This window comes from Typopeltis vanoorti, chromosome 2 (genome assembly GCF_054136105.1).
Source record: "Typopeltis vanoorti isolate ZY-2024b chromosome 2, IOZ_Tvanoo_1.0, whole genome shotgun sequence".
Lineage (NCBI taxonomy): Eukaryota > Metazoa > Arthropoda > Arachnida > Uropygi > Thelyphonidae > Typopeltis > Typopeltis vanoorti.
Window position 1 is genome coordinate 92315876 of NC_143550.1, and position 72089 is coordinate 92387964.

The window sequence follows — 72089 nt, forward strand, 5'->3', positions numbered from 1 at the left end:
TTGATCAGGCCACAAATGGACTACTGTGCTCAAATGTGGTCACCAGGAGTTGGAGGGAATAAAGATACTTTGGCAAAATTGTGCAGTTGATAAAATGATTTCAGGAGTATGGGATGCTAACTATGAAGACAGACTGAAGTTATATAATCTGCAGAGTTTGGCATATAGAAGGCAAAGTGGTGATATGATTGAAATGTTTAATCTGTTGATAGATATGAGAAATCTTCAGATTTTTCAATGCAAACAAAAGGAAGAGGCAAGAACTTGGATTCATCCTTTGGAATTGTGCAAAGGAGTGGTGAATAAGAGAGTGAAGAGTATTTTTATGTGGTGAGCAAGTGGAATGCATGCCTAAATGTGTCATTAATACTAAGAATGTGAATGAGTTTAAGGTTCAACAGGAATGATATGTGCATGCAATGGGGGGGGGCTTTCAATGATAAATCTGTACACTTTTGTATATAATGTATAAACTTTTCTCTTCCCCCCCCCCCCCTCAATGAGTCTTTGAGGGGAATTAATGTAATAATGCCTTTGTCCATTCCTAAATTCACTGAATTTATTGTTTTTATTCAGAAAAGTAAATGTTCATATAAGCAATATACCTTTGGTTAATTATTTTAAAGCCAATATTTGTGCAAATACCTATAATTAAATCAAATTTATAATTATACTGTATCATGATAAACTCAGCAGCTTGTGTGTGAAATTAAGAGCGCTTCCATAGAATTAAAAACGTGTTTAATTAATAAGTCTAAGTGAGCATAAAAATAACAATTTATTTATTTTATTTTAATATATATATATATACACACACACACACACACACTTTTTTATTTATTTATTTTATATATATATATATATATATATATATATATATATATATATATACTTCCAGAGTGACAGGAAATATGAGATGTTTGCTTGGTAGTCTGTCTGGGCTTTAAGGAACCTGAAAGCTTTAAATATCTTCATTTCATCATTACTACATCTATTGAAATCTCATGCTGAACTACACAATCTTTCAATTTTCTTTATTAATAAAATTCATTATGTAGTTATGGCAGTTATCCACATATCAATACTTCCTGTTTTAAGTTTAATCGTCCATAGTGACTCAAAAAAATAATATTTACAATTATATAAAAGCATATGTTATATAAATATGATGAATATATAACATAATTTAGCACATCCATTTTATGTGGCAATTTTATTGATACTGTGTAAATAAGATAAACTTCATATGGAAGGAAGTTATAGGTCATCTTATGTATGTGTCTGATTTCTCAAGGATCTCTGTATACTAAAATTATTACAACTTTTTTATAAGTTAATCCATAATATAAAAGCATACAACAATACTTATTTTGAGCAATTCATCAGTGTTTATGTAGGATGTTGTTTAATATGATGCTGAATCCTACAACAGTTCATTTGAAAGGAGGGGGAAAAAACTGCAATTCAGGATGAAAAGTTATGTCTTTTTATTTATTTTGCTTTCATTTTAGCTACTTTCCTTCAGTTCATGCTGTTTCTACTTATTCTGAAGGAAGTCATTTAACAGCTATATTTTTTTCTAGTGGAACACTGCATGATTGAAATGGTTTGCCTTTGAAGGTGTGAATGAATTCAACAAAAGGTGTGACAACTGGTGAGAGTGATATGTGGCCTCCCTGGATGGGTCCCTGGCTTCTAAGACGTCTCTGGTGATAATAAGTTAAGACATACATTAGAGAAGAACCAAGACATTTCCAATACTACACGAATTATTTTGTCAATCGATAAAAATCTGAAAAATTATTCTTCATTCAGCAGAGATTCTGTTACCTAGTAAAAATTCCATTTTTTTTTTAAGTACAATAACACTGATCAAATCGGAAATCAAGCCCATTTGTTTGCAGAATTTCTGCAAGCAACTTCAAGCTCGGTCTCAAAATTTCGAAACTAACCAACAGGTATACTCAACACCACAAAAATTTAACTCACCTTTCAAAGAGTACGAGAAAATAAAATATACCCTTGCTTAACTGAATGGTATATGGAAACCCTAAAGGCTTTGCCCCACTCGATGAGATATATATTTTACTCAAAAGGTCACTTGTGTGAACGCAAAACATTAGAGAAGTATCTATCCTAATCATTGTCACATCTTATGATGAAGAAATTTAGTAGCTGAAAAAAAAAAAATTAGCAGTCAAAATTTAACTACGAAATCATTTAAGACACTAATGCTACCCAAGTTGAGGTCAACAAACACGTTCACACCGCATTTAAAGAGGCAGATAATAACATAACGACGAAAAATATAAATTCAGCACGTGAATATAAAAGGCAAATATATAATAAGACTCATGTTTGGAATATCACAGGGTTTAATAACCAGTCACTCGATGATCACTTTTATCACAGATGCCCATATTTTATGAAGCGGCGGATACAAGACACTTTCCAACCGTACACATACCCACAAGTACGTAACTAAACCTTCGCGCAACTCATAACATACTGGATGAGGTTTTCTCACCCGCTGCGAAACGAGAAAGTTTAGTTTATCATTCAAATTTTCTGCATTTGATATTTAGCAGCATATTGGATTTAATTGGATTTAATATCTTTACACAAAAGATAAGCTATGAATGATAAAGTATTTTTATTAGTCTTGTTATGCTACATCCGGTAGCACAGAAGTAATGTAACGGCAAACTGAATATTATTGCTTGTATGCAAAACACTAATCATGAATAAATGAATCCAACTACGCTTTGCATCGATGTAGTGGTGGCTGCATAAGTACAAGGATAAACAATCAATTTTTCTCGTAGTTTTCACATGTCAAAAAACAAAAAGGGCGAGAAAATGTTTTCATTTGTCCCAAGGAGTTTAATTATCACCCAAATATATATACTAGCAAATCACCCGTAGCTTAAAAAACGGACCAACACAACCCAAGTGTGTACACCAGGGTGACCACCCAGCAAGAAAATATTGTACCAACTCATGCAGCAAAAAGGTACTAAATCTGAAAAAAAAAAAGTACTAGATTTTTATGTAATATTTTATGTAAATAATGTAACTTTAAATTTTTAGTTATTTAATATGCTATTTACATATATATATATACAAGGGTTACAACTCTCAAGAAAAACGCTGGAAGTATTTTTTCATTCTTTTTAACAGATTTTGCTAAATTAATCAACTCTTCAGAAATAGTCTGAAATAGTCTTCAGTCTGTAGCTGATGAATGTTTCAATTTGTGTTTTGTCAAAAGGAGTTCATTCATCAGGTTAGTTTGTAGTTGATTTCTTATTTTATTTTTATTTATTGTCACTGCTGAAAACATTCTGTTAGTTGCTGATGATGAATGATGGAGGCATAGTACAGTTTTAACTAATGTTGTTAAATTAGGAACATTTTTTCTCCTACCGCATTTTTCATTTCAAAAACTTTATTCCAAAAAACCATGAATTCTTGAACTTTTTCCAATGCTTCTACAGTCTTCAATAGTTGCCATTCTCTATCGAGGTCTTCATAACTATTTTCTTCAATAACATTAGGAAAATGTACAGCAAGTGTCATTATACTGTAAAAACAGTCTGATTTGCACATTTCAGGATTCAACATCGCTAAACCTTTTAATACAGGATCTTTGAAATTTATTCGTTTGAAAACTTGGCTACAGAATTCAACATAGAAGGACAAACATTTCGCCTTGAAGTGAAATGTTTGTCTTATGTCTCTTTCTGGAACTTCATTCTTATCTAAATTCATTAGAAGGGCATCCACTCTCCCCTCCCTCAAATATTATTATTATTATTATTATTATGTGACACCTCCAGGGAGTCCAAAGACTCATCGAGGGAGAGTGTGCCAACAGCATCGAATGAATGATCTCCTTCCAACTACTAACAGCGCTCAAACTTGCTTAACTTTTAGCGTGAGCCATTAGTAGCAGAGACGCTACCAAGCTTTCTTTCTAAACTTTGTACTGGACGTTCAATGTGTGATCGTGCTCCATCCTGCATAAAAATTATGGAGTCTATATACTGTCTTTGCTGAAATGCAGGAATTACAAAATTTTCCAGCATTCGTTGATAAATCCCTCCAGTAATGGAGCAGGTAACAAGACCTGTAGGGGTAATACGCTCAAAAAAGTATGGTCCTATTATGAAATCGGCTGTGAAGCCACACCAGATGATTACTTTTGGAGAATGCAGTGGTACTTGCTGGATCTCTTGGGGATGTTCAGATGCCCAAATTCTGCAGTTGTGAGTGTTGACTGACCCATTCAGATAAAAATGAGCCTCATCACCCCACAATATTTTCCAAGGCCAGTCATTGTCGACCTCCATTCGGGCAAGAAAAGTTAGCGCGAAGCTCATGCGCTTATCATATTTATTTATTTATTTAGCATATGGCATAATAAAGACACCTGACATCAGAATATATATATATATATATACATATTTGTGCAGAGAATAAAAATGAAACAAGTAATGCACATATACAAATATCAGGTAAAAAATAAAAGTCTAAAATTTTAAGTCTAGTTCAGATAGCCAATCAGGAACTGAAATATCTGCTTCAAAAAAGTCTCTCAGGTCACGAGCGTAGGCTCTTATGCTGCAGTTCTCCACAATGTGCCAGATGGTTTGATTTATGACCTCACAGTCAGATTGGGGTGTACGTGATCTTCCCCACTTGTATAAGCTGTCTGCACAGATACCATGTCCTGTGCGTATCCTATTTAGGCTTTTCCATAGGTGAAGTGGAAGCTCAATCCTGTGTAGATTTTGGTTAGGAAGGATATACTTGCTTAAGTCTGGTGGCGATTTTTTTTCCAAGTTTCTAGCCATTTTAAATTAACATTGAAATTGTTATTGAGTTCTTCAGCCAGTATTGGTGGAGACCGTCGGGATTTAAGGCAAATCATGTTTATATATGGGATATCATCATGTATCGGAAACAGGTGATTGCTGTTTATTTTTTTGGTATTCATTTACTAGAGCATTTTGTCTGCGTAAGTTCGGTGGTGCAATATTGCTCAAAGTTGGAAGCCAGTAGAGGGTGGATTTGATAGTACCTGTTATTTTCCTCATCGCTGCTTTTATTTGTGTGTCGATTTTCTTGATATGAGGACTGTTTAGCCATACTAGTGAACAATATTCTGCCACAGAGTAGACTAAGGCCAACGTGGAGTATTGCAGTGTAATAGCAGAAGAACCACACGTAGAACCACACAGTTTTTGTATGATGTTATTATGGGTTCTGATCTTTAGAGAGATTCTCCAGATGTCTTTTGAAAGATAGTGTTCTGTCCAGGATAACACCCAGATATTTAGGGAAATCTTGGTGCTGCAACATTGTGTTGTTAAAGATGACCTGAAGTTTCCTATTTGCCAATTTGGTGTTTAGGTGAAAAAGAGCTAACCTAAGTCTTATTGAGGTTTGGTGTTAGTCTCCATTTATGGAAGTATTCCCCAATGGTTCTAAGGTCATTTGTGAGAATATCTTCTGTTACTTCAATGATCTTGTGTTGGATGGCGAGGGCTATGTCATCAGCATAAGCAAATTTTTTGACCTAGTTGTTGGTAGATCAGATGTATATAAGTTGAATAAAATTGGTGCTAATACTGAACCCTGTGGGAGCCCATTGTTCAGCTTTCTCAGTTTACTCATTTTGTTTCCCAGTACCACATGGAAGAACCTGTCAGAAAGCATGTTACCAATAAGTCTTATGATGGATTGGCATGGTATGAACTTTATCAGCTTGTATAGCATCCTCCTCTCTCCATACCGTGTCGTATGCAGCGGTAAGGTCAACAAACACAACAAAGGCTTTCAAACATCTCTGGAAGCCTGCTTAGATATGGGTAGTAAGGCTTAATACTTGATGCATACAACTATGTTGAGTCCTAAAGCCTGCTTGCTCAACAGGGACAACTTCAGATATTTTTGGCCCAATTCTGTTAAGGAGGAGTCTCTCAAGGAGCTTATAACAGCAACGGAGGAGCGCAATTGGGCGATAGCTCACTACCTGATTTTGTGGCTTGTTGGGTTTTAATATGGCTATTATTTTGGTTCTTTTAAAGGCTGTTGGGAGGAAAATGTGAGAAAAGAATCTTGATAGCCATTGAGGAGCATTTTTTCCATAGTCAAGAATTCACTGGTGAACACCATCAATGCCTGGTGCTTTGCCAGTTTTCACCACCTTCAAGGCCTCAGTTATTTCGTCTGTAATAAATTCTCTTGAAAATTGGGAAATGCCATTCTTTGTCATAAGTTTTTGAGTGTCCGTTTTACTTCTAGTGTGTGTTGATGATCACGAGGGGCTCTAGACAGCGAGGTTATTCGACAGCCAATTTGATCTGGAGTCACCAAAGGATCTTTACGAGTGATTGGTTTACTTCCACCTAACTTCTTTAATAGGCTCCATACTTTTCTACTTGATTTTTTAAAGTCTAAGTCCTCTGTAGTTTTTATCCATTTTTTTTCTGCTCTCATTATCAAGCGTCTGGAGTAATTCATCAGCTATGTCACAGTCACCAGATTCTAAGTAGACTTGGTATAGCTCTTCACAGTCTTTATTCCAGCCAGGTATGTATTCCTTTTGGAAACCCCTTGGAATATACTTCTTCGCTGTTGATATGGCTGCTCTAATAAATCTGTTTTAATTTTCACTCACAGGAGGTATCCATGTTACTACTTTATTCAGTTTTTCTGAAAAATTCTACCAGTTCGCTTTTCTAAAATTCCATCTTGGTCGTGGAATAGACCGTATTATTGGTATTTATATTCCTACTTCTACCAATACTGGGCGATGTTGGCTTTGTGGAAAATCTTCAAGGACTTGTCTTGTTGTGTTTAACGGTTGATTTTGCAAATTTTGGGTAATAAAGCAGAGGTCTGTGTTGTTTCCCTCTTCCATGCTGCAGCCTTAAAGGTTCCTTTGTCCTTTGCATAAAATATTAAGCTAAGATTGTTTGCTCAGCCAAGTTTGTTAAGGCTTCACCATTTTCATCATTATGATTGTAATTCCACATAGTGTGGTGGCTGTTAAAATCTCCTATGTATATAGTAGGATGTGGAAATATGGGAATTACTTCAGGTGATCAGCGGAGGCTTATAGATGTTAATCACTTGAGATCTTCGATTTTGGCTATGACAGTCTGTATATTCTGATTATTATTTGCTGATATTAAGTGGGCATTCTCTATATTATTGCATACATAAGTTGCACAGCCATGAGTTTGATGATGTTTAGCTCCTAGTATATCGACCCTGCAATTTTTCCTCTAGATTTCAATTGTTGTTCATTAGATATGTGCGTCTCTTGAATGACAGCTATGTCTATATCATTTTCTCGAAGGATTTTTGAGTGATATTGACTTTTAGCAAAGCTTATTCCTTCAATGTTGAGTTGGCAAATCCGGAAATTAGCACCTAGTTTTATTTTCTTGTATTCTCTTCTCTTCTTGTGGTCCTAAAAAGGACCGTTTGGTGATTGCATAGCTTGTAATATAATGTGTCTATAGCCAGGAAATCGTTAAGATAGGTATGGCTGCCAGCAATCGCTCTAGCTCGTTTAGCATTACCCAGAGTGCACCACGTGGAGGCAAGCTAGGGATACACCCCACGCTTATCATAATCTGCGGTAGTTAGTGCTTGCACATGACTGAACTTATACGGATAGAAGTGAAGCATTTTCCGTAAGATTTTCCAGACTGTACTATAAGCCTATCAAGTTTGAGAGCTATGGCACGAGCGCTTGGACCAGTACTGGTCCCTGTGTCGTCGAACACCGTAGTAGCAATGTCTGTTACTGTCTCTTCTTGCACTGCTTTCCGTCCCCTGCCAGGTCTAACTAGTGATCCAGTTTCTTCAAACTTCTTAATCATAGCTCTCAGTGCTACAGCTGACATAGGACCTCTACGCACGTTATGAAGACTTCTAAATTCCCGAAGGGCCACTAAGGCATTGCACCGTTTAAGGTAAAACAACTTAACAAGTAAAGCATGCTGAGGTAAGGTAGGATGCATATTGAGCACAATTCGTCAGTCATTCGAATAACTGCCTGAATGTTCCCAATCCCTTTTTAAGTGGAATTGGTGCGGTTCTGTCACGTATGCACAATAAAATTTGCATAATCCTTTTTACCTGCGTTTACTGCAAATATTTGACTGCTTTCGGCTCCGCCAGCACCAAAATTCCTCTATCGGCGACTTTTGGTACTATATCTATTTTTCGCGGAATTTATCTCCCCATGCCTTCGAAAGTCTCAATGTAAAATGTGGTCTCATTCCGTGTATTAGTTTTAGCTACAGATACCTCCAAAGAAGGAAATTTATGGCCACCCTGTATATAGGTATAATTGGTGCTGCATTGTCTTTCTAAACTCTCTGCAAAGCTTCTGCTTTTTCCTCATAACATACGAACCTGGTTTGTTGCTCTGTTTACTGCCTGCTTATCTGTGGGATCCATTGTTCTGTAATATTGTCTTCTTAATCTGTTTTTCTCACGGATAAGACGTTTTTTGTCCTCCTGCAGTTTATTTGGTGGCGCACACTTGGTTATATTTGCTACCTGTGATATTGCTGTTAGTATTTGCTTTCTAAAGGTTTTCACTGCCTTTTCTATGGATATTATATGTGGAACCTGGCCAATGTTATCCTGGAAAGCTGAGAGTAGTTGTTTCCAGTTTATAAAGGTGGTGGTTTTTCCGTTAGATCTTGTATGGCGCTTAGTTGCAATATGATGGGATTGTGATCAGAACTTAAGTCGTTAACTGCTTGTATTTGATAGCTGTGGGCAATGTTTTTTTAGTATTGCTATATCAAGTACATCCGGACGGCCGGTTTCTCCGTAGTATGTGGGTTCTGTGGGTCCTATTACTGTCACGTTTCTTCTAGTGGTATATAAATTTAGTAGTCTGCCATTGATATTTGAGTCTCTTCTGTTCCATGTGGAATGTTTGGAATTAAAGTCGCCAGCTACGATTACTGCTCTACCTGCGTTTAGTATTTCATCCAGATCTGAATCTAGGATTTTTTTATTTGGGGGTTGTACGCTGCGAATATCCTGATACTGCTTGTGTTTTTCATATGTATTTCCGTCCTGCGATTTCCATGTCTGTTTGGAGTTCGGCTATTGTATTATGCTTTATATTTCTTTTGACAAAGATGGCGGTGCCTCCTCTTCTTGCATAGGATCTGTCTGTACAACAAGTGCTACAATTGTTGATTCTGACCTTGTCACTTGGACGAAGGTGGGATTCATTTATAAGGATGATGTCTGCTTGGGTTTCTGCTGCAAACTCCTGTCGTTCCTGTATCTTGTTGGCTAGTCCGTTTGCGTTCCAGCTGACAATATGTAATGCTTTTCTCTTATCCTTATCCATTAAGGATTTCAACAAGCAGTGATTGTATGTGTCATCCTTAGCTTCTTGAGTTGGATTGGTTTGCTGGAGTTCAACAAGCATTTCTCCTATGTGGCTTGTTATGTTCTGTAGGATAGGTTTGTTGGTTTGCTGTGACTGGTTTGGTTTTGGCTTTGGGTCTTTTAGGTAGATTGGACTTGTTACTTCAGCATACATCCTTCCGTCCATTGTGGATACTGGTTTGATGGGATGATGTGCGTTCTTGTATAGGTTTGCTGCTTTTCATTTGTGTCTTTTGGTTTTGAGGAAATGCCATGCAGCCCCTATAGATTGCGGGGTATCGGCCCTCGCAATTTGCACACTTTGCTGGTTGTGTGCAGGGTTTTTGGCATTCATTTGTTGCGTATTTGCCACCACATTTAGCACGTCGGTAATCGGCTTTGCAGCATCGTTGTGAGTGGGCAAACTTTTGACAGCGATGACATTGCGTCGTTGTTTGTTTATGTTTTAGCGATTCAGTCTTTATGACTAAATCACAAATAGTTTGAAGATCGTATATGTGTTTCTGGTCTTTGCTGATCTCTACCAATATTAGAGGATATGGAATTTTATCAGCTCTACACACACGGCTGACTTTTGTAGGTCTGAAGCCTTTGTTTTGGAGATCTGCTTGTACTTCATCTGTTGTAATGGACTCTGTTACCCATCTGAGCACAACGTTAAGGTTCTTTTCACTATTGAGTGCAAATGTCTGGTAGGGTAGGTTGCTGTTATCCAGAAATTTTGTTAGTTGTCGTCTGTAATCGGTAGACGTTTTTGGCTTGATGCGAATTCCCGCTTCTGCGTTACTCTCGTAAATGATATTTCTAGAGTTCGGAGTCAAGTAATAACTGATGTCCAATGGTTTTTATCCCTTAGGATAACTGGGGATATTTTTTATTTTGAGTTTGCATTAATATCAGTCTCCATTTCTACTGTTTTGGGTGAGCCTCTAGTAACGGAAAATTTTTAGTTTTACTGGTTTGGAATTCTTCCTCCGTGTAAGTTGTATCCAATATATGGTGGAAAGTGTTTAGGGATATTGCCACATCCTCAGGATCTAGTAACTGCCCCGAGCTTCGCTGTCCGATGCTGTCACGTTTTCCAGACGGTCGCCAGTGACATTTGTTGGGGGGAAACGTGTCATAGAGTTTTACTTTCCTGGCCACCTACTATTAAGTACCTCACCTAAGCGGATAAATTCCCGATAAACGTCTTCAAATTTTGTTCCTCCTATTAGTTTTTCCATGTCTATGTCTATCAATTATCAAAACTTAAAGTTTGAAAAGCTGCTCCTAAAACCCAAATGTGAAATCCCGTAGATCAAATTGATGATCTACCAGCCAATAGAGATCCTGTAGTCACAAAATGAAGAAAAAGCTTACATTAAATATTTTGATTCTTGCGAGTGGATTGAGAGAAGTTTATGGAAGGTCGACGAAAGAGCGAACAACTTCTCTAATCATTTACAACCCACAATTCAATCCATAATTATATTATTCACTATTTTTATTATATTAATCCTCACCAGGCAAATCACCACAGTGATTCACAAATAAAATCGTTTGAAATTTTTTAAACATCTGACAGTTTAAATATCCCGACAGTGCTATATAACTACGAAAAAACAGAAGCTTTCACTGAAGCCTTGGAGTTACGATGCAGCTCTAACTACACGCATGCGGACTTACTATTCATTGAAAAAATTCACCGGCATTTTCGTTGCGCAATTCGCCACTCCAGTAGCTGTGAAAATATATGTCATACTTCCCCTAAGGAAGTATATTCTGTTATCAGGCAACTTAATAACAAATAGGTCGATGACCTGATGAGATTTCCAAGGAAGTAATAAAAGCGCTCCCTCATAAAACCGCCATGCATGCAGTAGCCATTGCTAATGCAATGCTAAGGTTCAGTTACTTCCCCACTCGTTGGAAACTGGCAGACAAAATCTTCGTTCACAAACCTGGGAAATGAAATGGGAAATGAGGTGCAGACGAAATATTTCAGCACTTAGGTAGAGAGGAAAGAGCAAGATGTCCTCCTTTTGTTCTTTGAGTAAACTGAATAAGAGTGTGGTTACCAAGAGACAGAGGTGAGGACTAGATTTTTCACTTCGAGAGTTGTGAATGAATGGAAAGGGTTGCAGAGTTAGTCGTGAATACTTAGTCTGTCAATAAGTTCCAGGAGAGGTACAATGCATGTGTGGATGGTTTGGGCCTACCATTATAAGGCTTTGGAGTGCATGCAGATGCCCTTTCAACAACAACAGCAACAACAACAATAATAATAAAAAAATTTTTTCATATGTCATATGTATTTATTTTATTGATTGCTAAAATATTTATACATACAATAAACATCTTGTGTGACACTGCACCTTATAATTTTACAGAGTTCAGCACTAAGTGCTGAATTCCTACATTGGATTTCAATCAAAATTTTTAATAATACTTTTTTGCCTTTATATTATGTATTTACAACACATGTTCTTCTAATATTAACAATGAAGATTATATAGAATTTTTTGTATAATTTTTTATTTTTTATTTTATTTTTATTATTTTTTTTAAAGTTTGAGAAAGAGTGAATATACATGCAAATTTCTGCATTTGCTTATAAGGATTACTTGTAGATGAGTGAGGCAAGTTAATCCCACCTACTTCGAAGCTTGGGTTAGCTTTTATGAAGAGAGTGGGATTAAGCGTTCACTATTTATGTTGTTTTTATTGTTTATGCATGGAATGTAGGCATTGGATGCTGGTGATTTGTGATGTGTATATTAGTGTTAATGATATATTGACTTTGTTGGTATATTTTCCAGAGTTCGTGTTTAATGTTCTGTAGTTATCTATGTGTTTTAAATTTCTTGGTAGGTTGTTGAGTTGCGTGGGTATATGATGTGATCTTACAAAAGAACCGTATGAGTTGTTGAAGGGTGTGGAGATGTAGAGGGTTGTTGTAGGTCGTGTTATAAGATATGTGTCTCTGTTGTTTCGATAGGTGATGTTGAAGTAATTCCTTGTTAATGTCATGTAGTGTTTTTAATGCTCAGAATTCTATGTATCGCCATGTGCTTGTCGGATTTTGGTTGTTGCGTGTAAGGTGTCAAGATCACTGTTGACACGATTTTCCTGTGTTGTGTTTCTAATTTTGTTAGGTGGCTGTTTGATGTATTTGCATAGACTGTTATTCCGTATCTGAGTAGGGATTCGCAGATACCGTGATATAGGAGTTTTTTTATGTTGGGTGGAATAATGTCTTTAACTTGGAAGAGTTTTTCTGCGATGATCCGGAGTTTGGTGTGTAGGTATTCTATATGTTTTGTCCATTTAAGGTGGGAATCTATATAAAGACCGAGGTATTTTGCGTGTGTTACAGGTTTGATTTCGGAACATTGGCAGGTATTTTTGTTGTTAATGCAGCGGTATGTGTGACAATGTATCGATAGTGATGGGGGACATATGATTCTTGGGTTGTATATTATCAACATCTGTGTTTTGGTGCCGTTGATTAGAAATGCGTTTTGTTGGAAGTATGTTGTGATTTCGTTTACAACAAACGATGTATTTTCCACCCATAACAAAATAGGTCTTGGTTGTGCTTTGCAGAGAGCTGTGTTAATGTCTGTGTGGATTGCTAGTAGTGCAGTGTCATCTGCATATTGAAATATTTGACTTCTTATGGATATGTAATGAACATCGTTAATGTATATGTTGAATAGAGTGGGTGATAATATGGCACATTGAAGTACACCGTGTTTTACTTGTATACTCCGACTGTGACATGTACCTATTTTTGTTACTTGTGTTCTGTTTGAGAGGTAGTTCTTGAACCATGTATACAGTGTTCCTCTTATACCTATTGAGTGTAGTTTGGTGAGTAGTATGTCATGGTCACGTGTTTCAAATGCTTTGGTTAGGTCCAGCAGTATAAGGATGGCGTGCTTGTTTTTGTCGAGAGCTTTGTTTATTGTGTCGGCGATGTGTTTCTAATAAAGTAATGATGCGTTTTGTTTTCTGAAAGCCGTATTGGTTTTGTGAGATGATATTGTACTTCTGTAAATAGTTCTGTAGTCTGGTGTGTTTTATTTTTTCTACAATTTTTGAGATGACTGGTAGTGTAGCTATTGGTCTGTATTTCTGAGTATCGTTTCTTTTACCGTGTTTGTATATTGGTGTAATTACTGCAGTTTTTAGTTGTTGTGGAATAATGCCTGTGTCGAATATTATGTTCACGAGTTTCAAAAGTATTGGATTTATTTGTTCAAAGTGTATTATAAGGTTTGTGAGGTCTTATTTTGTCTATTCCTGGAGTGGTCTTTGGTTTTAGTTGTAGGATTGCTTCTTTCTGTTCCTGTTTTGTTATGGGTGGAAAATACGTCGTTTGTTGTTGACTTTGTGTCGGTAGTTTTTTATTGATCGTTGGTAGTTTGTCTTTTTTGAGTTGCGTGATGTTGTTTGTGAAAGCATGGTTGAATGAGTCTGCTAGTTTTTCTTGGTTTGTGTCCTGACCGAAGCTTTTTTGCAATAAAATCTTGTGCTGAAGTTTTCTTTTTTCGGGTTACTAATTCGTTGAGTGTAGCCCATGTTTGCTTAATGTTGTCGTTATATTCCATGAACTTTTGGAATTAGTAGCGTCATTTTGCCCTACGAATTTTTGTTGTTGGTTTATTTCTTGTGTTTTTGTATAAGGTTGTAAATATGCGTTACTGGGTGACTTTTTAAGTTTTTTCCATAGATTTTCTTTTAGAGTAATAGTATTTAGTATGTCGTCATCTATCCATCGATTGTTGTCTGTTTGTCGCCTCGTTTGTGTAGGTTTTGTTGCTTTTTTGTATATTTCTGTGAACTTTAGTTGAAAATTCTCGTATAATGCTACAGGATCGTTTATTTTAAGTAGGAAATTCAAGTCTGTATTTTCTATTTGGTTATCGACAATGCTCTTTAGTATGATCGAGTTTTGTCGAATTTTGTGGTGGTGGGAGGGGAGGTAGGAAACGTAATAAAACGAAGTTGAGACAAAGTAGTGATCGGCAAATTTTACGTTAATTACTGATGATGTATATGTATGGATGGGAGCCCGTATGTTGATATAATCAATGCATGATTGTGTTAGTGAGTTATTGAGTATTTCCTCTCTTGTTGGGGAGTTAATGGTAGGGTTTATGTTGTACTGACTTAGTATATCAAGATATGTGTTAGTGGTTGAAGAAGCATGGTCAAGAGTATTTATGTTAATGTCTCCTATTAGGATGAGCCTGTGTGTTGTAAGCGGTTTGATGCCACTTAGCCATGTTTCTAACTCGTGAAGAAAACTGAGTAAATTATTATCTGGGGTCTGTATATTGTGTTTATTGTGTATTTGATACTATTGTGGCTATTTGTGATTTCCAAAATTAGTGTTTCCGCATGTTCGAAGTGAGTTTGTTTTTCTGTCACTAATATTCTGTCAATAATAATAATAATAATAATAATAATAATAATAATAATAATAATAATAATAATAATAATAATAATAATAATAATTTATTACATTATTTTATTATTTCATGTTACATACAACAACAAAAGCAACAACAACAACAATAATAATAATAATAAAACAGTATACACAAATACACGGATAGCACAATGGAATTGGTATTTGCATACCACAGCGCTAAACCGCCCGAAGATAGACTTAAGTCTAGTCGCCAACTAGAGGAATTTTTAACCCTTTTTACGATCTATTCCCGAGTTAGTCGACTCTGGCACATGCAAGGAGGTTTTTTCTCCTGGAAACTCGGTTTTTTCGTCCTTTAAACTCATGAAAATCGACCGTTAGAACCCACACTATTTCCGACATTAAAAATATTCCGTGAGAGCCTGTGTAGCTCAGGGAAGGGAAACAGGACCAGACATACTCAAGAAAATAAACAACATATTAAAAGAAACAATCACAGATACCATAAACAGAAACAAAATAACAAAACACCAATGGCGGCAAATAGGTCTCATCTCAGAATTCGAAGAACAACTGCAAATCATAGAAATAAAGGACCCACCATAAATTAAAAAAAAAAGCATAAAACACACATCTACACGATATAATAAATATACATAAGTGAAAGAAAATCATATTGTAAACTTTTTCATTAAGCTGTATAGCCACTTGTACATTAATTGCTTTATGCTATAATTAGTTGTAGTTCTGTGCATAATATTTGTCAACTATAGAGGTTGTAGTTTAGTTTTATGTATCCAAAATGTCAATGACAGTTTATATAGTGGAAGAACTTGATGACATTTTACTGATTCGGTGGGTAACTCAAATCTCTGCCAAAATGTAACCCTCTCCTTCTATGTTAAAACAAATATACTACATATGTATATAGACAATTGCAATCTGAAAGTGATAATAATGAAGCAATAAATCATGTAATGAAATGCAAAAACAAGTTTTAGTAATTATATGTTAAGAATATTTATGATATGTAACGTAACTACATGAGTATGTATAAATATGGTATATGTAAATAGCACTTAACACTTCATGATAAGTTAATAACGTATAATCCAAACTATATCTGTATAATCCAAACTGTATATGTATAATGTACAATCCAAAATGTACATTATACTGTAAATGTATAATGTACAATCCAAAATGTTTACAGTCCAAATGTAAAATTGTCAAGTCAAACATAACAAAGGTCTAAAAAGAAGTGTCTCCGAAAGAATAATTATATGTATTATAAGTAAAATAGTCATATGCATAGAAGACGTATTATATGTAAAGTAGTAATAGGTATATATGTATATGTGTATATATGTACATACATGTATAAATATGTACATTTATATATGAATATTGTCAGATTAGTTAACAATATAAAATCCATTGTTGTATAGTTTAAAACAAACCTTACATAGGTTTAAGGAAAGGTCTCACAAGAGACAATAATGTAGATCGAATCCCATATGTAATTGGAAATATACCACAAAAATATAGGAATTTCATTATAAAAAAGGAAATATGATTTATGGAAATAGAAATTGACTAGTAACTTAAATTCATAATACAGAATTCCATGGATAGTAAAGTTATGTTACATTAAAAGAAAAATACTGCTCAACTCATGTAAAAAGGACTGTAGGAAGAAGCAGGCACTGAGCATATTATGATGTTAAAAATAAGGAAAAAGAAATTGTACATAATATATATTATTAAGATATCAAGATATGTAAATCAAAATGCCAATTAGAATAAGCATTCTATGCACAAATGTATATATATTTATTTTGATTGTACGTAGATGCTTTAGTGTTAATAAAATATACTGGATGTGGCGTTTTCACACCACCGCGATTGACCACACGAAGGAAGACCTCTTGGTTTCGAATCTAGTCGGCAACTAGAGGAAATTTTTCCAAGCAGCCTTTTTTTCGACCGGTTCCCGAGCTAGTCGATCTCTGGCACGGGTAAGCCAGTTTTTTCTCCCGGAAACTCTGGTTTTTCGTTCCGTAAATTCAAGAAAATCGACCGTAGAACCCACTCTATTTCAGACATTAAATATATTGTGTTAGGGTTAGGGACCACGAGATGGCAGCACTTGTTGAGCCATCTGTCTTCACTGCATGGCGCTTAATTAGTGATAGTCTTGGGCCAGCTATCTCCAATTGGGTATCAGTGGAGATTGAACTGCCAACTCAGTCTCCAAAAGTTAGATAGGGCTAAAAACGGCCTCGTGTACTCCCTATATGGGAATAAAAGGCTTTAGTTTATTTTTTATTTTTTAAAATTTTATTTTTATTTTTTTTAAAGCACTGTTATTAGGGTAAGTGACCAGGAAATGACGGCTCTTGTTAAGCTGTCTCTTCACCGAGGGCTGTAAAAATTAGATAGGGCTAAAACGGCCTGGCATACTTCCTTACAGGAAGTAATCCAGGCCGTTAGCAGAGGCATTAGCAGATTTTTTCATATACATAATGGTGACCAAAAGCTAAGGACGAACTACATTTTTACCTGCATATGAAAACAATTTCATCAAAAAAAAAAAAAAAAAAGAAATCAGCTAATGCCTTTTTATTCCCGTATAGAGAGTAGACAAGTACACACTCTTTACTCATCATGAATCAGTCTACTAGACAGTTTCATCATTACAGCCAAATGTGGACATAAATTTATTGCCAGCATACTAATAAATTATATTTTTAAAAATGCGTTATAAATTTCGTACGAATTAAATTGTAATCCAGTTTTGGCAAACGTTACAAATTTCCGAACGAAGTAGTTAAGGAATAAACATACGGTGCTTACAAAAAACTATGCAGAGAGACATTTTAGTATGGAATATGTCCACCCCAAACTACGATGCAGCTCTCTCAGCGTTGTATCATGCTTAGCACCAAGGGATTCAAGAGTTCTTGAGGCAAACTGGCCCACTCCTCCTCCAGAGCAAGGATAGGCCTTGTTTGTCTTATAGAGGGGAATTTCGAACAGCAGTGCGTCTCCATCTTGCATCCCAAACGTGTTCTATGGAGATAAGATCTGGTAAGCGTGTAGGTCACTCTATTCGATTAATATCCTCGGTCTCAAGAACTAATTTCCAGTGCTCGTGTGTTATATGGTGTGCAATGTCATCCATTCTTCGCCTACAGCATCACGGAACAATTGAACATGACGTTGAAGAACTTCTTTTCAATATCGTTCACCAGTCATAGTCCTGTTTTACAGCACATATAGCTCAGAGCATTCATTAAAACAAACGCCTCCCTACGACATGACCCCCCAGCACCACCATCACCATGTCTATCCCATCAAAAGCGTAATCTCGGTGGTAGGCAGTGCCACATTCATGCCAGATCAAGTGTCGCTTAGAATCGGAGGAAAACATAAAACGACTCTCATCTGTAAAGAGTACATTAGTCCAATTTCTTCTCCAATTTTTTATGGATACACCACCACTGAAAACATGCTCTACGATGAGCTGTGGATAAATGGTGCAGACTACAAGCTTTCAAGCATATATGGCTAGGCTATTTGCAACAGACGTGTTGCAACAGTTTGTTGAGATATCCCTGTACCTGTGCTTGAATGGAACAAATTTGCAAGATGACCAGCCGTGTGAGTCGTTTACGTTTTGCTGTTATTATAACCAAAACCTGTCTTCATTCTCATTGGGTGGAGTGAGAGTGACCTCTAAGCAAACATCCGGGACACATTTCATTGCCTTGAAACGCTGCTCAGAGTCCGGACAAGCTATGTAAAATTCCAAACTCTCTGAAAATATCAATAATTCTGCTGCCTTCTTCAAGCTTTCCAATAATCATCTGGAAATCATCTACAAGCACACGGTTAGCGCAGCATTTTGCCTTTTATCCAGTTGAGTGCTACTACGTGACCCCTTCCCGCGCGATTTGAAAATTTGAATATGTGCCCGCTTTCTACTCGAAATCGTCAGTTATACAAATTGCCACAAGCTAATTCAAATGAATTTGTGGCAATAATCTTCAAACATAAGGTCCTTAGGTTTTGAACACAACTTGGTATATACAGAACTACAAATAAATATTATCGTTACTTAAATAAAGAGCCAATATGCTTCACTTCGGCGATGTAACATTATTTAAATTAACTTTAATTTAAATAATGTTACATCGCCAAAATGAAGCCTATTGGCTCTTTATTTAAATAATTTATGGGTGCAACTTTTTGACCACTCCTATAGCAAAGTATATAAGTTCTTTTCGCTATAACCTCAGTATTATCTAGGCCTACCTACTCACTGATGAGACCTCAGTAAAGGTCGAACCGGTCTGAGTCCTTCCACCATAATGTATAACATCATACATCTCTAAGAATACTGATCAGAACTTTACCCACCTTTGCTACGAGTTGCCCTAGTGTTGAACTATGTGCTTTAGCTTATGCTACAATCGGCTGAAACTTTTATAGTTTGCTATATTCGGCATTAAACTCTTTGATTCCGATCTTTGAGTTTCTTATTCGGCTTTGAAATAATGTGGGATTTAATATAGACTTAATTTAAATAAAAATTATCATGCATATAACTAGCAAATAGTTTCAAAATCAGTAAGGATTGGAAGAATACAACATTTCACTTTATCTATGCTAGTAGTATGGGAGGCTCTTCTGACAAAATGCTTCCGGTGGGCGTGGATATTCCCTGAGGGTATATGTGTCAATGGCTTCAGCTCCTAGTAGGGGGCTCTTCTGACCAAATGCTTCCGGTGGGCGTGGCTTTTCCCTGAGGGTAGATGTGTCAATGGCTTCAGCTCCTAATAAGGGTGGATTGTATGACTAAATGCATCCGGTTGGCGTGGCTTCCTGACGTCATTGTGAGTGACGTAATGAGTTTGGAATGTTTGGAATTTCCCTGTGGGCAAGTGTCACTGGGTTCAGTTCTTGTGTTTTGGTTTTTTTGTAAATAAATGTCGTCATTTGTAAATAAGTGACGTTGTTGTTTTGAATGGAAAAGGGAGATATATTAGAGATAAGGATTCGTGTTGTGATTGGTGGGACAGTTTAAACCAAATGCTTCTGGTGTGCGTGGCTTCATGAGTCAGGAATTTCCCTGGGAGCATATGTGGTCAATGGCTTCAGTTCTTGTGTTTTGATTTGTTTGTAAATAAATGTCATTGTTTGTAAATAAGTGACACTGTTGTTTTGAATGGAAAGGATGATATTAGTGGATAAGAAATCGTGTCGTGATTGGTGGTCACTTCTGACAAGATCAAGATCAAGATAAGATAAGGAATCGTGACGCGTATGTTTGTTATGAGATGTAGATATGTGACGTCATTTGTTAGTTGTAAATAAGTGACGTTATTGTTTTAAATGGAAAGGGAAATATATTAGTGTATAAGTAATCGTGTTGTCATTGGTGGACACTTCTGACAAGATCAAGATCAAGATAAGATAAGAATCGCGACGTTATGTCTTTGTGTGGTATTTTGGTTTGGCTATGGAATTGTGGGCTATGTTTTGAGATAAGATATCTTTGAATTTTCCCAGGGTTGCACACATCCGTCATTGTCGTCTATGGGAATTCTTAGAGTATGTCGTGATGGCGGGTGTGATTAGATTTTTCTGAATAATTAATTATATACTGGTGTCACTCAAACATACGGTTTTTTGTTTATTATTTTATTTTATATAGATGTTTGTACTAATTTTCCAATACATTTGGGGTATTTGTTTCCTGTTAAAGGGTGAGAATTCTTAGAGTAAGTCGTGATGGCGGCAGTTAGTGGTTAAGTAATCGTGTCGTGATCGGTGGGACACTTCTGACAAGATCAAGATCAAGATAACATTAGGATTCGTGACGTGAATGTTTGTTGTTATTGAGTTTGGAATGATAATTTAATTTAACTATATTCTATATCACACAAACATACAGTTTTTTTTTTTTTCTATAGACGGTTGTACTAATTTTCCAATACATTTTGGGTATGTCTTTCCTGTTAAAGTGTGGGAATTCTTAGAGAAAGTCGTGATGGCTCTCGTGTTTCGAGTTTTTCTGAATAATTAATTATATACTTAAAGTACCTGTCCTTAAACCCATACACACACATACATATTAGACATGAAAAATCGCTAATGTGTCCATGTTGGTACTCTAATATACCCTATGATTAATCTTATGGGAAAAAAAACTATTCAGTATTAGAATTACGCTTACCAAACAACATGTGATCAGTTATGTTTAAGTTAAAAAAGTACTTACAGCTTTCCAGATGACTCTTCTAAATACGAATATTCCAAAATAGTTCAATTTTATATCCACAAGACAACACAAACACAAAAACCACAAAGAATGAAATTTCTGTAAAACTGTAACCTGAACTAGTTACTTCGTCCTTTAGATTACAGACCGTAGATGCTGGGGTTTCGTCATTTGCAATATCCCCGAGCGAGCGGTTTTCTTCAAAGGGGATGACATGAGTCACATCCGTAAATTGGGGTATTGTTCAAAAGGTAGCATTTCCTCAAGTTTGGATATTTTCTCATTTCCTCAAATAATTACATATGACTAAGGACTTTGTATCAAGATGTTTGAATAACACATATCCCAAAATTATTCGTTCTTTGTTACCGTCGGAATTCATTGGTGTTGTAAATTAATGCTTATACATTTAATTTTAATTTAGAGTACTATCTGATTGGTTGTCTGTATTAATTCTTTCCCACTGTTGTCCAAATTTGGTGGGAAAGTCTATGCGCCGTTTTGTTTACGGTAAGTGTTATTTCCGGTTTCGAATTCCGATTGGTGTTAGAGTATGGAATTCAGACAAGTGAAATTTTTTTTTTTTCAATTGATTCGTTATTTTCTGTATTTTACTTTTACAGGTTATATTCTAACAGAATAATTCAGCAGAATTAATAAATATATAAAGTATATGAGAATTTATTTTCCAACACTGTATATTTCTCATTAAGTCTTACCTTTAAGGTATCTATCTTATGCGATCGCCTTTTGTTGTACATAGGTGAGAAATCGTGTGTTTTGTTTCGAACTCTTGGTTTCCGTTGGGAAATTACCAATATAACTATTAATTTTACCTTCGATTCCTTGTGCTCTTAACCTATTTCTGTAAGTAGAATTTATTTGTGAATTATTTTCCCACACTGTTAGTTTTCATTCATTAACCTTGTTTGTAGATAACGAACAAATAAGACTTTTAATTCAATGAATCTAAAAAAAAATTCTCTGGTTACTTTGTGGCATGAAATTTCACAAGAAAAAAAATGTTATCTTCCTTCTTAAATTTGTATAACACATATACGACACCCAATTTGTTCATTTAAATTTACACATTTTATTGAACAAAATATTATTTACAAATTGTATTTACTGAATCTAACAATACAGAAAATAAATAAATTGAAAAATACATCAAAGGTTCTTCCATGGTTGTGGAATTGCCATCGTATGGTTTTGACAATATGACTCTCATCTGAAAGTTAATTTTTCGTTTGGCGTTCGTTGGGAATTTATTACTGTAGTAAAATTAAGGGTTGTGTATTTATTTCTTTGAATCCAATACGTATACTTCAGAGAATTATTAAAAGCACAGAATCTTTCGTTATGTTTCCAAAAGCATTTAAAAGTACACGTTATGTTTTTACGTTTTGGGCATCCAATTTCATTTAAATCAAGAACAGGCCTCCCTATTAACTTCGTTAATGTTTTTGATTTTTCTCTTCCTTTGGCAAGTGATATACGATATTTGCATGTTGATTCTCTCATCCAATCTCTTAGTTTGTCCAAAGCTAGTGAACCGATTTCCCACTTCAGCTGATGGTTATATTTTATTAACCAAGAATTCTGTTTTTTAACTCTTTCAGGTAATTTTTTCCAACTACAAGGTGATTTTGTCACTGCATATCTTACACTAATTCCATCAGAAATACAAATTTTTTAGGAAATAAATTTGAACTCTTATTCAACAAAAATTGTACATGAATTATCCCAATGATAACTGAAAATTCGTATTTTTCACCCACTGTCGATTTTTCATAATCGTTTTCCTTCATTCTTCTTCTTCTTACATTACTTCATATGGCATCACAAATAAATAGTTATTTATTATTATTTCACTGATTATTAGCTTTGATCGTATACTTTATAGTAACTTCGTTTACAAAATTCTAAACAATTAGAACTTTTCACAAAGAAACTTTCAAAGAATTTGTGGCTCACCCATTATTTTTACATTACCAAACATAATCACAAAACAGCAGCTGCAGTGGATGAACGTTTACCTTAAGTCCAAAGTCACTCGACTCTATGCTATTTTCTTATAGTACTGTTTACACTTACCATCCCCTTACCCTGACCGTTCCTTCAAAAATGAACCTTTTGCACAGATGACTCAACGACATGTTTTCACATGCTGTTGGATATACTGTTGGTGTGTTTTTATCTTACTTTGTGTAGGGAAAGGTAAAATTTGTATGTGTTATCTGTAGAGTACAAATATTTTCTCTATGCCAAACTTTAAAGAAGTGTTAAAGTCACGTTTTGTTGGTTTAATTAGATGCTTCTCTCTTTCTCTCTCTCTCTCTCTGTAAAATAACCAAATTCTAACAGTTCGGATTTTCGATTATGTGAACGATTTGTTTTCAGATAACTCAAATAATATCAATAGGTAGCATTAGACAATTTCTAAAATAATCAATACATGGATTTTCGTTTTCAACACTTTTTTTTCTTGGCCTGGCATTAATTTCACAGTTGTGATTTTTTTTTAAAATTAAACAGAATTGCATTAAGATATAAAGTTGTGGATTTAAATATCAAGATCTAATCAGAATAACTGAGTAAAAGTTCACTGTGGAAAATTGCAACAACAAAAACACACATCTTTGTTCATTTAAGTTTACAATTGCACATTTTATTTTGCTGAAATACTATTTACAAGTATATTCACTGAGAAAAATTCGAAACATGTAATTACCTAAAAATATTTCACAATATTCAGTTTAGACTCTTAACATTTTCCAAAGAGTTCAATGAATAAAATTTTTGTTACTCACTGTTTCTTGGTTACATTACATCAAAATAGCTGGTCATGCAAAAGAATTTTTAAATCAGATACCATGGTAACCACACTTTCATACGTTTGATATTGTGTCAGTCTGGAAATGACACCATGCCTCACTAAACATTCTGTGTATTCTTTTGTCAGCAAATATACACAACAGTTTTTGTAAAATGTTCGTAAATGTCCCAAAATAAAGAATCTTTATCGAATTGGATAAAATCTTGAAAGTCTAATTTTACCATTGATGAATTTAAAATGTTGGGCAATAATTTTTCCCATTATACGAACAGATGGTAATTCAATTTCCAAAAATAGTACATGATTGTCAATGTCATACATTTTTGGTGAAAATCTCTCAGCTTCTTCACAACTAATAGAAAAAACCTTACTTCCATCAGCTCCTGTATCATCAAGTATTAGTTCCCCATCTTGGCATTTCAGAATATAACACTCACCGAGGTCCATTTCGTAGTGAACTCTTCTTTGCAAGTAGCCGAGGATATCAGACCACTTCCTGCATAATTTTTCCCAAGTGGTCCCGGATAAATACATCACAATGTACGTGTCTTCTAAAATAATAATCAGTTTCCATCCTTTTAGAGCTAGGTGAAGAGTTTTGTCTCGTGCTATTTTCCTGAAGAAAGAAAATTTCAATGACTTTTGTGGCTCACCCATTATTTTACTTTACTTTACTTTCCTGGATACCAATCACCACAACACAATACGATAACTTCACAGGATCAGCGAATTGTCGTAACTGCAAAGACACTTGAACTCATTTATTTTTCCTTATAGTACTGTTTACCTGACCCTTGACCCTGACCGTTCCTTCCAAAATGAAACTTTTGCGCAGATGATTCATGGACATGTTTCTATATGGTGTTGGATAAACCATGATGACAATGACGGATGTGTGTCACCCTGGGAAAATTCCAAGATATCCTATCTCAAAAACATCACCCACAATTCCATAGCCAAACAAAACATGACAACAATGTCGTTATGTGTTTGGATATTTCTGGGGAACAAATGTCTCTCATTCTGTGATATCACAGAGGATGACAGATGTCTTCCCTGCAATGCTCCCCCCACCTAATCCCATCATCCTAGTCTCTCACCATCCCCTCTCCTCCAGAAGATGTCTGCTCAGCCTAGTGGAGATGAGTGAGCTCATCGTTTGCAGATATCTTTTAGTGATGTCACCTCCAATTGATACTGAAAACTTTTTTTTTTTTTTTGGGAAAAAAAATTAAAAAAACACGTTTTTTATGATAACTTTTTAGGAAAAAACGCATTTTTTATGAAAACTTTTTTGGAAAAAAATAAAAAAACGCGTTTTTTTATTTTTTTTAATTTTTTTATTTTAGATAAAAACACACCAACAGTATATCCAACAGCATGTGAAAACATGTCGTTGAGTCATCTGTGCAAAAGGTTCATTTTTGAAGGAACGGTCAGGGTAAGGGGATGGTAATTGTAAACAGTACTATAAGAAAATACCATAGAGTCGAGTGACTTTGGACTTAAGGTAAACGTTCATCCACTGCAGCTGCTGTTTTGTGATTGTGTTTGGTAATGCAAAAATAATGAGCGAGCCACAAATTCTTTGAAAGTTTCTTTGTGAAAAGTTCTAATTGTTTAGAATTTTGTAAACGAAGTTACCATAAAGTATACGATCAGAGCTAATAATCAGTGAAATAATAATAAATAACTATTTATTTGTGGTGCCATATGAAATAATCTAAGAAGAAGAAGAATGAAGGAAAACGATTATGAAAAATCGACAGTGGGTGAAAAATACGAATTTTCAGTTATCATTGGGATAATTGATGTACAATTTTTGTTGAATAAGAGTTCAAATTTATTTCCTAAAGAAATTTGTATTTCTGATGGAATTAGTGTAAGATATGCAGTGACAAAATCACCTTGTAGTTGGAAAGAATTACCTGAAAGAGTTAAAAAACAGAATTCTTGGTTAATAAAATATAACCATCAGCTGAAGTGGGAAATTGGTTCACTAGCTTTGGACAAACTAAGAGATTGGATGATAGAATCAACATGCAAATATCATATATTACTTGCCAAAGGAAGAGAAAAATCAAAAACATTAACGAAGTTAATAGGGAGGCTTGTTCTTGATTTAAATGAAATTGGATGCCCAAAACGTGAAAACATAACGTGTACTTTTAAATGCTTTTGGAAACATAACGAAAGATTCTGTGCTTTTAATAATTCTTTGAAGTATACATATTGGATTCGAAGAAATAAATACACAACCCTTAATTTTACTACAGTAATAAATTCCCAACAAACGCCAAACGAAAAATTAACTTTCAGATGAATCACATTGTCAAAACCATACGATGGCAATTCCACAAGTTTCTTCCATGGGAAATTGAAAATTTCCCATGGAAGAAACTTTGATATATTTTTCAATTTATTTATTTTCTGTATTGTTAGATTCAGTAAATACAATCTGTAAATAATATTTTGTTCAATAAAATGTGTAAATTTAAATGAACAAATTGGGTGTCGTATATGTGTTATACAAATTTAAGAAGGACGATAACATTTTTTTTTCTTGTGAAATTTTATGCCACAAAGTAACCAGAGAATTTTTTTTTTGATTCATTGAATTAAAAGTCTTATTTGTTCGTTATCTACAAACAAAGTTAATGAATGAAAACTAACAGTGTGGGAAAATAATTCACAAATAAATTCTACTTACAGAAATAGGTTAAGAGCACAAGGAATCGAAGGTAAAATTAATAGTAATATTGGTAATTTCCCAAAGGAAACCAAGAGTTCGAAACAAAACACACGATTTCTCACCTACGTACAACAAAAGGCGACCGGATAAGATAGATACCTTAAAGGTAAGACTTAATGAGAAATATACAGTGTTGGAAAATAAATTCTCATATACTTTATATATTTATTAATTCTGCTGAATTATTCTGTTAGAATATAACCTGTAAAAGTAAAATACAGAAAATAACGAATCAATTGAAAAAAAAATTTCACTTGTCTGAATTTTATACTCTAACAGCAATCGGAATTCGAAACCGGAAATAACACTTACCCTAAACAAAATGGTGCATAGACTTTCCCACCAAATTTGGACAACAGCAGGAAAGAATTAATACAGACAACCAATCGGATAGTACTCTAAATTAAAATTAAATGTATAAGCATTAATTTACAACACCAATGAATTCCGACCGTAACAAAGAACGAATAATTTTGGGATATGTGTTATTCAAACATCTTGATACAAAGTCCTTAGTTATATCTAATTATTTGAGAAATATCCAAACTTGAGGAAATGCTATCTTTTGAACAATACCCCAATTTACGGATGTGACTCATGTCATACCTTTTGAAGAAAACCGCTCGCTCGGGATATTGCAAATGACGAAACCCCAGCATCTACGGTCTGTAATCTAAAGGACGAAGTAACTAGTTCAGGTTACAGTATTTACAGAAATTTCATTCTTTGTGGTTTTTGTGTTTGTGTTGTCTTGTGGATATAAAATTGAACTATTTTGGAATATTCGTATTTAGAAGAGTCATCTGGAAAGCTGTAAGTACTTTTTTAACTTAAACATAACTGATCACATGTTGTTTGGTAAGCGTAATTCTAATACTGAATAGTTTTTTTTCCCATAAGATTAATCATAGGGTATATATTAGAGTATAAACATGGACACATCAGCGATTTTTTATGGCTAATGTATATGTGTGTGTGTTTAAGGACAGGTACTTTAAGTATATAATTAATTATTCAGAAAAACTCGAAACACGAGAGCCATCACGACTTTCTCTAAGAATTCCCACACTTTAACAGGAAAGACATACCCAAAATGTATTGGAAAATTAGTACAACCATCTATAGAAGAAAAAAAAACTATATGTTTGTGTGACATAGAATATAGTTAAATTAAATTATCATTCCAAACTCAATAACAACAAACCTTCACGTCATGAATCCTAATGTTATCTTGATCTTGATCTTGTCAGAAGTGTCCCACCAATCACGACACGATTACTTAACCACTAACTGCCGCCATCACGACTTACTCTAAGAATTCTCACCCTTTAACAGGAAGCAAATATCCCAAATGTATTGGAAAATTAGTACAAACATCTATATAAAATAAAATAATAAAAAAAACAAAAAACCGTATGTTTGAGTGACACCAGTATATAATTAATTATTCAGAAAAATCTAATCACACCTGCCATCACGACATACTCTAAGAATTCCCATAGACGACAATGACGGATGTGTGCCACCCTGGGAAAATTCAAAGATATCTTATCTCAAAACATAGCCCACAATTCCACAGCCAAACCGAAATACCACACAAAGACATAACGACGCGATTCTTATCTTATCTAGATCTTGATATTGTCAGAAGTGTCCACCAATGACAACACGATTACTTATGCGCTAATATATTTCCCTTTCCATTTAAAACAATAATGTCACTTATTTACAACTAACAAATGACATCACTTATCTACATCTCATAACAAACATATGTCACGATTCCTTATCTTATCTTGATCTTGTCAGAAGTGACCACCAATCACGACACGATTTCTTATCCACTAATATCATCCTTTCCATTCAAAACAACAGTGTCACTTATTTACAAATGATGACATTTATTTACAAACAAACCAAAACACAAGAACTGAAGCCATTGACGACATATGCTCCCAGGGAAATTCCTGACTCATGAAGCCACGCACACCGGAAGCATTTGGTTTAAACTGTCCCACCAATCACAACACGAATCCTTATCTCTAATATATCTCCCTTTTCCATTCAAAACAACAACGTCACTTATTTACAAATGACGACATTTATTTACAAAAAAACCAAAACACAAGAACTGAACCCAGTGACACTTGCTCACAGGGAAATTCCAAACATTCCAAACTCATGACGTCAATCACAATGACGTCAGGAAGCCACGCCAACCGGATGCATTTGGTCAGACCCTACACCCTTATTAGGAGCTGAAGCCATTAACACATATACTCTCAGGGAAAAGCCACGCCCACCGGAAGCATTTGGTCAGAAGAGCCTCCCCTACTACTTTTGCTGCCTAAGCTACATCACATGTGCACTTTTCTAAATAAACCCAAAAATTGATACCATGGGGATGATTTAAGATAGTTACCGTTTATTCCTTCGCGATTTGGGACACTCAGACACCATTGTTTAATGTGTGTGTATGTGTGTGTTGCCAAATCCAACCCCATTTGGGTTGGATTTGAACTCAAAGTCTATTGTTTGGATAGAAGATATGTTGACCACCAGCATGCACTCAGACGCGCGCACGCACGCACACGCACACACACACACACATCCTATGTATGAAGGTTATATACCCAAAATGCTATAAATTATGTACTAGGACTACATCAATATATCAGACCAACACAGGAAACATGCTCTGCTTGGGTTAGCAGTCTTCCAATGCTTAAAACATTAACCCAATGCTTAAAAAACGTACAAAGTTTGACAGTCTCGACGGCCGCATCTGATTTAATACTGAGATATGGAGAAAAATACTAAGAGATATGGAGAAAAATACTAAGAAATGTAAAATCACTGAGGAAAAGAAAATAATTCATTCAAGAACTTTAAAATGATGAAAATCATCATTTTAAAATTCCTGCAATATCAGCACTGCTGAGAGAAGGCATAAAGCAAATTATAAACTACATATTAAAACACATACCAGCTAATGAATTAAAAACCTTTATGCAGATCTATTAAACATCACTTATGCACGGTCATGTACGTCACCACGTGTTCTAGGAAACTGTTTATGAATGCTGCTGGCCAGTAATTATCAACAGTATTGATCACAATGGGAAAAACAAAGGATCTTTCGGATTTCGAAAAGGGCTTATTATGAGTGCCCGTTTGGGTGGAGTCACGGTTTTGAAAACATCGGAGTTGATTGGTTTCTCAAAAGGTGAGATATCGTGGGTGTTTATTCAGTGGAAATATAACAGAACTTCCTGCGTACAGTAACTAACCGAAGCATTTAATGAAGGCTGTTTCCGACCCGTATCTCACCAAACTAAACGGAAACCATGGTATTAAATAAAAATTTCTAATTATTGTGATGGAGTAGAAAAACATATATACAAGGTGTCCCATAAGTTCCTAGATCTTTCAATAATTCAGATAAATGTAGGAAATTGGTATATTAGAGTGCGGTTTCCATGAAAGTGAATCACAAGGAGTGGGATTTTTTGGGCGGGGAGAAAAAAAAAATTAGTTCAAATTTTCACCGACAGAAGGCGATGTACCACATGCATCATTTGCAAATATGTGCAAATGAGAGTTCTATAAAACGCAGGGTGTACTGCTGACAGCTCGTAATGAATGTGCAATTCCCATTCATTGAGGGTGAACCGAATTGTTTTTGTGAAAAGGAAAATTTGTTGTTGTGATGCTTACTTCGGTGGTGTGATGATTACGCACCATGAAGGGTACGGAATAGTGACCCTTTCGCTATGCCTGTGATTCTTGCAGTTTCCCATGCACTGCTCACAAAGCTTGTTGATTGTGCGCTAGGGCATTCATTTGCGATACCACAACGCTGGTATGAGCTTTGGATAACACTGCTCTGCATGTTCGAGGGCGATCTGACAAATTTCCAGTTTTCTCGAAACGTCGTATTAGAGAGTATTTTGGCAGGAGTGATAGGACCTCGACCTGTCTTCATTCTTTTCTGCGTTCGAAACTTTCGTAAAACTTCGGCTACCGATTCCCCACTTACGCAAGGCAAGTTCACTAACAATATCTTATCCGCCAAAGATCAGAGCAATAAATTTTTCTTTTCACAAAAACAATTCTGTTCACCCTTAATGACTGGGAATTTGCACATTCATTACGAGCTGTCAGCAGTATATCCTGCGTTTTATAGAACTCTCATTTGCACATATTTGCAAATGATGAATGTGGTACAGCGCCTTCTATCGGCGAAAATTTGAAGTAAATTTTTCTCACTGCCAAAAAAATCCTTCTCCTTGCGATTCACTTTCGTACAAACCGCACTCTAATATACCAATTTTTCTAATTTTTGTGAATTACTGAAATATCTAGGAACTTATGAGACAATGTGTTTATTTTATGTTCATTTATTTTAAGTAAGCATTTTCGGTCTGTATTTTTAAGGTTGTCGACAATGCACTTTAATATGATCGAGTTTCTTCGAGTTTTGCGGTGTTGGGAGGGGTGGGGGGCGTGACATGATGAAAGGAAGTTGAGACAAAGTAGTGATCGCAATTTTGACGTTAATTACTGATGATGTATATATATATGGATAGGAGTCCGTATGTTGATATGGTCAATGCATGATTGTGTTAGTGAAATGTTGAATATTTCTTCTCTTGCTGGGGAGTTTATGGTAGGATTTTATGTTGCACTGGCTTAGTATATCAAGGTATGTATTAGTGGTTGAAGGAGCATGGTCAAGAGTATTTATGTTAATATTTCCTTTTAGGATGAGTCGATGCGTTGTATGGAGTTCAATGCCGTTTTGCCATGATTATAATTCATGCAGAAAGCTGAGTGGATTATTATCTGGAGGAGGGGTCTGTATAATATGTTTATTGTGTATTTGATGGTATGTTTGTCGTTGTTTGTGATTTCCAAAATTAGTGTTTCCGCATGTTCGAAACGAGTTTGTTTGGTTTTATTGTCACACTGCATCTTTCTTTGACAAATGCCACGATCCTACCTCCTGTTTTGTCTGGTCTACATAAGTTGTAGGTCTGATACTTATTAATGTTGTATGCATAAATTTTTGTGTCTTTTATTTGTTTATGGCAACTTCGTTCAGTATTAGTATATCTATGTTTTGGCAAGGTGTAGGTGAGCAGTGTTATCAATGTAAATCAGTGCAGTAGCGCACTTAGAATTTAATCTTGGAAGGGAGGGACAAGTTGAGTAGGCGATTTGAGAATACACACTACGTATCGCATACGACCTATGACTGAGCATATTCAGTGATCGATAATTCATAAGTAGGATAGAAATAGAAGACACGACAAACATAAATTTAAAAAAAAATGAATTTTAATCACGAAAAGATTTTTGGAAATTTTTCTAGTGTGTTTTCCCCCTTTTTCTTTGGGGGACAAGGGCCATCTGGCCCCACCTCTGGGTGCGTCACTGAGCCAGCGTATTTCATTATACTTCTTATGTTTGTGGGTATGATAGTAAAGTCGGTATTGGTAGAAATGTCGTCTGTCCATTTTTTCAAAGAGTCAAAGACTTTGAAATTTATATTTTCTGACTGGATATGTTCGCCTAGATTTGAGATCTCCATGATATGGTTTTTAAATAATTTTAAATCTTGTTCTTAAGGATAAGGAGAGTTAATGTATTATATTGGTAGGCTGCGAAGTCGGATTCTCTTGCAATTATATAAACTCGAGTTCTTTCAGTCTGTCTCAAAAATATCCGTGAATCCTTAGTCCACAGGGACTTGGAATTTTTCTCTGTTTTTGTTTTCCTTTCCTGGTATAAAAGAATTTTAAAGTATGGAGTTCAGTGTTCAGATATATAGATTGGTGTTGGGAGTTTCTTGTCAGATAGGATCGATGTTGTCAGACTTGTTTTTTTGCTTGCTGCTAGAATGCGGTCTATCAGACTTCTACTGGTAAAACGAGCGATGATTGGTGGAGGCGTCTCTCTCTCTCTCTCTGTTTTTGTGGGCTTCAAATAATAATAATAATAATAATAATAATAATAATAATAATAATAATAATAATAATAATAATAATAATAATAATAAAACAGACCACCACTATTGCATCCAAAGTGATATGAATACCACAAACTTCACTAGATTTGACTTTTCCATACTCACTAAGCTTTACATCTCCATTTCATTCAATCTTTGGCCTTTTTAATTACTCTTCCATAAATATGGATTTATTTGTATTTATTTACATCCACGTGGCTGTACCTAATCCTCAATACCACCAAGATAATCATTGCAAATAAATTTCAATTAGCCTATACAACAGTCCTAAAAAGTATATAATTCCTTTTCAAACTTATATCAATTTAACTTCTATATATATATATATAACCCATCGCTGAAGGCCGTTTCACATATTTTATTTTAAAACAATAAACATTAATGAACCTTCTTATATACAGTATATATTTGTTCTTCGTTCTTTCACAATGTCTTTGTGATGCTCTTCGATAGACTTTGGTTCACCCAAATGCAGCAAACGTTTATTATAAGGAGCCCGAACTAACTTATAAAGTTTAGTTGCATCTTTCTCTCCTCTCTCTTGTCCTTCGCCCCGTCAGTTGAGTCCATTAAATTAAGATTTCCCAACATATTCTCAGAATAATCACGTCTGTATCCTTTTTAGTAAGCTAATTTGGGCACCAATGTCTAACATTTAGCTGAATAGTCACTTGAATAATGATATCATCAGTTACTATCACCTACAAGCGAAAAAAGTGAAGTATCTTTTATCTAATTATGCCTTCTACTGACATTTACAAGTTGCATTACCAATGTCATTTTTTAATTTTATTCAATATCACTCACAATAACCAAATCCTTATACAAACAGTCTGTTTATATAAGTTATATCAATCTAAAAATCATATATGTATCATATTCAATATACTTGCGTTTGTTTATATTAAATTTAAATCTCTCCTTCCAATATATTTCAGATCATTCTCTGAAGACTATTCCAGCTTCCACATTAGTCACCAGCTAGGAAAGAAGTTTTCTCTAGGCCTTTGTTGAGCTTGTTCCTCCCGTAAGAATTGACTGCAGAATTCACACTATTTGAGATATAATACATTCCTGTTAGGATATAGATAAAAGAGATGATAGCAGTTGTCTTCCATACCCCCCCCCCCCCTTCTATTCAAAATTCGTTGATAGTGTTGAGGTTATTATCGGTAATATCTTAAGGGTGGAAACAAGTGCCTACTGATCTTCAAAAAGCTTGTTAGGACTATAGAAACTCGATTTACTTCCTTTGAGAATAAAAAGTATTGCCGGATTTAATTTATTTATTTTCGTTGATTTCTTATGTACAATAATATCAAAAGCTTTGCTAAAAATCCAAGAAAATTACATTAAAGCCAACAGCTTTGTGTATTTCTTTGATGATTTGATCATAAAAATAACTAAGTTTATCTTAACCGTTCTTCCGTAATGAACTCATGCTGTGCAATATTGTTCTACAAGTGATCCCTTTCGAGAATATTCTGGGTAAAAGAAATCTGCTAATACTTTCATTCCCCACAGGGAATTGGAGGAGCTCCTTTAAAGAAAAGAGTTTCCACCCTTAGATTCTCAATAATGGTTATGCCAATTGCTACCATAGAGGATGAAGGCACCAAGTCTATGGTATGACAGAAAATCCACTGATCATCGACCCTAACTTACTTGCGTTGTTATCTGAAATAACGTGAGATCTATTTACGAAATATTCGAGATATGTGATAAAAACCCATTGTTTCCTTAATTATTATTATTATTGTTATTATTATTATTATATAACACCTCCAGGGAGTCCAAAGACTCATCGAGGGAGAGTGTCCCAACAGCATCGAACGACTCAACCCCTTCCAACTACTAACCGCACTCAACCTTGCTTAACTTTTTGCGAGCCATTAGTAACAGAGGCTCTACCAATCGACCAACCCTTGCTGGCAATTATGCGAGAAATTTATTAAAGATCAGTTAACTTGGAAAAATGTTGAAGAAAGGCCTCGACAAATTTCCTCTATTTGGAACAAAAAGTAGACACTTAGACCCTACCGGCGTCTTTCTTCTTGGATTTTAGCATTATATCGAAACAGTAATATTGCTGTAAGACCAATCAGGGGACTGCGCTACACATTCCGACCTGATTATTAATACATATTTCCATTGTTTTTCTTCACATACCAGCTACTGAATTAGAAACTTTTATTTTCTCTAGAGGCATGCGACTGCCAATACTACCTTCTTCAATTCCCTGCTCATAGTTTGGTGAGATATGGATTGGCATCAGCTTCCATTAAATGTTTCATTTAATTGCTGCACACAGGTAATTCTGTTGGTGAATACACGCCTTCTCAGATGATGGCAATTTCATTCCTGACAGTGCTTTAAGATTACAGTTACGCCTCTTACCAAGAAACGTGCTACTTTTTCGACTTTTGAGTAAGCAGTCAGCTCTGCTGATTTCAAAATTCATAGCTTCAGTCAGTCGAGCACTCACAATAAGCTCTTTATCGAATTCCGAAAGATTCTTTGTTTTTCCCCATTGTGATCAATGCTATTGACGATTACCAAATTCGGCGTTCTTAAATAGTCGCCTAGAATACGTGGCGAAGCACGTGAACAAGTATTTAGCTGTATTCATGAAATTCTTGGTGCACCTTTTGGCAACTCGTATGATAAAGAATAACTTCTGCATCACTTCAACCTCAGTATTTACATCCGGGTCTACTTACTCACTGCTGAGACCTCAATAAGGTCGAAACTGGTCTGGATAGTGACCCTTTCTCCATAATGTATAGCGTCATACATGTCCGTAAGGAGATGTGTTTTACATTATGGAAAATACTAAGGATAGTGATCAGAACTTACTCAACCTTTACGATCAGTTGCCCTAGCCTGAACCAGGTTTTGGCTTACGCTTGGTTCCACCGAAACTTTTATAGTTTCTATATATTTGGCATGCAACCCTTAGAGTTTCTATATTCGCCTTTGAAATAATATTGGATTCAATATCCACTTAATTTGCATAATTTTGCTTCGCCGAATTGAAGCCTTTTTGGCTCTTTATCTCAGTAGTCAAAAGAATATAATATAAAACAACACTATGAGACAAAGCATGCGTCCAATTTCGATCACCTTCAAAGTCGGCTTCGTGTGGACAAAGTGAACCGTCTCCAAATCGATTTAAAATACCAGCAGGGTACGTTTAAAAGTCAGAGAGAAGAGAGCAAAGCGTGCGTCAAAGTAAGTTATGTAATAGCTGAAAAAATTGCTAAAAAATCAAAAGCTTTCTTGCACGGCGAGTTTGTGAAAAAGTGTCGCATCGCTGCCGGGGATATTCTGTTCCCAAATAATAAGGAAGTGTTTAAAAAACCGAGTTTGTCTGGGATAACTGTAGCAGGACGTGGCGAAGAACTTGCAATTATATTGAAGGAACTTTCAAAAATGGTCGCCCGAATTTATGTCACATTCACTTGATTTAGATGATAGCACAGATGTGAAGGATACAGCACAATTGGCTATCTTTGTCCGTGGCATTGATCAACAATTCAATGTGACAGAATTGCTAGCGCTCATAAAGGGAACGGAAAAAGGCACTGATATTCTTGAAGCCGCCAAGAAAACGTTCCAGCGTTTCGATCTCATCTTAACCAACCTCGAGGGTGTGGTAACTGATGGTGCCCCTGCTATGGTGGGAACGAACGAAGGGTTTGTTGCGCTGCTACGGAAAGAACCGGAACTAGAAGGAAAAGATTTCGCCCATTGCCACTCTTTAATCCCAAGAGAATTTGTGAGCGAAAACTATTGGATTTGAGAATGTCATGAAAGTTATAGTGACTATCGTCAACATTATTAGGGCAAGAGGATTGAATCATCGTCAATTCCAACAGTTTTTGGCCCCAGAGTGCGAAGCTGGTCACGGCGATGTGGTTTATTATAGTGATGTGCGTTGATTGAGCAGAGGGAAGGTTCTTAAAAGAGTTTTGGACTTTAGGAGCGAAATACAGCAGTTCATTCAAACCAAGGAGGGATCTGATTGCGGAATTTAACTATCCGAAGTGGATGACAGACTTTGCCTTTGTGGCCGACATATCGTTGTATATGAATGATCTAAATACGTGGCTACAATCGAAAGATCAAATGGTGCACACTCTGTTTGATCACATCAAAGCTTTTGTGGCCAAGCTCAAACTTTTGGAGGAACAACTAACAAAAAAAGACTTAACTCATTTTCAGCTTCTCGCTGAGTCCAACTGCTCTCTTGATGAATACGCTACGAAATTAGCGTTGTTGTGAAGTGAGTTCGAAAAGAAATTTAATGATTTTCGTAACCAACAGTCTTCTTTAGATTTATTTTCAATGCCATTCAGTGTCAATGCTGCCGAAATGCCAGGCTGAATACAAATGGATCTGCTTGATCTCCAAAGCAACTCTTCTTTGAGAGAAAAGTTATTCTATGTGCCCTTACTTACATTTTACAAAGACTACATTTTTGAGGTCGCATTCCCTAATCTTCGCCGGCATGCTTTGAAGATGTGCGCTTTGTTCGGAAGCACATACTTATGTGAGCAGTTCTTATCCAGAATGAAGTATGTGAAGTCCAAGACAGGAACTCAGATTACGGACCAACATCTCAAGAATACTCTGCGCTTAGCGACTTCCAACATTGATGCCAACATCGACAAGCTGGTCAAGGAAAAACATTGCCTAATTGCCCATTGACATTTTAAAAATGAATGTTTTCCTCATTAAATTATCTTTTTTCAAGTACTGATTGTATTTACTTATCATAAACACGACTCCTACCTACGCTCTTAAAGCTGAGTTTGTTTATTTTTATAGGATTTTATGTTTAATATCAAATTCACAGCTTTCCTTGTGAATCTGGAAAGAATCATAATTCTAAATACCACAGTATAGCTTAGTGGCCTGCGGGCTTCATTGAAATTTTTAATGCGGCCCGCACTGTCTGAAAGGTTGAAGACCCCTGCTATAGAGAGACATTTCGGTATGGAATATATCTAACTCGAATTGTCATGCAACTCTCACTACATCGTACCACTTTTAGCACCAAGTGATTCAGAAGTTCTTGAAGCAAACTGGCCCAGTCCTCCTTCAGACCAAGGATAGTGCCTAGTTTGTTTTCTGGAGGGAAATTTTGAGCAGCAATGTGTCTCCCTAATGCATTCGAAATATGTGGTTGAGATCTGAGAAGTTTGTTGGCCAATTAATTCAATTAATATTCTCGGTCTCCAGAAGTATCTCCACTGATCATGCACGGTGTGGTGTGGCATTGTCATCCATGAAAAGGAATTATTCGTCTACAGAACCACGGAACAATCGAACGTGACATTGATGAACCTCGTTGCAATAACGTTTATTATTAATTGTCCCTTTTCCCAGCACTTATAGCTCGGTACGTTCATTAAGCCTAATTCCTCCCCACACCATGACTATTCCTTTCAAAAACATTCCCGCGATGATTAGCAGTACCACTTTCATGCCAGATCAAGTGTTATCTATAATTGAAGGAAAGACTAATACGACTCTCATCTGTAAAGAGTATATCAGCTCATAGGTGTCTTGTCCAATTTTTTATGGATACAATACCATTGAAAACGTGTTCTACAATGAGCTGGATAAAAGGATGCAGACTACATGCATTCAGGCGTGTAGGCCTACTTGTTACAGACTTCTTCCCAACGTTTGTTGAGTTACCTGCATACCTGTGCTTAAATGGAGCCAACTTGCATGCTGACCTGCAAGATGTCAATTACGTTTTGCTGTTATTACCAAAAATCTGTCTTCGTGGTCCATGGTAGAGTGGGTGTGACCTCTTAGTAAACGTCTGTAACACATTCCGCTGCTCAGAGCTTGAATACAACGCTATGCAAGATTCCAACCTCTCTGGCAATATCAGTAATTCTGTGGCATTCTTCAAGCTTTCTAATAATTCTTCCCCGCATGAAATCATCTAGATTCTAGATGATGATGATGCCTTTGAGATATTACAAGTTCGCAACTTTATCCCTTCTCGAAAAGAGCTTTCTTCACAAACAGTCGTTTGCGTAGAACGGCTGTTTGTGAAGCCTTAGCATAGCCCTTTGCATTTTATTCTGTTGAGTGCTACCACGTGATCGCTTTGCACGCGAATCGAAAACCTGAATATGTATGTCGGCTTTTAACTAGAAATCGTCACTTATACAAATCTCCACAAGTTGATTCGTTCCAATTTGCGTTTGTAATCTTCAGAGCTAATGTTTTGCTCTTTAGTTTTGTATACCAGTGTATAAGACTTGCTGATCTATAGGTTCTTCATTTTATGCTATGAACTAACATTATAAACGCAATAAGAATTATATAAATTAAGTGGATATTAAATCCAACATCATTTGAAAGCCGAATACAGAAACTATAAAAGTTTCGTGCGAAAATTGACCAAAGAGCTTGCGAGAATACACCACCGTCTTACTACAAGTTGCCCTAGCCGAACCGAATAGGAAAAGCACAAACGCTAAAAGTAGCTCTGGTCAATTTTCGAACGAATCTTTTATAGTTTCTGCACGAAACTTTTATAGTTTCTGTATTCCGCTTTGAAATGATGTTGGATTTAATATCTACTTGATTATATAATTTTGCATCGCCGAAATGAAGGCCTTTGGCTCTTTATTTTACGCAATAAGAATGTCTGTTACCGGTGTCAGAGATTACTTACTTGAAGTTGGTTAAAATTTGACTTATTAACTACAAGATATATCAGTGGTGTAAATGGTTTAAAACCACCACTAAAAGGACAAAGTCTAAATTTAACAAAGATAATGTAGAAAACTCGCTGCTTGTTCCAGCGGCAGACGCGCCTTCTTATCCCTAGCCAAAGGCTCCGGATGCAACTTTATCCACCTCTATCTGCTCCTCTATCTCACCCTAACGGTTGCATTGCAACATCACCGAAAGAGAAGGCTGATGTCTTGGTTTAGTTCATCTCTTCCAACTCCTGCTTAAATGACCATTGCAAATTACCTTCTTCCTTGCCTAGAATATGGCATCTCATGCTTCCTGCGACCTTCTGATAGAAAGACTAGACATCAAAATAGTCTTGAATAACTTGCATAATACAAAGGCAGTCGGTCCTGATGGAATTCCACCCATTGTGCCTAAGAGATGTGCTTCTGAACTAACCTCTGTCCTCTCTCATATATTCGCTATACTATACTCAGCTGCATCCACCTTTGAACCTGGAAGAACGTACATATACAACTATTTCCCTAAAAAGGAAATAATGTTTATCATCAAACTACCAACCTATTTAAACAAATATATTTGCTTGAATAGAAGAACAAATATTTAGACAAAACTTGTATCAGTTTTGTCTAAATTAATAAAAGGTTATCAACAGTTAGCTTCTTCAACACCTTAGAATTGCTAGTGAATTAGTCACTACCAATAAGGATTTTGGCACTCCAGATCCACAGGAGATCTTCTGGCCTAGGTCACTCACATTTGCCCTCATTCCATGGAAAGGTTTGGAGAAACCCTTGCTGTTGCCCTTGTCGTCTCAAAGGCCTTTGATAGGGTCTGACATCGAGGGCTTCTCAACAGGTTACCATCATTTGAACTGCCTGCGTCCTTGTGTAAATGGATCGCCAGTTTTCTTTCAGATCGATCCCTACCTGCAATCGAGGAAAGTATATGTATATCTGTTTCTCATCAAAAGGGATATACCATCCATTCTTACAACCTTCATCTATTGCCAAATAATTTAACATATAACCTTTCGTCATTTTACAATGTTGCTTCATCAAAGTTATATTTACTCTTCCATCTCACCAGTGTTTACATATACACTGGAAAAAGAATTACTTAACTTTCTGAAAAAATAGCTGGAAATTGTTACCAGAATGCCTGTTTTTGGTTCATTCGTTTTCTATTATCCCTAGTTAATTAGAATAATAAAAATACCAACTTTATTTGAGGGTCGCTTATGGGCCAAAGCTAGCTAACAGGCAGGAGACCTCCAACGGATGCAAAGAAGAGACTGAGGCTTCTAATCTAATATTCAATCCTAACCCGCTTGAAATGTATCTTATTAGCATTTCTCCATCCAGATACTGAAGGAATGAAGATGGATTTCAATTTAAGGTTTAGCTGACCTGATTGTATTCTGTATAGGCTTAAACAAAAGGTATTGATGGCACACAAGATAAAATTTCACATCAGCTCAGGTTAAATGAGAATCCCCTTTGTCTTCGTCAGGGAACCAGCGCGAAGATTAAAAATTCCGGTGCTGAAAGAAGCTAAACCCCTGAAACAGAAAAGTAGACATTTTTTAAATAACAACCACAAAATGTTTTACTCAGGAAATAGTCATCAAGAAAAAAGAAGTATTGATTACTATACCTACTTCTTTTTTCTTGATGAATATTGATAGATACCCAAATAATCCTCTTGAATGGCATGCAAATTTAAAGAGAGTGATATGGGAAATATCGAAATGAGTAATTGGAGAATGATATTTAATTGCGCCTATGGTTCCAACAGAAGATTGTACTATGGAAGAATCTTGGAAATTTTTCAAGTCACTGGAAACGACAGCTGGCATAAGGAAAAAGGAAAAGTTAGTCCTCTTTGAAGATCTAAATAACAGAAATAAAAAAAAATGAATATCAGATATTAAAACGTTTTGGAAAAATTTAACACAAGAGTAATAATAATCATTAGTACTACCGAATTTCTCTTCAGAGCACGGATCATTCATCATTAACATTGTGATCCAAAATGAAGATGTGAAGAAAGAAAACACATGATAAGCAAAATCTAACTGATTATGTTATTGTTGATCTTCTTCATCAGCTGTTTAAGAAATACATGAATGTAAAAAGTGATCACCAGTTACTTTTTGAGGAAGATTAAAATGCATTTCGAGTGAATGCTGGAATCGATTGTGCAAATATTACTGAAGAAAGAATAAAACTTACAGCACAATTCAAATCAACATAATACAACAGAAAAAAATGGAACATTTTATAAGAATACTTCATCAATAAATCATTACTGATATACAGTAGAACTAATTAGAGTGGAATTACCTAAAAGAAATAATAATACTATCAAAAAATAGAAAATCAGCTGGATTACAGAGTATAAATGATATAAAGACAGAGCAGCGGAAGTACGGTGGACAATATTTAAATTAAATATTCTTAAAGTTAATAAATAACATTTGGAGGATATGTGAGGTTACATCAGATTGGCCAAAAGCTAAGGTTATATCTATATTAAGAAACGAGATGACTATGAAAATTACAGAGGAATAAGTTGCTTAAATTATGCCAGCAAAGGTTGGTCGATTGGTAGAACCTCTGCTACTAATGGTTCACGAAAAAAGTTAAGCGAGTTTGAACATGGTTAGTAGTTGGAAGGCATTCAATCGTTCGATGCTGTTGGCACACTCTCCCTCGATGAGTCTTTGGACTCCCTGGAGGTGTCATATAATAATTATAATAAATACAGGTTAGAATATATATGCAGTCAATTGTCGAATAAAAGACTGAAAAGAAATATTACGAACAATCTACTCTCAGAATAACAAATTAGTCAGCCATGTACGATCATGTATAGACAATATTTATGTTTTAAAACAAATTATTGAAAAAATACAAGAATTTAATTTAGAGACTTAGTTGCCATTTACAGATTATGAGAAAGCTTTTGATTTACCAGCTGAACACTGAATAAATACCACAGCCTATCTTAACATTGTTGCTGATCATGTTCACCCATTCATGGTACCTTCGCGGTACTTTCAGCAAGACAATGCACCATGCTATAAAACAGGTAGCGTGTTGAAGTAATTTGAGGAATATGACAGCAAGTATCCTTTACTTCAGTGGTGAGCTCAATCCCCAGACCCCCCCCCCCCCCGACCAGGATAGCGTCTCTGAGATGATGTGGAACGAACACTTCTCTGCAGCAACGTACCACCATACAATCTGCAACAATTGGCAATGCACTTGTGAGAGTATGGAGAAACATACATAAAACAATGCCACGGACAATACAGGCCGGTCTTAAGGCAAAAAAAAAGGGGGGGGGGTTGATTCGTTATTAAACGCTTATCCTAAAAAATAGGGTCCACTCAGTGCACATCACAAAACAATGAGGATGACTATCAAAAATTGTATCATGAATTAAAGCAAATAAGACAACAATACAAGTTAAAGATTTCGTAAAAGAAAACAAAAGTCATGGCATTTGAAGATCGAGATCACATCAGATCAAAAATAATCATAGAAAAAAAAAAAGAACAGGCGATACAGTTTATTTATTCAGACTGCATAATAACCTATTAAAAAACAAAGATATAGATGAAAAATCTATACAACAATTAAAAGGACACTGAATAATAATAATAATAATAATAATAATAATAATAATAATAATAATAATAATAATAATAATAATAATAATAATAATAATAATAATCCCTAGAAGGAACACGGCCATGTTGTGGCGGTGGGGCTTGCTTACTTCAGTGATGTTGAAAGCTATCTTAGCAGTATCATAGCTGCCAGCAGGGCCACCCTTGTCAGACAGGTCTCAACCGAGGAGCAAGACTAACAGTGTCCCATTCCCCATCTTAATGGTGAAAAGGAATAAGAGATCCATACCGGATCAGTCGACGCCCGGGTCATCAAGGACTGCGTCAGATGTTTGGAGATCCTGGGCATCAGGCGACAAGTGGGCTACAGGACCCAGCTCTCCTTGCTGGGCAATCAGGGCAGGAAGCTGAAAAGCGACTGGAAAAAACCAAACCAGACAAGATCCTTATTAATAAAATTATTCTCAGAAACTCAAAAAGACGAAAAACTAACTTAAACATGGCATGGATAGACTACAAGAAAGTATTCGATTCCATCCCACACCCCTGGATCTTAAAATCACTACAAATATTTGGAATTAGCAAAAACATGTGTTCCTTTCTGGCTGCTGCTATGAAATCATGGAAAACAACTTTAATAGTGAATAATGAATCAGCATAATGATATCAGCATTAAACGTGGAATTTTCCAAGGTGATTCCTTCACCATTGCTCTTCAACATTTCATTGATACCTTTGTCTATGATTCTGAAGAAAACAAAACTTGGATATGAAATTGCTAAACATAACATTAAAATTTCCCGTCTATTGTATATGGATGACTTGAAGTTATATGGAAAATAGGCCTAGAAAATAGACTCTTCATTGAACATAGTTCGTATTTTCAGTCAGGACATCAAAATGGAATTTGGTTTAGATAAATGCGTAATTTTATCTATTAAACGAGGAAAAATTAATGACATTAACAGTTTTAATTTTGATCAAGAGAAATATATAAAAGCAATTTAAGCTGAAGAACACTATAAATACCTAGGAATATTAGAAGCGAATGATATTCTCCATTCGAAAGTTAAACATCAGCAGCATCAGGACACATCAAAAGAGTTAGAAATATTCTGAAAACAAAACTAAATGGAAGAAACACAATTAGATCAATGAATTCTTGGGTTATACCAGTGATCGCATACAAACTAGCATAATAGATTGGACAAAAGAAGACCTGGACAAACTGAACCGCAAAACTAGAAAACTAATGACTATGCATCATGCATTACATTCACGAAGTGATGTTGACCGGTTGTACCTACCGAGGAGAATAGGTGGATGGGGTCTGATGCAAGTGAGACAGACTGTGGAAGAAGAAGAATTAGTTTAAGAAGTTACATCGAGCTCTGAGCCAATGCTTGAAGCAATTACACAAGAGGGCCTTCTAAAAGCAACAGGAAACAAATCTGATTACATAAAGGAACAACAAAATAACCGATATGTGCGCTGGAAAAATAAACCTTTGCATGGTCAATTTCTTCGAGATACTGAGGACAAAATTGACGTGAACAAGACGTGGCAATGGCTACAATACGGATATTAAAAAACAAACAGAAGGATTTATTCTATCAGCTCAAGAACAGGCATTACAAACTAATGCAATCAAAACAAAAATTTTGAACATCAATAATAACAGCAAATGCAGATTATGCGATCAGAAAGATGAGACTGTAGAACACCTAATCAGTGCCTGCAGAAAAATAGCTAAAACTGACTATAAATACCGCCATTATCAAGTGGCAAAATAGTTCATTGGCATGTATGAAAAAAATATGGCTTTCCTACTTCTGATAGCTGGTGGCAGCATAAAATAGAGACTGTATTGGAAAACGAGACAGCAAAAATTCTCTGGGACTTTAGAATACAAACTGATCGGCATTTCGAACACAATAGACCTGACATCACAATTATCGGACATCGACAGGTTTGGATTATTGATATCGCAGTACCCAATGATAACAACATTAACAACAAAGAACTGAAAAAAATTACTAAATATCGAGATCTGGCAATCGAAGTTGGCCGACTGTGGCTTAAACACACCAAAGTCATCCCAATAGTTATCTGTGCACTTGGTGCAACTTCAAAGAAGCTATCCAACTATTTACAGCAATTAAACATCAACGAAGTGACCCCCACATGACCTACAAAAAACAGCATTACTTGGAACAGTTCATATTTTACACGGTACCTGACGGACTATTCTTAGATCCTTGGGTAGAATTTGAATTGTTCTGTGTCACCAGTCAAATTTTTGTTTATATGATATTTTGTTTTGACTGTGTATCAATTATGTGAATAAAATAATAATAATAAAAAAAACTGATATAACCAAATTAAATTTTACAAAGCAAAGCCAATCCCTCCCACTCATTATATGGTCCAGAATTATGGACTGTTAAAAAGAAAGATGATACAGGCAGCAGAAGTGACATTTCTAAGAAAATTTAAACGATTCACAAAATTAGAACATATAAAAATGAAGACATCAGAAGAGACCTAGATATTTACAATATGCCCTGCTTGGGAAGAAGTCAACGGACAGCATCATGAACAAGGTGTGTCGTGCCATGTGACGAGTCATGTGATTGTAGCCTATATAAATTAAAGGAATATGGTGTTCCCAAGTCAATGCAATATGTTCGGGTTAAAGGGCTGCGAGAAGCGAACTGGCGATGTTTGAAAAAAGCGTTGTGATAGGATGCCTTGTTGCAGGCCTATGTGTTCAGTAAATTGGGCCATTTCAGGTCAACAGTCAGTGATAACATACCGAGATGGAAATGCAAGGAGTCAACTGCAAGTGCTACCAACAGTGGATGACCCATCACACTCACCGAACGTGACCGTACGGTGCTATGAAGAACAATATGTAAAAACAACCGTTCGTCGGCAGATACGTTGAATGCGGAATTCCGGGCATCGACTGGTATACAATAATGTACATAAACATTCAGAACCGAGGCTCACAACATGGGTTTCCATGGTAGAACTGCAATATTCAAGCCCCACATTACAAATCAACATGCAGCGTCGTCTTCAGTGGTGAAACAAAGAGCGTGTATAGTTGGACGTGGCAGCTTGGAAAGCTGTGCTTTGGAGGGAGGAATCAGAACCTCTTCTACAGAGCAGATGGCCAGATGTGGGTGAGCCTGATGCGCGGTGAACGTCTCTTACCAGAGTGTGAAATTATAAAATAATTTCACACTCTGTTAAATTATAACCCAGTTATAAAATTCGGGGGGGGGGTGGCGTTATGATATGATCTCCTGTTTTTCCTTTTTTTCATCCTGCGACGAACATTGGACTCGAAGAGTTATTTGAACATTGTGGACAATGCATTGCTTTCTACTTTGTGGCGTTTCTACGAAACTTACCATAGTCTCATTCATAAGGACAGTTACTGTGTCATTTGGCTTCTGCTGTAACTTTATGGTTTATGGACATGAATGTCACAATACTTGATTGACCACCACAGAGCTCTGATCTTAAACATATTGAACATCTCTGGATTGAACTGGAGCGTTTGGTGAGGTTAAGGTACATCAATCTCACAACAGTCCAGTACCTCATTACATATCTACAGGAAAAATAGTCCAAAATTCTCGCTGATCGCTGTCGTACTCTTGTGGAAACTATGCCCCATAGGATTGCTGCAGTCATCGCAGTGAAAGAAGTTCCTACATTTTATTAAGGTGGGCGTCACTTCTCATACTTTCTTTTCCTCACAGTTCTTTCCAAGCAATGTAAATGAGAAGATTAGGGAAGATAGCGAAAAAAAATGCAAGAGCTTTATATGGAATGGAACGATATCACCACCAGAAGAAATGGATCTCACGAAAAGCGAGAGAGAAAGAAAGACCAGCTACACACTTGAAAGACCACTGAAGCTAGAACAGTGAAATAGTTAATTCTTGATGAGAGGAAGAAGAAAAATGAGAAGATACATAACAGGAAGATCGCAAAATATTTCGTAGGATAGTAAAACAGCTTAAAAATGGGGGAATGATTACTATTGATGTTAAAATCAGTTCTAACAATAGCGATATTAAAATAGATAATATTTTCCTAGATATTTAGAGGAAGTACTTTGAAAGACTTCTTAATTGAAACAAGAATGTCAAAACTGTGTTAGCAAATACTTAAGAGGACTGCACTCAAGAGAAGATATGAATAGTTGAAGATCACCACATCAAAAATACGAAATGTGAAAAGTAGTTGGAGTATGTGATATTCGACCAGACATGTTCATATACAGAGGCATAAAAGTTTCACAGCAGCTCCATTACATAATTTGGAAGACGTGGTCATAAAGTTGAATTCTAGATGAAAGCAGTGTACTTTCTTACTGCCCAACACTAAAAAAGGGACATTAACCCGAATTGCTGAATTACATAGGAATTCCTCTGCTGATTGCACCAGGTAAGGATTTTTTCAGGCATACTTGTGAAGAGACTAAAATAAATTATGGAGTAGACAATCGATGATGATCAATCTGAATTCAAGCAAATAGGGGTTGCTAGAATCAGGTTTTCAATTTAAGACCAATGAAATGAGAAATGATGGGAATAAAACAAGCATCTACAGTATATTCACATTTTCTAGATCTGGAAAAGGTATATGACATGGTGCCAAGAGAAACTCCTGTTCAAATCACTCGTCTAGAGTTAGAGTTGAAAGGGACGTCATACTGAGTACATATTTGAGTTACAAGTAGATATTTACTTTATAAGTATATAGGGAAAGATAGTTTGATGAAAAAGAAGTTGTAACCAAGGATGCACACTAGCACTACTGTTATTCAACATCTGTATGAATCACATTATGAAGGAAACGACATCAAGCCTGATACAAAAATTCGAGTTGTTAATATCAGATTTCATTTTATGCAGATAATGCCATAATCTTAAATAAATTTATGCAAGTCTACTGGATGCCTTTACAAAATTGAGAAAATCCTGTATCTAGTTTGTCACGAAAATCGGAAGTAACAAGCAAAACCCAGAAAAATATCAGTTGCATCCTGAATGAAGACTACTAGTAGAACAATGAATTATTTTAGGTATTTCCATATTATTATAATGAACATACTAAATTAAGTATCAAAATAAAAGATTATGTAAAGTGGGAATGGTGGGAGTTTAATGAATAGCTTCATATGGAATAAGTGAGACTTTAGGCAAAACATTACACTAGCTGTATACAAGATAGTAATGAAACCAATATTACTTCATGATCTGAGTGATTGGTTTACAAGTAAAATAGTTTAGCAAATACTAGAGACAACAAATACAAGAGTGGTTAGAAAAAAGTTGGGAAATGAACATTAGCCATCAGTGATAGTATCATACTGAAAATTAAAGTCATAGAAGTCATGTTCGCAATTAGGAATATGTGAGCAGAGCAAATTTAATGTGTTATGTTCACTTAAACAAAATGGGAGAGGAAAGAACAGAAGCTGGTCTTAAATGCTAGGATGCCAAGAAAAAGACTCAGGAAAGACCAGGTCTCCTTAGATTTCTGATATTATATGCATTAGAGTAACAACATATAGGATTTGATAATAGCGGAGTCCTTACAGATAGAGAATAATTCGAAAAAAAAGTCAAATGTTGCAGATTTGATTACCTCCTAATTTTCTATCTTCTGAAGTTCTACTCATTGTATCATTTCATAGATATCGTGTTAGGTGTTTTTTGCCTGTATATTTTGCGACAACTACTAGTTTGCTGAACTCTCTCTTTCTCTCTCTCTCTCTCTCTCTCTCTCTATTTATATTAAGATAAATCTCTATTTATATTTATATATAATTATATTAAGACTTCTTTTTAATATCTTCATTTTTGATATGGTTCTGACATTGGTCAATCCAATAATTGCCTTGGAAGTCAGTAGTAGAGGAGACACTATGAATCAGATCAAGATCAAGAAAAGATAAGGAATCGTGATGTCATGAGTATGGAATGTTTGGAATTTCCCTGGGGAAAAGTGTGTGTGTGATGTCACGTCGTGTGTTTTGGTTCTGTTATGGAGTTGTGGGTAATTGTACACATATGGAATTCTGGGTAATGGTTCTCGTATGGAATTGTGGGTGATGGTTAGAGATGAGGATTCTTGACGTCATGCGTATGGAATGTTTGGAATTTCCCAGGGGGAACATCTGTGAGTGACGTTACAGTATGTGTTTTGGTTCACATATGGAATTGTGGTATTGTTAGCGTATGGCATTCTGGATAATGGTTCACATATGGAATTGTAGGTGATGGTTAGAGATAAGATCGAGTATGGTATCCTTTGAATTTCCCTCGGGGCACATCTGTCTGTGACATCACATTATGTGTTTTTGTTTGCATATGGAATTCTGGGTAATTGTTCATGTATGGAATTCTGACAAGATTGAGATGTTGATAAGAAAAGAATTAGATAAGTGATGTCATATAGTGTCTTTGGTTTGAGTGTGGTATTGTGGTAATGATTAGAGAATGGTACTGTGGGATGTGTTGGTATTTGTCAGTGATATGAAATGAGCTTTTTGTTCACATATGGCATTATGGATAATGATTAGAGATTGAAATTCTGAGAGTATAATAGGTCTTGGGAAGATTTCAGAGGATCGAACCAAAGACCCCAAGAGTTAGGGTCTTTAGATCGATTGTGGAACTATGGGAGAATATTTGTCAATATACTAGTTAGAGATTTTCTAAAATAATTAGTTACTGGATATCACTGGTGTCCTCCTCACCTCCCCCCAAAACACACAAACACATTTTTTTTCATGTTTACATTTTCTAAAATATTTAATTAATTACTGGATATCACTTTTATCCCCCTCACCCCCCCATCAAACACACACACACACACACACACACACACACACACACACACACACACACACACACACACACACACACACACACACACACACACACACACACACACACACACACACACACACACATCAATATCAACCATAAAATTTTTTTTTAAAAAATTGTAAAGAAAAATAAAATGTTTACCTTCAGATAAATATTGATGATCACAAGCAAGAAAGAGCCTGTGTAGTTCAGTAGAAGTGGCGTTCACTCTACAGCGCTTGACCGCACAAAGAAAGGATTTGGTGGTTCAAATCTAGTCACCAACTAGAGGAACTTTTTCTAAGCCTTTTTTTTGGCGCCAGTTCCTGAGTTAGTCGATCTCTGTCACGGGCTAAAGGGTTTTTTTCTCCCGGAAACTTGGGTTTTTCGTCCCGTAAACTCAAGAAAATCGACCGTAGAACCCACACTATTTTCAGGCATTAAAAATATTGTGTTAAGGTTAGAGACCACGAGGTGGCGGTACTAGCTAGCCGCCTTCTTCACTGCGTACTGATGAATCAGTGATAGTCTTGGGCCAGCTATCTCTCTGATTGGCTACCAGTGGAGATTCAACTGCCCACTCAGTCTCCAAAAGTTAGATAGGGTAAACGGCTCACCTACTCCCTATACGGGAACAACATAGGTGTTAGCTGAGCTGAACAAGCAAGAAATATCACTGATTCATTGGTAAATGATTCATTGATTCACTGGCACTAGCTAGGTGGCGGCTAGTGCCGCCACCTAGCTAGTGCCAGTGAATCAATGAATTCAGAGGATCGAACCAAAGACCCCAAGTGTTAGGGTCTTTAGATCGATTGTGGAACTATGGGAGAATATTTGTCAATATACTAGTTAGAGATTTTCTAAAATAATTAGTTACTGGATATCACTGGTGTCCTCCTCACCCCCCCCCAAAACACACAAACACATTTTTTTTCATGTTTACATTTTCTAAAATATTTAATTAATTACTGGATATCACTTTTATCCCCCTTTTCACTGTGGAAAACATAAATTGTACATATATAATTTATAATTTGAAAATTTGAAACGTTTTTATGTCACGTTTTTTGTCTCTGGCTAACCAACCCGGCTTAACGGCGTGCTGCTTTACCAGAACCAACTTACCAGCCTGAAACTTGGGGGATTGGTTGCAATAGGCACCAGGGGGGGGGTAGAGCCACCCTAGTGTATATATATATGTTTCAATCTGCATGGTTGTTTTTCTCTATTTTACTTTAAAAATTAAAATATGCTTTTCAAATCTACTTTTTGTCTCCTTCATTGACATACAGAAACTGATTTTGCTTGCAAAACTGTGGGAAGGAGGTTGTTGTCCCTTCTGACTATTAATTTTATATTTGATTCCTTGTGCTTCAAAGCTATTTCTATAACTGAAATTTTAATTAATTAATTTATTTTTTTTCAAAATGTCGTATTTTCTTTAGCCTTAGTAAGTTTAATTAAAGAATATGAGACAAAGAAGATTTGGACTCGGTGTTAGCGTTTTCTTATTAAAAACCTCTTTTGCCGGCACAAATAAATAGTTATTTCTTATTATTTGAAATGAATATTAGCCTCTGGTATACTTTTTTAATTTCTATGTTACAAAGTTCCAAACAATTTAAAACTTTAGAGTGAGTGTAAAAGTCAATGGTGTCTATTCAGGCCTCATATTGTCCCTTTTGATGTTTATGCATGGTTCTTCTCTGATGCTAATGACACCAAAATTATAATTGATATTATCAGTTCTGGTGTGAGTATATGGACGAAATGTTTACATATAACTCAAACAATGTCAATAGGTAGGATTAGACATGTTTCTAAAATAATTAACTGCAGGTTATCAGTTTTCCCCAACGTTTTCCCCTATTCCTGGCATTAATTTCACAGTAGTGATATATATATATATATATATATATCACTACTTACAGAATTGTAAATTTTTTTACAACAATTAAACAGAATTAAACAATAATTAAACAGAATTGCATTAAGGTATATAGTTATGGATTTATATATCAACTTCTAAACATAATAACTGAGTAAAAATTTCACTGTGGAAAACACACCAACAACACAAAACGTTTGTTCATTTAAGTTTAAAAATGCATATTTTATTTTGCTGAAATATTATTTACAAGTATATTCGCAGAGAAAAATTCCAATATGTAATTACCTAGAAATATTTCACAAGATTTAGTTTACATTCTTAACATTTTCCAATGAGTTCAATGAAGGAAATGTTAGTTACTCACTTTTTCTTGATTACATTACATCAAAAAAGATGGTCATGGAAAGGAGTCTTAAAACCGACACCATAGGAAGCACAGCTCCATATATCTAATAAGGTATTAGCCTGGATATGACACCATGCCTCCCTAAACTTTCAATGTATTCTTTTGTAACCAGATATACACAAGCAGTCTTTATATAATGTTTGTAAATGTGCCAAAATAAATAATCTTTATCGAATTGAATGAAATCTTGAAAGTCTAATTTTACCGTTGATGAATTTAGATGGATAGCAATAATTTTCCCCATGATATGGATACATGGTAATTCAGTTTCCAAAAGTAGTAAATGATTATCAATGTCATGTATTTTTGTTGAAAATCTCTCGGCTTCTTCACAACTAATAGAGAAAACTTTACTTCCACCAGCTTCTGTATCATCGCGTATGTATTAGTTCCACATCTTGGCATTTCAGAATATAACAGTCACCAACATCCAATTTGTAGTCAAACTCTACTTTGTAAGTAGGCAAGGATATCAGACTACTTCCTGCATAACTTTTCCCAAGTGGTCCTGGATAACCACATCAACAGGTTTAAACTTATATCTGTGGCTCAAATGGTTTTCTACATCATTTATCCTTATTATGTTAAGTATTTTTTTCCAACACAAATAAAGTAATTATTTATTATTGATATTATTCTTTCAACTGAACATTAGGTCTGATACTATACTTTTCATGTTAAATCTTCTCCACTAAAAATTCTGGCTATTAATTTAACATCCAATTCCTTGTGCTTCCAAGCTACTTTTGAAGCTGAATTTCTTTTTTTAAAAAAAAAAAAAACGTTGACGCAGTTTCTTGAAATATTTGAAGGTTGGCATGAACAAATAAGACTAATAATTCACTGAGATTTTCAAAAAAAGTCTCTGATTAGTTTATGGTAAGAAATTTTACAAGACTTTTCTGCAAACTCTCAAATTTCTTTCAGTTTTTTTTTTCTATTCTAATCTGTTGGATACATCTAATATAGTAACATAATCACTATTTAATTCATTTTGTACTTTATCCATTAAAAAACCCATAATTACGTTATTTGCTAGCGCTGTCTTTTTTGTTCTACTTATAGATTAGTAGTGTCGTCAAGTTTTGAAATAAATTTTGACTGTCAGTCGCATGATTTTAAACTATTAAACTGTACAACTCTGTGAAAAGAAAAGAAAATGTACCTTCTCTTTATTTTTGAAAACACTATCGAGAGTTGAAAATAAGGGGATAAACATCCTTTGTTGTTTTATAGCCAATAAGCGAAACTAAAGATCGATAACTACGATCTATAAGTTTCATGCCGAAAAACTATCGGCGAAGCCAATTCGAAGTAAAGGTGGAGCAAGATCCCTCACTATTCTTGATATTTTCTCATAATGTAAAGCACAGCTCCTAGGATATGTAATACTTATAGATCGTAGTTATCGATCTTTAGTTTCGCTTACTGGCTAAAAACGACAAAGGATGTTTATCCCCTTATTTTCTATATTAAGGTGCCAGAAAACTAGCCATTTGGCTTTTTATCTTAACTAAAATATAATTACACCTTTATTGCATTCGTATAGTGAAGGTATGTAGGTTCTTTTCACTAAGCTTTGATATCTTAGGAGCTGTGTTTTACATTATGAGAAAATATCAAGAATAGTGAGGGAGCTTGCTCCACCTTTACTTCGAATTGCCTTCGCCGATAGTTTTTCGGCATGAAACTTATAGATCGTAGTTATCGATCTTTAGTTTCGCTTACTGGCTATAAAACAACAAAGGATGTTTATCCCCTTATTTTCTATATTAAGGTGCCAGAAAACTAGCCATTTGGCTTTTTATCTTAACTAATACTATCGAGAGTTACTAATATTATTTGCTCAAACAGCGTTTATGATGTAAGAACGAGTGAATAGTTCTATTACTCATATGTCCGAAATTGTTGACAGGGGCAAAAATATAGCATTATGTGGTGGAGGGTGAAGGGTAGTTGAGAGGGTGATGGCAGTCTCCCTGACAATGACCCCCTCACCCCTCTCTCCTCCAGAAGATATCTCAATGACCCCCTCCCCACCTCTCCTTTAGAAGATGTCCAATCAGTCAAGGGAGATGAGTGACCTCCCCATTTGCAAATATCTGATAGTGATGACACTTACCGCAAACTGATAACCAGAAGTTATCAGTTAGGGTGAAATTGTTGGGAGGGAAAAAATATATGGAATTAGGAGTTGGAGAGTGAGAGGGTAGTCGAGAGGGTGATGGCAGTCTTCTGGATAATGACCCCACCTCTCCCCATTCAAGGGAGATGAGTGACCTCCCTGTTTGCAGATATCTGATAGTGATGTCATCCAAACTGACTTAAATGAACAAAAGTGTTGTGTTATTGTGGTGTTTACCACAGTGAATTTTTACTCAGTTATTCTGCTTAGAAGTTGATATATAAATTCATAACTTTATACCTTCATGCAATTCTGTTTAATTATTGTAAAAAAAAATTAATATCTCTTTAGGAAAAAGTAATGAACTTTTAAGATGTATAAAATTACATCTATACGAAGACCATGTGTGTAAAATTCAGTGACAAAGAAATCTTTAAGCAGGATGATTAACACACATCATACATCATAATACAAGAAAACATAAATGTATATATATATATATATATATATATATATATATATATATATATATATATATATATATATATATATATATATATATATATATATATCACTCTAGTGAGTTCGGGCATGGCGAACCCGAGGCACCTGAAGCTGGACCACGCCTTACTTCATGTAATATACACCTGTTATTTTATCTGTAGACTGGTCCCTACTCTTCTTTCCCACTGTATTTCTTTTCACCTTGCTCCTTCCCCCAATGCTATTAGAGTATTCGAGGGCTAGGGTTTATTCTGTCCTATTTACCTTTTTTTTAATCTCATGCGCTTGCCCACCCCCAGTTAAAAATGGTAAAGACAAATCAGAACTCTATACCGCATCGGTCAGCGGGTTACCAAGGACCGCACTGGATGTTAGGCTTCCAGGACATCCAGTGACAAATGGGCTACAGGAGAAAGATCCACAGAACTCGAAAGTATTTACTAGGAAAAAGTGGAGCATGGCTGAAAATAGACAAGTCATGCAGTGCTTCCACATTTCAAACCCATCAGTTAGGGGATTTCAGAAAAGAATGTTCCAACTTTGGCTTGAACGACACCCAAAGTCTGAAATTTCATTCGAAAGGCTGATGCAGCAACACAGCTTCATTATCAAACGCAAGGTATTTAGTGAACTTGAGCTGGAAGCACTGAAACCTCAATCTGTAAAAGGAGACCGTACTAATCCTGAAGTGACCAAGAATATGAATGGAGCAGAATCAGATTCCAACGTGCAGATTGCTGAAAATTTTGAACATATACAAATAGTTGAAAGGAAGCTATCAGATAAGGAACAAGAACTTGCAAGAAAAATTTTCGAGCAAATGAACAGCAACCAGGAACGAGTTAGGCTTCCAGTATTGAGACAAATACCTCAACAAAAACTCCTACAAGAGGCCAATAAAGCTGCAAAGGATATTCCTACTGGAACTATTGGACAAACAAATCAACTTGTGTACTCAATAGCCTACGTCGTAACATCTGAATTAGGATATAAGATTAGTGAACCCAAAAGCAGTAAGGCTCAGAAACCAAAATGGAAGTATCGACTGGAGAATAAAATTCTTAGACTCAGAGCAGACATAAGCAATTTGAAAAACCTTAAGGAAAAGAATCTGAAAAACACAAAAATCCGAAATAACCTCATAAAGAGATATAATACTGGAACACGACGTATTGATGAAGTATTAGAGGAATTGAAGCAAAAAACAGTTGCAGTTGCAGCTAAAATAAGAAGATACAGTGCACGCATTGAACAGTACAAGCAAAATTCGATGTTCAGCGCAAATCAGCACCAGTTTTACAAGAAAATTGATTGCTGCAGGAATGATAACCTTAAAGAAAATATAAATATAAATACCAAAGACAAAGAAAATACACTAAAGTTTTGGGAAAAACCTATAGGACAACCCTAAGAGGCACAATAACAAGGCAAAATGGATTGAACAAATCACGAACGAATCTCAAGAACGAAAAATGGACCAACTGAAAATAACAACTGAAATGGTTCAAAAGCAAGCTAAACAAAATATAAAATTGGTCAACACCTGACAAGGATGAATTACATGGCTACTGGTTGAAATATCTAACAGGCTTACATGAAAGACTTGCTAACCAATTTTATGATGTTTTAGAAGGAAAAAGCAAAGAAGAGTGGCTCACAGCAGAGAAAACGTTTTTGATCATAAAGGATAAAGAAAAAGGTCCAAACCCAGAAACCTTCCGACCAATAACCTGCCTGCCTGCCAACTTTTAAGCTACTCACAGGCATACTAGCTGATAAAATATACAGCTATCTTAAAGCAAATTTTCTTCTCCCAATTGAACAAAAAGGTAACAGCAAAAATTCAATAGCTACAAAAGACCAATTGCTGATTGATAAAATGATTCTTAAAAATTACAAACGTAGAAAAACCAACCTTCGTATGGCTTGGATAGATTATAAAAAAGCGTTTGATTCGGTGCCTCATAGTTGGATTTTAAAATGCACAGAACTATTCGGTATTAGCGAAAACATGCAAAACGTTTTGCAATCCAGCATGAAAAACTGGAAAACAACGTTGGTTATAAATAGAGAAGAAATTAGAGAGGTAAACATAAAAAGGGGCATCTTTGAAGGAGACTCATTATCTCCTCTATTGTTCATATTGTCACTGATCCCATTAACTAGAATTTTAAATAAAACTGCTCATAGCTATCAAATTGCGCTAAAGAGTGCAAAGATATCTCACCTTTTATACATGGACGATCTGAAGTTGTACGCAAAATCAGAGAATGAACTCGGATTGTTGCTTAACACTGCGCACATATTCAGTCAAGATATATCAATGGATTTTGGCTTAGACAAATATGCAATTGCTGGAATAACAAGAGGAAAGTTTGAAGATATGAACGAAATCGAGCTGCTCAATGGCGAAATAATCAAGGCAATAAAATTAGAAGACAGCTACAAATATTTGGGAATTTTAGAAGCATCACAAATTCTGCACAATAAGATCAAAGAACTAGAGCAGAATACATAAAACGATTAAGAAAACTCCTTAAATCAATGTTTAATGCTGGAAATTTGATAAAAGCAATTAATACCTGGGCCATACCTGTTCTGAGATATTCAGCAGGCGTTGTTGAATGGACCCAGCCAGAGATGGAAGATTTAGACCGGAAAACTTGAAAATTAATGACAATGCACCATGCCCTCAATCCTCACAGTGACATTGATAGGCTATATCTATCACGCTAAAAAGGAGGTAGAGGATTATTACAAGCGAAGCAAGTTATTGAAGAAGAAAAACGAAATTTAAATGATTATCTGCAGCAAACGACGGAAAAATTTCTAATTGAGGTAAGGAAATAGGGTTTATTTAAACCCATGGAGACAAAATTGGAATATTAAACCAATCAAGTAAAAGTGAGAACTGAAAGATGGAAAAATAAGGCATTGCATGGAAAATATCTTCACAGCATAGAGGACACAGCTGATAGCAACTTGACCTGGCAATGGTTGAGAAATGGTGCACTAAAGAAAGAAACAGAATCGGTAATTTTTGCAGCACAAGAACAGGCCATTAAAACCAACATTATGAAGGCAAAAATACAAAAAATTCAAGAACACAGTAAATGTAGATTGTGTAAAGTAAAGGAAGAAACGGTAGACCACATTATAAGTGGATGCAGCAAAATTGCACAAATTGAGTAACATAAAAGGCATGATACTCAATGATAACGTAGCTAAGATGATCCACTGGCATTTATGTAAAAAGTATGGGTTTGAAGTATCTAAAGACCATTGGAAGCATAAAATTCACCAGAAAGTGATTGAGAATGAAAAAGCTAAAGTACTCTGGGATTTCAAAATCCAGACTGACAAAAGCTTGGAATGTAATACACCCGATATCACAGTGGTTGAAAAAAAGTGAAAACAAGGGTGTTAAGTTTATCGAAATATCAGTACCAGGAGATAGTCGGATTGACAACAAAGAAAATGAAAAAATTACAAAATATAGCGATTTGCAAATCGAAGTTAAACGAATCTGGCAAAAGAAAACGAAACTTGTTCCTATAATAATAGGTACTTTAGGCGCCATCCCTAAAACATTGAAAAAACATCTAGAAGCACTCGAGTTAGATGGATTAATAATTGGGCAGCAGCAAAAGGCTGCTTTGTTCGGCACAGCTTTCATTTTCAGAAAGTATTTTCACAACTCATAGGCACTTGGGTAGGGCTCGAATTAATGGAATATAACCAGCCTTTTCTTAAGACCGAGGAAGCAAATCAAGCTTTGATGAATATTATATATATATATATATATATATATATATATATGTGGCGATTAGTTTTTACTCGGTTGTTATACATTTCAAAAAATAGATTTAATGACTCCAAGACCGAGATAACATATAAAGATTTTAATGATAAATACTACTAGTTTCGGCATATAGCAGCCTTCTTCAGGTATTTATAAAGGAAAGGAATACTAATAAACATTGAATTATTTAAATAAACAAACTGGAAATTACAGGTACAAATTGCCTCACATAATCGATACATAAAAACGTTGTATTTTTCAAGTTGTTCCAACTGGCGTGCCATTGTTTGTTGCAATTGTGCGTGCAAGTTCACGTGAACGCCAATATTGAATAACTGCAGCATGGCTATCTGGGATGTTATAACTTAAATTATTATTTAAGTGGACCGGGTTCAGTAGGATTTCCCGTGATTCTACGATTTTTCTTTCAAACTCATCTTCACAGCGAAAAATATTTTCTGATCTATTCCAGCATACAGAGTGGCTTTGTTGGTCATCATTAGGATTATTTGAAAAAAGAACATGACTGGATAAAGCAGTTGCATGAGATCTTTTGTATGAGATGTCTCTCTTATGCTCTTCTATGCGTTGTTCAATAGATTTGTTAGTTTGACCAAAGTATGGGATATTGCAATCACACCACAATTTATATACTCCAGGGTACTTAAGGTTGTGATGAGTAGGTTTTGGATGGCTGATTAGAGAGCGGATTTTTGGAAGTGTGGTGAAGAAGGTCCTGATATTATATTTTTTAAGGACTTTAGCTATTTTCTTAGAGACTGTGCTAATGTATGGAATAGAGATGCTACCTTTAAAATTAATAGTCTCTGTTGTGCACTGCTTAGGAGGGTTCAGAAGAAGTTTCTTAATTGTTTTTTCAGAGTATCCATTTTGTTTAAAAATAAGAGTGAGGTGATTCATTTCTTTTTGTAGTTCATCTTGTTCATTTAAGAGAGAACGTGCTCTGTGTCCTAAGGTAGATATAATTCCAAGTTTTTGTGGTGGAAAATGATGAGAAAGATTATGCAGATATCTATTGGTATGCGTAGGTTTTCTGTACATAGAGATTTTTAATCTTTCAGAGTATCGTGTAAGCATAACATCCAAAAAAGGTAAAGAGTTATTATTTTCTATATCAGCAGTAAATTTTATATTAGGATGTTGGATGTTTAGATGACGAAGAAAATCTGTGAGAGCTGTGTGCCCGTGATTCCAAATAATGAATATATCATCAACATATCTTTTCCAAACTTTTGGTTTAAATGAGAAGGAAGATATGGCTTTCTTTTCAAAGTCTTCAAGGAAGATGTTAGCTAGCACAGGGGACAAAGGGTTGCCCATTGCCAGGCCTTGTTTTTGTTGGTAAATGGAGTCCTTATATCTGAAGTAACCAGAATGAATGCAATGTTTTAATAAAGTGAACATTTTTTTTGGATAATTTATCCTGTGGTAATGTAAGTACCTCGTCCGTAGGAACGTTAGTAAATAAAGATATAATGTCCAAACTAGCTAGAATATCATTATCATCGATGGGAATATCTTTAATATGAGAAACAAAATCTGTGGTGTTTTTGATGAAAGATGAAGATTTATTGGAGAAACACTTGAGGTACTTTGCTAAATATTTTGAAAGTTTATATGTAGGTGAATCAATTCCTTCCACAATTGGGCGAAGAGGGATGTTTTCTTTATGAATTTTTGGAACTCCATAGATGCGTGGGATAAGAGGATGTAGAGAGCGTAATGAGAGCCGAATATTATGAGGAAGTTCACTCGCAGTCTTTAACAAGTTGTTTGTACGGTTTTGTAATTCTCTTGTAGGATCTTCCTGAAGAATTGAATATATTGAACTATCTTCAAGTAATTGAAGCATTTTGTTGTGGTAATCTTCAGAGTTGAGGATGACCGTAGAGTTGCCTTTATCTGCAGGTAAAATAATAATGTTACTGTTCTGTTTTAGATTTTTGAAAAATACAACGTTTTTATGTATCGATTATGTGAGGCAATTTGTACCTGTAATTTCCAGTTTGTTTATTTAAATAATTCAATGTTTATTAGTATTCCTTTCCTTTATAAATACCTGAAGAAGGCTGCTATATGCCGAAACTAGTAGTATTTATCATTAAAATCTTTATATGTTATCTCGGTCTTGGAGTCATTAAATCTATTTTTTGAAATATATATATATATATATATATATCACTACTGCGAAATTAATGCCAGGAGAAGGGAAAAACGCGGAGAAAAATGATATCCTGTAATTAATTATTTTAGAATCATGTCTAATGCTGCCTATTGACATTGTTTGAGTTATCTGTAAACATTTCATCCATGTACTTGCAAACCAGAACTGATAATCTCAATTAGAATGTTTGTGTCATTAGCATCACAGAAGTACCACGCATAAACATCAAAAGGGAGGATATGAGTCATGAATAGACACCGTTGACTTTTACACTCACTCTAAAGTTTTAAATTGTTTGGAACTTTGTAACATAGAACTTAACAAAGCATACTACAGAGCTAATATTCATTTGAAATAATAAGAAATAATTATTTATTTGTGCTGGCAAAAGAGGTTTCTAATACGAAAATGCTAACATAGAGTACAAACCTTGTTTGTGTCATATTCTTTAGTTAAACTTACCAAAGCCAAAGAAAAATAAAATAAAATTTCAGTTACAGAAGTAGCTTTGAAGCATGGGGAATCGAAGGTAAAATTAATAGCCAGAAGGGACAACAACTTCCTCCCCACATACAGATCTTTCTGTATGAGGGGGAGGAATACAGTTTCTGTATGTCAACGAAGAAGACATAAAAAGTAGATTAGAAAAGCATAATTTTATTTTTAAAGTAAAATAGAGAAACACAACCAAGCATATTGAAAAAAAAATATTTAGAAGCATATCAAAAGCCCGTATCCAGTAGTGCGAATTTTTGGGTTGCGGTATTCCAAAGGATGAAAACAATATGGGTGTGAATGTAAAAACTTTGAAAAGCTGATGAATTTCTTGTTTCCCCATGATCATAAATATTTATTTGATGGTAAACTTTTTATTTTTCTTTACAATTTTTTTTTATGTTCGACATTGTTGTCGCATATTGTTTTCAGGAAATATGGTAACCCTGATTTTAGATACTTGTTAAGTTTAAAGTCTTAATTTCTGTTTAGTTATGAATGTGAAAAAAAATTGCAAGTGCAAAAAGCAGTTTCTGTATGTCAATGAAGTAGACATAAAAAGTAGATTTTGAAAAGCATATTTTGAATTTTTATGAGAAATGGATCTCTTATTAAGAAATGTGGGAAAGCAGGCGCAAAGCTACAGAGCAGTTTTCATGAATACCATGAAGTCGGGATTTTGAGCTTGTTGCCAGATGTTGATGCATCCTCAGAATTTGTTAATTCCATATGTCGACTTCCGAAATTTAATCAGTTATTGAAATAGACAATCTCTTTGCTGAGATTTCAGTTATAAAAATACTACTGCAAGATTTAAAATAAAATAGATAAAAACAACCAATCATTTATATATATATATATATATATATTTATAAATATATATATATATATATATATATATATATATATATATGATGCGGGCTATATATATATATATATATATATATATAGCCCGCATCGAGTGATGCGAATTTTCGGGTTGCGGTATTCCAAATGATGAAAACAATATGGGTGTGAATGTCAAACTGAAAAGTTGATGAATTTCTTGCTTGCCATGATCATAAATATTTATTTGGAGATAAACGTTTTATTTTTGTTTAAAAGTTTTCAAAAAAATGTTTTTTATAGTCGACATTGATGTTGCATATTGTTTTCAAGAAATATGGTAACCCTACTTTGAGACATTTGTTAAGTTTAAAGTCTTAATTTCTGTTTAGTTATGAATGTGAAAAAAAATTACGGGTGCATATTACCAAGTCTTTAGTGCAATCTGTGACACTATAGTGTGAAAATTAACAGAATATGATAGCAGTGACTGTACATAACTTCCAATCCTTGTTTGTCTCATTTTATTTCAGTCAACGCTTGGTAAAGCAAAAGAAAAATACTACGGGAGTCTAAAGTATAATTTTTGGAAGTTGTAACAGAGGAATTAATTTGAAAATTATAGTACCAGACCTGATATTCAGTTGAAATAAGAATAAATAGTTATTTATTTGTGTTGGAAAAATACGTAACATAACATAATAACTATCCATTACCCAGGCTTCCACACTCTAACCATCACCCAGAATTCTACACACAGGAAGTCACACATACCCACAACAATATCGTCCATTTTCACTTCAACTCAATGATGTCAAATTGGACAGAAACCTATAAGAAACAATAATCTAGTACATTTTCAGTTTATTTATTGCGATTCGTTCTTTCAGGCCACAGATTGTCTTGTGTGTGTTGTGCTCTACTGTACTGTTTTGTGTATCCTGTAAAGTAAAAAAAAAATGAGCGAACCCAAAACCCTTTGGAATTTTTCTTTCTTCAGGAAAATAGCAAGAGAGAGAAATCTTGTGAAATATTTCTAGGTAATTACATGTTTTAAAGTCAAATAGATGTGTATTTGTAAATGACCAATTAAGGTGTTGTTGATGTGTTCTCCATATTTAAGAATATTTATTCTGCTTACAATTTGTAATAAAAGTAACATTTAATTAGAAAAGCAATGAAGTGTTTAAGATCTTAAACATGATGCACAAGCAGTAAAACTGAGATTCCAGTAATTAATTATTTTAGAAAATGTGAACATGAAAGGAAAAATTGTGTGTGTGTGGGGGGGGGAACACCACTGATAGCTTGTAATTAATTATTTTAGAAAATGTCTAACTACAATGTATTGACAAGAAAAACGTGAAAGAAAAAAGCAATAAAACTGAGATTCCATTAGTAAATTATTTTAGAAAATATGAACATGAAAGAAAAAAATGTGTTTGTGTGTTTGAGGGGGTGTGAGGAGGACTGCAGTGATATCCAGTAACTAATTATTTTAGAAAATGTCTACTAGTATATTGACAAATATCCTCCCATAGTTCCGCAATCGAGCCAAAGACCTCAACATTTGACCTAATATCCTCCCAGAATTCCAATCTCTAATTATTATCCATAATGTTACATGTGAACAAAAAGCTCTTCTCACATTACTAACAAATATTGACACATCCCAGAGTTCTATTCTCTAATCATTACCGACAATACCACACTCAAACCAAAGATACTATATGACGTCACTTATCTAATTCTTATCTTATCAACACCTCAATCTTGTCAGAATTCCATATGCAAGGCATTACCCAGAAATCCATATGCAAACCAAAGCACACAACATAATGTCACAGACAGATCTTCTCCCAGGGAAATTTCAAGGATTCCATACTCGATCTTATCTCTAGCCATCACCTACAATTCCATATGTGAACTATTACCCAGAATGCCATAAGCTAACAATTATCCACAATTCCATACTTGAACCAAAACACATAACGTAACGTCACTGACAGATGTTCCCCGAGGGAAATTCCAAAAATTCCATACTCATGACGTCTCGAATCTTTAAAATCGAACTATCACCCACAATCCCTTTGCGAACCATTACCCACAATTCCATACGCAAACCAAAACACACGATGTGACGTCACATACACAGATGTTCCCCCAGGGAAATTCCAAACATTCCATACTTATGACATCACAATTCCTTATCTGAACTTAATCTTGATCTTATTAGTGTACTCTCCACTACTACTGAAGTCGCATATCTATGCTCTCGATATGTGAGCAATCTTTTATTTCTAACAGAATTCGGGAATTCTTATGATAATAGCGGTCAAGCTTAGTGTTTAAGGTTTTTTAGGATCAATTTATTTAACTTACCTTCTTCCATACTATTTTTGTTACTCTGTTACCAAATTACATATTTAATTTTCCATCTTGATTTTCTTAGCGTATTTATCACAACTGTCTGATTTTACCAGAGACTCAAAATTCAACAGGTTATTTAAGAGTATAATATTATATTCATAGATTAATGTAGCCTTTGATTAATAGCCTGAGATTCAATACATTTTCTCCAGGGGGTGAATGCTGGTTTTGAAATTCATGGTTGCTCTTGTTATCATTCAGGAGCGAGAGGTGTGATTGAAGTCTGATTAGCGGAATAATGAATTACTGATCATTTAGAACTATATATTTAGAAATTTATGTACATTTAATCATACAAATACAACATTTATTTTACAAATGATATTCTGTCTCTTTCAATTTAGCTACTTGAATACAAATTCTACCCTACGGTTCAGAGACTATGGCACTGTTCAGAGATTTTCATGCGAGTGAGTTTTTGATGTGCTGTGAGCAAGCGCGGCGCCCATCTTGCGCAAAGCTTTTTCATTTGCAATTTTCGTGAAAAACATATCCTACACGTTCTTTTGAAATGCCTATAGTCTCAGAAATTTCAAGTACAATACTTTGACTCGCCGGTCATCCAATTCCATATTGTGCACTTGATCAATGATTTCTGGTGTTGTTTCACTTTTTGGAGCTCCTTCATGTGGATCATCTTCAAGGCTGGTACAGCCACGTTTAAACTCGGCAGACAATTTCTTAATTGTCGAAAACGAAGGAGAAGAGTGCGCGTAAACTTTTATGAACTTCGAATGAATTTCTTTTGGCGTTAAACCTTCTTTCACAAAGAATTTTATAACTGCACGATACTCAATTTTATCTAGTTCAAGGGATACAGAAAATACTTTCGCTTCAGACAGCTATATAAAACAAACTACTTGATAGAATGACTTGCAATTTCACCTAGATGCTTACGACAGATGTACCAACTTAGAAAAAAAAAACATTGCCGATAATCTTGAACTCTATGGTCGAGGCCGAGTACTTTTTCAAACCACCCTCGTATCATCGCAGAATTCATTGATGCGATTACATTCTCCTAGTCATAATTTTAGAGCATATTTATCACAAACCGCACCTTTTTCAAATTCTTCGGCTCCAAATTTATTTAATTTTCAATGAGTTGATAGTTTTAAAATTTATACTCGTACTCATAAATAATAATACTATCCCGCCCCCTTTTTTTTCCCTACTCGGTCTCTGCTGACAACAGTATAGTTCCTCTCGTGTTATTCTTCTTCCTTGTCCTTCCTTGTATGCGATTTATTATATTCACAACCAATTTCGAAAACATTATTTTTAAAACTTCGCGTATAAGCGTAAATAACTTCAATCCTTCTCAAATCATATGTTGAAGGTATATGTTTTTCTTGTTCCTCTCTTAATGTTCTTAATCAGTCTTTGATCCTCTCTTCATTCTCTCGCCCACTTAGTCATGGAGATTATCCTTGGATTTTTAGTGAAATTTTTTAAAGTATCTCATAGCAGCTATGGCCTTGTCTAGCTCACTAGAAACGTCAACAGTCAGGTGTATGTTATCTTTGCGAAAACACTTCCATTACTGCTAAAACGCCTCCCATATAATGAAGAACCCGCAGTCATGCTTGGTATATAGTCTATTTAATAAATAGTTGCTGCCATTGGACTAACCGTATATTTTTAATTGTCAAATCTAGACATAATAGATGCGAAATTAATCTTATTAAATTTAATCTTAATAAATATTATTTAATTTCATAAGTATTCTGATGCTAATGATTGAAAGCGAGCAATCAAACTCTTGATTTAGCAGCTAAACTGTGATCCGAAAAATCCTACTCCAATTTCGTAGGTAATTTCATTGTAAGAATACGAGTACTTCTGAATTCCTTTCAGTTTCATTAATAACAGTACGCTTTAGATCATTAGCTTTCGCACCAGACAGACATACTCGAGCAACGCTCTCATGGTTCTGCTTATTATATTTCAGATTCTCCGTGCCGTAGAATTTCCACAAAGGGTAATGATGTCGCATATTGTGATATTCATATTATTAACATTAATTTTAATCCTCCATAATTAGAAAACAGTTCTATTAAAATTTGAGTCGCTTGTTATATTTCCAATAGGCCACTATTTATTACAATTCCCATCATAAAACAACCAATTTAGGATATGAAAACCGATTATAATATTGTATGACGCTTCTTAATCATCAGTATATTTATAAACAATACTGAAAAGAAATTTTGTCTTACTTCTTTTTTGAGGGGAGGGTGGTGGTGGTGGGGGGGAGAGAAAGGAGCTTGCAGACAATCCTAGCTTTGTCACAAATCGTGACAAATTTCCAGACTCTCCCTTTTCATGTTGCGTCACAAATGTCTCCCATATAGCTTTATCTGCTCTTGATGTCCAAAGCAGGTGTGGTGTAATTCTTCTGTGTTGCCGTGGTAACAACAAATTTGGAGTGTGCACGTTGTGCACCCATGCTGTTTTTGCGTATTAAGTCACCTTCATGTTATTTTAGGTGTATTTCTTATGTAAATTATTCCTTAGAGATCAACACAGGCAATGGACATTTTTACAATAACTTTCTCTTTTTTTCATAGATAATATAATTGCGTCACAGACTGAGGTATTTGAGAGACCGAAATAGTGGTTTTACATCTCATGACTCGTACTACGTAATGACAAGTCGCAATATAAAAACAGTATGCATATTTTAATTATAATAGTTTAAAATGGATTACAATTAAAATATAAAAAGGTTATTTTCATGTTTTCCGTCTATCATAAAACAAAATGAAATGACTGCAGTGAATGTAATTAAAATAAAAAATAATAAGAGAGAGAAAAAAAAGATGATCTTGTTGTTTTATATATGTAGTTCGCTTTTGAAAGAAAATAAACTTATGTTCTTCTTTCTTTAGTTATTATAATACTCAAACTTATAAAAATTGCTCACCGTATTAACCAAGTGGGATATAATAAAAAGGGTCGAAATGGTAGGCAATGCTGTACTATCTATGACTCAGTGACATCATTATCAATACTTAGCAGTAGTTGCTTTGGAAATTATTGCCAAAGCAAGTAAGCCAGTATATTATATATGCTTATTGCGTATGTTCTTAAGGATGGTCTGTCTGTTTTGATGGATGAAAAATTCGGGTTTCAGGGAGGTAAATCCCTTCCCCTCCGTATGGCATAGGATAACTCATCTTCAGTTGAAAAGTCCTTATCAAAGCTCTTTGCTAAGGAAGAGAGGATATGAATTCAGGCCTTTTCAAATGGCAGTGTCCATATCGACAAAGATAAGAGAAATCTAGGTTAATCAGTCGGCACAAGTGAAGTAACGTGGACAAAGGTCAATCTAGCCATGCAGATATTTCGAAGAGAAGGAATCATTTAATGTAGTTATTGATGTATTTATTTTTGTAATAAAGAATACTCTAGAACTTCTGATATGAGTGGGAACAGATTCTTGGTAAATAATGAAATATATTTGGGATTTCAAGCTTTAAATCTCATTGAATTTATGGGATCATAAATTCCAAACTAGATGTTCATAAATCTGTTACGATTTTTTCCCTCGTAATGCTTTGGATACCATTTTTTTCTGGTAAAAATCACTTGGCTAGTACAACCAAACTTTTTCCCGGTTCGTTTTTCATGGTTCACAACTATAAATTCGAAATACAAGTGATGAGTGTTGAGATTAAGTGATTAAGTGTTGAGATTTAATGATCGAGAGAGAGAGAGAGAGCAGTGAATGATATCCAAAATATTTGCTTTTGGTCTTACCAAAACCAAATAACTGTAGTACTATCATCAGGAGGAAAAGATCACTGTTAATTGGATGATCCTCTCAGCGAACTCTTCCATTTTATCATAAGAAGTGCAAATAATCCTTTAAGATTACATTGACTTCCAGTCGAATTAATGGACTCATTCAAAAAAAGAAATTAACACTCAAAACTATGAATCATCGATTATTTTTATTGTTCTAAAAATACATGAGTACGGATTTATTTCCTAGACATCAAAAGTGACTTAAATGTTACTCATACCATACGCGTATTTGACGCTTTATAGAAATCAATTGACAGACCAAATGGAATATCTCCACTGTTAAATAACAGAACATTAGATATGTTCTGTTATTGGTACTATATCTATGTTCTGAAAGTAATGTTTGCATCTCCCTTCTTCAATTTCTTAGAATTACACCTTACTACTGTTTATTTATGGATTTCTGAGCAGGGCATAGAATCTGCTCAGAAGTTCACTGCCTATGAAAGCTAATTTGCTAATAGGCATTGGCTATATGATGACATCATGTAGAGCGATCCAGCTTTCATATCGTTGTCCATGATGTTCTAATGGTGATATCACCATTCTTTGATGATACGTTTCTTTTTTGCCTGAAGTTGAAAATATCGCCTTCCAAACATTTCTCTTCACATATTTAGTAAACTTCCGGAATGCATACCAATAATTACGTTGTGCTGTATTGTCATACCGACCATGTGAGTAAAGCTTGCTTTCATGTATACAACGAAGAGACTATTAGAAAGCGAATTTCATCTTTATTAAAATATTGTCAGCGTGCACAAATCTTTCCATTTAATTTTTTATTTAGTAGCTGCTGGGTCATGTGTAAATGAAAATTAATCAAACATATCCATGAAAATGTTTCATTCAGGAGAGACACGTGTAATCAACTGTTAAATTTAAATTCCATATAGCAGTTTTTTTTGAAGACTCCTGAAGCGAAGATGAATTAGTGGATCTTATATGAAAGTAGTATAGTTTTTTAAATCCGGAAACTCAGGTGATTTCGCACTAGTAAACAGAAAAACCGGTAGAGAACAGGCGTGCATTCATACAACCAATGCTGTCATTTATACTTCAACTATTCAAAGGACTCTGAATAAATAAAATAAATTAAAAAAAATTAAACAAAGGTCTATATTTTGACTTACCGTACATCGATTTACCATTTGGCAGACGTTCAATACCCACTTTTGTTTTTGAGTTGCATATACTCAGCAGTTGATACCTAAGGTGTAATAATCTTCAAGCCGATGTAGCATGCTCGATAAACGCTTCTGGTGGATTTAATTTGTATGATCTCTGAGTGATAGCGGATTCTTTTTTCACTTTCAAATGAAAACTAATGATTGTTATGTTTATTCAAGAATTGAAGTTCATTTTGACCCAGATTTGTGTTCAGAAATTAGAATAGTTAGAAACGCATCGATGCATGACGTCATATACAGCAAGAAAGTAATGTCGTCCTTTTTAAAGCTCCTTCTATAGTATTATCTCTTCCCTTTTCTGAGTGAGGCGTGCCTCGCATGAAATAACCTTCGTTATACATAGTCACTTTCGTTAACCTTGCGTCATGTTGAAAGTTTTTAATCTTTAGATATGCTGATTCTTCATTTTATTCAGCCTCGATGTTTCAAAAGTGTTTTAGACGAATTGGCTTTCACTACGTTTCATTTACACTGCATACTTTATGCTTGCTTTTTTTCTCTTCTTATTCATCAGACAGTAAAGGATAATGTTTAATTTTTACACAAAATTCGACAGTTTAGCTTATGAGCAGTTAACTAACCAATCATTAAAATGCCGACCTTCAAAACAACAAAGAAATCGCGTTTGTTACTGTTCAAATTTTCTAGTAAATGCTGATTTTCGTCCTATTTACAGAATTATTGTCGAGTGCAAAGGTCGTCATGATCAATACCAGCTTTTTGATTCTGTCGCACAACAAAATTTGCGAATGAATTTTCATTTGGATAACGATCCAAGACATTCAAAAAAGTAAGTTCAAATATTTCACAACGTCCTAATAGATCAGTTTTCAGTGACAAGAGCTCTCGTATATTGCAATAGGTTTGACGAAGATAACTTTTAATGGCCTTTTTTGAGCATTTTTTCATTTGTATTTGAAAGTGAAAAGTAGTTAATGGTTATTAAAGTCTTTAAATAATTTTATAATAAAAGATCGATTTTCGATGTATGGTAGTGCAGTTATTTTAAAAAATTTTCAAGCCCTCTAGAACTTTTAACGCTCTTATTAACGTTATTTTCACCCATGCTTTATCAGAATCAAGCCTAATACTTTATTCCATATTAACAATATCTCGAGGCAATATTTACAAAATAATATTTTATTTCCAGAGGTAATGAAGCAGATATTAATTTAAAATATTATTTATTTATAAAATATTATTCATAATATTTATAAAATAAAACAATTACTAAAACAAATTTTTATAAAGTAATAACGATCCAAGACATTCAAAAAAGTAAGTTCAAATATTTCACAACATCCTAATGGATCAGTTTTCAGTTAGTTAGTTTCAATTTAATATTATTCAGTTAGTTCAGTTAGTTTTCAATATTAGAAGTATTATTTTTTATTTGTTGGTCCTCAGTGAAAGAACGACCATGCACTTTTATTGGAAAGACTTGGGTTCGAATGTCGGGTGTGTGTGTTGGGGGGGGGGTTATAGTTATTTGTTAAGACGTGGTGAGTTGTTAACTGGTCCAATGAGGAAATGGCAGGCTTTATATATTTATATGTAAATGTAAATAATATAAATAATAATATTATTATTTAAAGAGTTAGTCGATTTCTTTCACACAGGTCATTACAGGTCCCGGATTTCCTCTCCCTGAAAATCAGATTTTTAACCTCAGAACTCAAAAGAAAAAAAAAAAAACGATAGAACTCGCACTATTTCAGCCAATAGTATATCTTTTACAATTTAGGAATATGGAATGCTGTAATTTTCCGCAGTGCAGTTGTGCCCTAAAAACTTCAAATATCGTCGATAGTCAGACCTCAACAATCGATGAAAACCGAGGTAAGTGAGATCGTTTGTCTGCTAGTTTTCACATTCAGTTAAAGCCGCTTCGCAAGAAAGTTTTGGAGTAAGTAATCTAACTCATCGAACGAAGTCAGCAATATTAGAGTTACTCATTCTGAATTTGGCAATTTAACTTAGTTTTATTGCTGATCTGTGTCCCAATCTCGATACGAGTTTCAAAATATGTTTTAATACTAAATATCGTGTTTGATTTATTAACAGCATTTACTCCTTATTGCAATTTGATCTTCTTTGTTGTAAAAGATATTTATTCCTTGTAGAACGATTTTATTTAGTTGATTTCCTTAATTATCTTAATTACACTCCCTACAGCAAGCTTCACACGACAACAGTTGAGGACCGGTGAATTTTTGAAGAGATTCTCCAGGCGTTCGCTCTCGCTCTCCTGAGTTGCACAGTTTTTGCGGTTCTTAATAGTTCAAGTTGTATCTCAAGTTGGAATCAATATCTCTTTTCTCAAATTCGAATTTCAACGATAAAGAATTAGTGGTAAGTGATTGAGCTTATAGATCCTCCGTAGCTCAGTCAGA

At 35.0% G+C, this 72089-nt stretch overlaps 1 protein-coding gene across 1 annotated transcript in view; it reads left to right on the top strand.

Annotated features, from left to right (window-relative positions):
- The first annotated feature begins 71435 nt into the window (after nt 1-71435).
- The window catches only part of LOC150109251 (uncharacterized), a 20479-nt gene continuing 19825 nt past the window's right edge, over nt 71436-72089 (top strand). The window contains exon 1 of the mRNA XM_090401932.1: nt 71436-71535. Within this exon, the coding sequence (XP_090258058.1) occupies nt 71445-71535 (91 nt within the window). The 5' untranslated portion in view covers nt 71436-71444. The remainder of the gene's footprint in view (nt 71536-72089) is intronic.